Consider the following 72,089-nt stretch of genomic DNA (forward strand, 5'->3'; position numbering starts at 1 on the left):
TCTTACAGGTTTTGGTATAATTTTAAATAGGATCAACTCATTAATTTCTTTCTTTTGTCTCCTCATCAGCCTATAGAAATGCAACTGATTTCTGTGCATTGATTTTAAATCCTACCATGTTCATGAATTCCTATGTGAATTCTAGCAATTTTGAGGTGGAGTCTTTTGAGTTTTCCACATAAAGTATCATGTCATCTGCAAAGAGAGTTTGACTTCTTCTTTGCCAATTTGAATGCCTTTTATTTCTTTTTGTTGTCTGATTGTTGAGGCTAGGACTTCTAGTGGTACCATGTTGAACAACAATGGTGAGAATGGGCATCCCAGTTGTGTTCCTGACTTTAGGGGAAAAGCTTTCTATTCCTCCCCATTGATAATGATATTTGCTGTAGGCTCTTTATAGATGACTTTTATGATACTGAGGTATCCCTATACTGTGGAGAGTTTTAATCAAGAAAGGATTCTGTATTTTGTCAAATGCTTTTTCTACTTCAATAGAGAGGATCATATGTTTTTTGTCTTTTTATTTATTTATTTATTTTTATTTATTTTTTCTTAATAGAGTTTATCACATTGATTGATTTGTGGTTGTTGAATCACCCTTGCAGCCCAGATATAAATCCCACTTGGTTGTGGTGAACAATCCTTTTAATGAACTTTTGGATCCTACTGGCTAGTATTTTGGTGAGATTTTTTTGCATCCATGTTCATCAGGGACATTTATCTCTAATACTCCTTTTTGATGAGGTTTTTGTCTGGTTTTGGGATCAAGAAAATACTGTTCTCATAGAAGAAGTTTGGAAATTTTCTTTCCATTTCTGATTTTTAAACAGCTTCAGAAGAATAGTTATTAATTCTTCTTTAAATGTTTGGTAGAATCTCTTGGGAAACCATCTGGCCCTAGAGACATGTTTGTCAGATTTTTGATTACTGCTTCAATTTCCTTGCTATTATGGGTCTACTCAGGTTTTCTATTTCTTCCTGTTTCAGTTTTGGTAGTTTATAAGAGTTAGGAATGTATCCATTTCTCCCAGATTGCCTAATTTGTTGGCATATAGATGCTCATAATATGTTTTTAAAATTTTGTATTTCCTTTTTTAAATTTTTTAAAAAGATTTTATTTATTTGACAGACAGAGATCACAAGTAGGCATATGGGCAGGCAGAGAGAGAAAGGGGGAAGCAGGCTCCCTGATAACCAGAGAACCCAATGTAGGGCTCAATCCCAGGACCCTGAGATCATGACCTGAGCTGAAGGCAGAGGTTTAACCCACTGAGCTACCCAGGTTCCCCTAATATTTTGTATTTCCTTGATGTTGGTTGTGACCTCTCCTCTTTCATTCATGGTTTTATGAACTTGGGTCTTTTTTCATTTGATAAGTCCAGATAGGGCTTTATCTATGTTATTAATTCTTTCAAAGAACCATCTTCTGGTTTCACTGATGTGTTCTACTATTCTTTTGGTTTCTATTTCATTGATTTCTTCTCTAATCTTTATTTTTTCTCTCCTTTTGCTTGGTTAGGCTTTATTTTCTATTCTTTTTCTAGCTTCTTATGTGTAAGGTTATCTTGTGTATTTGAGATTTCTCTAATTTTTTAAGAGAGGCAAGCATTGCTATGTACTTCCTTCTTAGGACTGCATTTGCTGTATCCCAAAGGTCCTGAACAGTTGAATTCTCATTTTCATTAGTTTCCATGTATCTTTGAATTCTTCTTTAATTTCCTGGTTGGCACATTCATTCTTTAGCAGATTGCTCTTCAACCTTCAAGTTTTTGAGTTCCTTCCAAATTTCCTCATGTGATTGAGTTCAAATTTCAAAGCATTATGGTCTGAAAATATTCAGGGAATGAGCTCAATCTTTTGGCAGTGGTAAAGACCTGATTTGTGACCCAGTATGTGATCTATTCAAAACAGTGTGGTACTAAAACAAAAATATACACATAGATCAATAGATCAAAATAGAAAACCCAGAAATGAACCCAAAACTAGATGATTAATTAATCTTTGACAAAGCAGGAAAGACTATCTAGTGGGGAAAAGAGAGTCTCTTTAATAAATGGTGTTGGGAAAAGACAGTCTTTTTAATAAATGGTGTTGCTGTTGAACAGCAACATGCAAATGAATGAAACTGGATCACTTTCTTATACCAAACATAAAAATAAATTCAAAGTGGATTAAAGGCCTAAATGTGAGAACTGAAACCATAAAAATTCTGGAGAACAAAGCCTATAACCCCTTCACATCAGCCACAGCAACTTCTTTTTAGCTGTGTCTCCTGAGGCAAGGGAGCAACAGCAAAAAAGAACTAGTGGAACTTCATAATAAAGAAGATAAAAAGCTTTGTACAGTGAAGGAAACAATCAACAAAACTAAAAGGAAATCTATGGAATGGAAAAGATATTTTCAAATCACATTTTTGGTGAAATGCTAGTATCCAAAATGCATTCAGAACTTACACAACTCAACACCTAAAAACCAAATAGTCCAATTAACAAAAAGACAGAATACTTGAATACACATTTTTCCCAAGAAATCATACAGATGACCAATAGACAAAAAGATGTTCAACATCACTCATCATCAAGAAAGACAAATCAAAACTACAATGAGATATCACCTCACACCTGTCAGAATGGCTAATATCAACAACACAAGAAATAACAGTGGTTGGTGAGGATGTGAAAACAGGGAAACCCTCTTGCACTACTGGTGGGAGTGCAAACTGATGCAGCCAGTATTCAGGAAAACAGTAGTGAGGGTCCTCAGAAAATTAAAAATAGAACTACCCTGTTATCCTGCAATTGCATTGCTAGGTATTTACCCAAAGATTATAAAAATATTAATTCAAGTAATTATTGAAAGCTATCTATAGATTCAGTGCAACCTCTATAAAATCCCAATGGCTTTTTTTTTTTTTTAACAGAACTAGAAAAAATTCCTAAAGTTCCTATGCAACCAGAGGAGATCCCAAAAAGCCAAAACGGACTTGAGGAAGAACAAAACTAAAGCCATTTTACTTCCTAATTAAAACTATTACAGGGGCGCCTGGGTGGCTCAGTGGGTTAAGCCGCTGCCTTCGGCTCAGGTCATGATCTCAGGGTCCTGGGATCGAGTCCCGCATCGGGTTCTCTGCTCAGCAGGGAGCCTGATTCCCTCTCTCTCTCTCTGCTTGCCTCTCCGACTACTTGTGATTTCTCTCTGTCAAATAAATAAATAAAATCTTTAAAAAAAATTATTATAAAGCTACAATATATGAAGTTGTGTGATAATGGCATAAAAATAGACATGCCATCAATACAACAGAATAAAGAAGTATAGGAATCAACACATTTATATATAGTCAAGAGATCTACAATAGGGTGCTAAAAGCACACAATGGACAAAAGATAGTGTTTTCCACAAATATTGATAAATGTTTATCCACATAAAAAATAATGAAATTAGACCCTTATTTTACAACATACAAATAATATCAACTCAAAATGTGTTAAAGATTTAAATATTTCAAGAAGACCTGAAATTAAATATCCTAGAAGAAAAATAGGAGGAAAGATTCATGACATTGGTCTTGGTAATGATATCTTTGATATGACACCAAAAGAATGGTTGAGAAAAGCAAAAATCAGTAAGTGTGACATCAACCTAAAAAGTTTCTGCACAGTAAGAAAACTGATCAATAGAGTGAAACAGCAACTTACAAAATGGCAAAAAAAAAAAAATTGTAAGCCATATATCTAATAAGGCTGAATCCCCAAAATATATAAGGAACTACTACAACTCAGTGGCAAACAACAACAACAACAACAACAAAAACCTCAAATAACCTGACTAGAGAATAGCCTAAGAATTTTGACAGACATTTCTCCAGGGACATATAAATGACCAATAGATATATGAAAAATAGTCAGTGTCCCTATTCATCAGGGAAATGAAGTCTTAACCATAATGAGATATCACTGCACATTTGTGGGGCTGGAAATTAAAAAAAAAAAAAAGGTTTAAAGAAAAGAAAAGAAAAAAGAAAAAAAGGACCCAGACCCAAAACAAAAACAAAAACCTAAAACTACACATACAGGCAAAATTGTGAAGAAATTGTAAACCTGGCCTTTTCACGGTTGGTAAGAATGTAAAATGGTGCAGCTATTATAGAAACCAGCAGCAGAGTTCCTCAAAAATTAAAAGTAGAACTACCACATGATCCAACAATTTTACTCCAGGGGTTTTATCTAAAACAATTGAAATCAGAAATCTATATATTCAGTCCAAACACTATCAAAACAAATGGCAAGGCTATACATCAAATTAAAAATTAATAAATAAATTAATCAAAATCATTATCTCGAAGAGATGTTAGCAGTATCATATTCAGGCAGCAGTATTCATAATAGACAAATATGGAAACAATTGAATATCCATTGATGAATGAATGCAAAAGAAGAAACTGCTTAAAATAAAATATTATTTGACCTTAAGAAGAAGGAAATTCTTCAGTAAGTAACAACATGGATGATCTTGTGGGGCATTATTTTATTGAAATAAGTCAGATAAAGAAGGACATATATTGCATGATTCCATTTATATGAGGTATCTGATATCTCAGATATAAATAGAATATATATCTCATATAAATGGAATCAGACATACACTTATGGAAGCAAAGAGAATTTTAGTTAGCAGGGCCTTGGTGGAAAGGAAACGGGGAGTTACTAATCAATAGATAAATAATTTCAGCAAGATGAATAAATTTAAGAGATCTGCTGTACATTTTACCTATAAGTAGCAATACTATATTGTACACTTAAAAAGGTTAAGAGCGTAAATCTCATGTTAAGTGTTATTACCACAATAACATTTTTTAAAATGTTATTGGATATATAAATAAGATATGTTAATTACCCTTTGTCTTTTTATGTAAAACATTTCCTCTTACTGGCAGTACTTTCTATAAGGTCTTTTTCTAAAAATTCCAAGTTTTGCATAGATTTCAGACAATTTAGTCTCTGTAAATATAAATACGTATGAAATATTATGAGATAAATACAATGAAACAGTAATTAAAGGTTATACTTAAGAAATAAATAATTATACACAATGGAATACTATGCAGCCATCAAAAGAAATGAAATCTTGCCATTTGCGACAACATGGATGGAACTAGAGCGTATCATGCTTAGCGAAATAAGTCAAGCAGAGAAAGACAACTATCATATGATCTCCCTGATATGAGGAAGTGGTGATGCAACATGGGGGCTTAAGTGGGTAGGAGAAGAATCAATGAAACAAGATGGGATTGGGAGGGAGACAAACCATAAGTGACTCTTAATCTCACAAAACAAACTGAGGGTTGCTGGGGGGAGGGGGTTTGGGAGAAGGGGGTGGGATTATGGACATTGGGGAGGGTATGTGCTTTGGTGAGTGCTGTGAAGTGTGTAAACCTGGTGATTCACAGACCTGTACCCCTGGGGATAAAAATATATGTTTATAAAAAATAAAAAATTAATTAAAAAAAAAAGAAAAAGAAATAAATAATTATATAGTTATTTTATTGTTAAACTGTGCAGATATTTTTTATCAAATGGAAGTTGCTATATATGCTGTTATTATGGTAAGATTAGTGTCCTTAATATCTATAAAATGTACAGGCATGAATGAAGCATTCTTAAAGTCTATTTCTTATTTCATTGGAGTATTTATGCAATATCCATTACATGCTAAAACTTTGTAGTAACTTTATTTCACTGCCTAATCTTAATCTATTCAAATTCTTCTGTCTCCATAATATCACAAACACATGCCTTATATATTCCCACTTCCATCCCACTTCCATAGCCTAAGTTTAAACTTGATAACACACTGAAGATTGTGGAAAACATTCCAAGCACTGTGGAGAATATTTATGCATGTAGACATAATGTATGAGCACATGGGCTCTATTAGATGAAAAGCCATTTCTAAATAATCTTTAAATTAAATCTAAATTATATCTTTAGAAAAAGAAGACCAAATACATTTTCACTAGAATGATTGAATACAAGCAATTTTTATTTTTATCAGGTCCTTAGCAATTAAAATAGCAATTGGATTTTTTAATACATCTTGATTTTATCCTCTCAAGTGTAGGTAGTATGTTTTATAGGTCAGTGATATTGATTATGATGAAGGTAATTATAACACATAAACTAGAGACAGAGATTATGTTGAAATAAAGAATGATGGATGCCTAAGTATACTTGTAAAGTATATAACTAGTTATTAGATAAAGAATAGGTCTTAAATAGTTTTCATGAGTTGTTTATTAGGCTAAATGTGTGCTTATAAAAGTAAATACAACCAGTGTGACATCTTTCTAAATGGAGACACTATCAACAAAATAAATTTCTGTATGTAAATGATATAATCTGTGAGAATCAAGTCACAGACCCTTGCTGTAGCTTTAAATCATTATCTAGAAAACAATCAAACAAATAAAAGCAAAGCAAAGCAAATGATGAATTATTGTCTATATGTTAAAAACATTTCAAATAAACATGTAGGTCACTCAGTTCATCTGCATTATTCATTCATGCAGTTTTAACCTATTGGCAATATGTGGTAACTATATGAATGATTTTGCTTTTTTATTGAGAGTGAATAATTATTTAGAACCCTATAATTCAACAACTTTAAGTTTTAACAACTCTGCCCCATTTGATCTTGAAAAAATATTTTTGTTTTGGTGTGATTCTTTTTTTTTTTTAATTTAATTTTTTCTGTGTTCCAAGATTCATTGTTTATGCACCACATCCAGTGCTCCATGCAATAGAGGCCCTCCTTAATACCCACTACCAGGCTCACTGAACCCCCCAACCCCTCCCGTCCAAAACCCTCAGTTCATTTCTCAGAGACCACAGTCTCTCATAGTCCATCTCCCTCTCCAATTTCCCCCAATTCACTATTCCTTTCCTTTTCCTTTGAAGTCTTTCTTTCTGTAGTTTGTCTCTATATTTCTGTTCAATGCTATTTTTAGGACTTTTCCTCTTTTATAGAACCCCCCCTTAATATTTCCTGCAGTGTCAGCTTGGTGGTTGCATAGTCTTTTAAGTCTTGCCGGTCTTGGAAACTCTGTATCTCTCTATCTGTTATGAATGTCAGTCTTGCTGGATAAAGTATTCTTGGCTGCATGTTCTTCTCATTTAGTGCCCTGAATATATCTTGCTAGCCTTTTCTGGCTTTCCAGGTCTCTGTGGACAGGTCTGATGTTATTCTGATGGGCTTTCCTCTGTAAGTAAGGAGCCTCTTTGCCTTAGCGGCTTTCAAGAGACTATACCTACATTATAATTCCTCAATTTGACTATCAGGTGTCGTGATGATTTTTTGGAATGTATAATCTTGGGTGGAGACTGTTCTGCCTCTAGTACATGAACGATGGTTCCATTCGCGAGATTGGGAAAATTTTCATGAAGGACTTGTTCCACTATAACTTCTAGACTTCTTTCTTTCTCCTCCCCTTCAGGGATTCCAATAATTCTGACATCGGAATGTTTCATGGCATCATTTATTTCCCTGATTCTGTTTTTGTGGTTTCTAAGCTGTTTGTTCCAGGCTTTCTCCTGATCCTTTCTATCTGTTTGTCCTCCAGATCACTAATTCTATCTTCTGTCTCAGTTACCCTAGCGTTGAGAGAGTTTAGATTAGATTGGAACTCATTAAGAGCATTGTGAACCTCATGAAAGATGGTTCTCCTTCCCTTTACTTTCAGTCTGGCTGTATCTTTAGCTTCCAGATGTGTCTCTTGTAGATAGCATATGCATGGGTCCTGTCATTTTATGCAGTTTGCAACCCTGTGCCATTTCATGGGAGCATTTAGGCCGTTCGTGCTGAGAGTGACTACTGAAAGATAAGTTTTTATTGACATCCTGTTGCCCCTGAAGTCCTTGTTTCTATAGATCGTCACCGTAAATTTCTGCTCTATGTCACTCTTGGGTTCTTCTTGTATAGAACCCTCCTTAATATTTCTCGTAGTGCCAGCTTGGTGGTCACATACTCTTCTAAACCTTGCCAGTCTTGGAAGCTCTTTATCTCTCCATCCATTTTGAATGTCTATCTTGCTGGATAAGGTATTCTTGTCTGCATGTTTTTCTCATTTAGTGCCCTGAATGTGTCTTGCCAGCCCTTTCTGGCTTGCCATGTTTCTTTGGACAGGTCTGACATTATTCTGATGGACCTTCCTCTGTATGTAAGGAATCTCTTCCCCCTAGTTGCCTTTAGGACCTCTCATTTAATGTTATGATTCATGAATTTCAGAATGACGTGTCTGGAGGTCTATCTAGATTCATTGATCTTGTGATATGTCCTTTCTGCCTCTAGAACACATACACTTGTTCCTTTCTCCAGACTGGGGAGAATTTCATCTAGAATTTGTTTGCCTATATCTTCTAGTCTTCTGTCTTTTTCCACTCCCTCAGGGAATCCCAATAATTCTGATGTTGAAACATTTCATGGCATTATTTTTTTCCCTAATTCTGTTTTCATGTTTTCTAAGCTGTTTGTTCCAAGCCTCCTGCTGATCTTTTCCATTAGTTTGTTTTCTAGATGACTATTTCAATCTTCTGCTTTGGTTACCCTAGCTGTTAAGGTATTTGGGATTGGATCTCACTGATACCATTTTTTAGCACTGCCAGATCAGCCTTCACTTCCCCCCTGAGAGTTTCTATGTTGCCACTAATGCTTTTCTCTAGCCTAGCCATTGCCTGGATAATTGTTACCCTGTATTCCCTTTCCAACATGCTATTTATGTCCATATCCAGTAGTTCTGTGGCAGAAGACAAAGTCTGGATTTTTCCTCTGTTGTTTTTTCCTCCTCTTAGTCATTTTGGTGAGAGGTGGTTGAGGGCATGTATAGCTGAATATATCATCCAGGATCCAGGCAAGGTATACCCTTTAGGTGCTGCGGCAGAAAACTGCTGACTTACAAAGGCCTCGCTGCAGGAATCAGGTCTCAGGCGACAAAGGAGTTTCTGTTTCTTTGTCCCTGGAGTGAAGGCAGCTCCCCAAATGCTCTTGAGTTCACAGGAAGTCCTCAGTTTGGTGAATGATACTTTGTAGTAACTGTTGCCAGAGTCCCACGGCCAGTAAGCAGCACTGTTAGGATTTGAATGAAGATCTCTGGGATGCCAAAACCCTCCTTGTTAATACTCCTCCTCATGGTGAGCACACAATGCTTGTCTTGAGCTCCAGAAGCCAGCAGGTCTCAGCCTCTGACCACCTGAACCTTTACAGTTTACAGAGAGGGCTTAATGGGACTCTGTCACTCACACCAGCCAGAGGGGCTCAACAATTCCTCAATACCCCAAAGCTGCCTCCTGAAAATGGTTCCCTGGTGTGATTCTTTTCCACATAGAATATTTTGAATGATGTTTTCTGCCTATAATTATTAATGCCATAAATGCCTCTTCATTTACTGTAATTCCACAACACTGTTTATATTGATTTCTTTGAATACCAAGTTTTTATTTTATTTTAAAACACCATAAATAATTAGTTTTATTTTATAGATAATGACTTCTAACTATACACTTAGTAAAATTTTGCTCAGAGAATCTCACAAGAGGAATATCTTACATTTTTAAGAGCTATTATTTCATCCTGTAGGCCATAGACTTTGTGTACAGTCCTTTTTCTACTAAATATGATTTTATATATATGATTTTACAAACCCAGAATGAGAACTGTAATGTAAGTGGTTTTTCTAATACTATGAAAACTTCGTGATTTCAATATTTGATTTATATGTATTACTATTATGTTAAAATGTAAGAAAACCTTGAAATCAAACAATTAAAGTAGCTTGCAGAGACCATCTAATTTGAAATCATTCTGTTTTGAACTCTTTGTAGGTAATACTGTTCTTGAAGTAATAAAAGAAAAATACAATTTAAAAAATTGTGGGGTGATGGTGTACCTTTATTGTGTCTTCAGTAGAATTTATCTTTTGGTATGGTAATATTGCCTTATTTTCACATATTTTGTGGGTTTTATGTTTATAAGTCAGTTCTGTGTAAAGTGTCAGTCCTGTGGGCTTTGTGTAATTCATGTCTTATTCCATCCCAAGGCATAGAACAAATATAAAGGTATAGAAATTCTCAAGTATTTTGCACTATCTCTGCCAGTAGAGTTTACATAATACACTGCCATGTTTATTATACCTACAGTCAGTAAATGCATAGTATATTCCTTCGTATCATATATACTTTTGATCTCTCTTGCTGAATTTCTGGAGATTCCATTGAATTTCTTTTTCTTTTTTGCACCTTCATTTAGATTATAATATGTTCAATATTATATATAACTTCTATATTAAATTTAAAAATATATAATAGACCAACTTACAAGATAGTCCTTTTTGACAAATTTTTAACAGGGCAGATAATTTTTTTTTCCAACTCATTAATATATTTGAAACTAGAAACTGTATTTTCTAAGGATTAACAATTAAAAGTGACCCTTTAAATTATTAACTGGTAAAAATATAAGACATACTTTTGACATGCAACAGGAATGAATTAAGAGAATTTCTGTAAAAAGAAAAATTTCTGTCATAATCACAAATGTCTATACATTCATTTTCTATGCCAAGTGACTCTTTATCATGCATAGAAAACTTTATTTTTTATACCTTAGCAGCTGGAGTTTGGACATGGTGTGATAAGGTGGTCCAAAAGCTTACAAAGAAACTAGTTAGAGGCAACACTTAAATCTTCTCAGTATTTTTTTTTAAAGATTTTTTATTTATTTATTTGACAGAGAGAAATCACAAGTAGATGGAGAGGCAGGCAGAGAGAGAGAGAGAGGGAAGCAGGCTCCCTGCCGAGCAGAGAGCCCGATGTGGGACTCGATCCCACGACCTTGAGATCATGACCTGAGCCGAAGGCAGCGGCTTAACCCACTGAGCCACCCAGGTGCCCAAATCTTCTCAGTATTAAGCAAGTAAACATAGTAAATTGTTTTTATTTTTTTTTTTCACAATAAGTTGTTTTTAAATGAGAAGCTAAGAACATTTTAGAATAGCCATACACACACACACACACACACACACACACACATAGAGTAATAGAGTAAGGCTGTTTTTTGTTTTTTTTTTTTTTAAAGATTTATTTATTTATTTGACAGACAGAAATCACAAGGAGGCAGAGAGGCAGACAGAGAGAGGAGTAAGCAGGCTCCCCGCTGAGCAGAGAGCCCGATGTGGGGCTTGATCCCAGGACCCCGGGATCATGACCTGAGCCAAAGGCAGAGGCTTTAACCCACTGAGCCACCCAGGCCCCCCAGAGTAAGGCTGTTTTAGGACTAAAACAAGATACATGTAAAAGAAAAGTGTCATCAACTCTAGTCTATTTGAAGATATAGCACACTTATATATTAGTGGTTTTCTTTAAATTCCACAATAGTAATCTGAAGAACTAGCGTTTTCTAATATTAATCTAACATGGTAAAAATAAAAAAAAGAAGGCATCTGGTATATTCAAACTTTATATTACTGCAAAAGGTTATTCAGTTGTATGGTAAGAATGGCTCACCAGATTTAATTAGGGCTCTTTGAAGTACTTTTCAATATCATCCTCCTTCCATGTATCTTGCATATCTTGAAATAGTCTGTTTATTAATTAGATCCCAAGTGACTAAGTCCATAAAAAATACTTCCACAGACAGAAATAATACTTCTGGACACTGGCAGTATACACATTTTATAGTAAGTTAATAAATGTGCATTTTGTTTTAATGAAATGGCTATCATTTAATGATAACCAGAGGCCAAACTCCATACTATATTTAAGCATCACCTTATTTGATCATCAAAACAAATTTATGAGGCCCAATTACTGAAGTGAAAAATGCGCCTGAAAGAGGTTTGCAAATTTACTTATGGTGACACAACTATTATATATCTAACACAGAGGCTATTTGATCTTTATTATTTTAGGTTATTATAAGAAACCATACAAGGAAGCTCATTTCATACTTTTTGGAAGTAAAATGTTGAGAGGCATCTTTACAAATTGTAAAATATCATCTTTTAGGTGTTGTTGGATAAATTTTTCCTGCTTCAGATGCATAGATTTTCTCTCAAATAAATTAAATGACTTGCTTTTCATTCTTTGGACTTTTAATCATTAATCTTATTGTTTTTGAGAGCTACGCTTGTAAGATACATTTTTGTTGGTAAGTTTGAACTTGTCATTTTGGGAGAATGTTTGAAATATTATATTATTCATTTTATATCACTATTAATTCAAATATTTATGCATTATTGTCTTTCTAACAAATTGTTTCACTGAATTAAGAGACATTGAGTCTATAGTGGAATTAATTCATGATGTCCTCTAAATTAAGTCAGGGTAGAGTCTAGCTGTCTAGCTAAGCAATTCAGACCTGTCATTTAGGTCAGCTTGACCTATCATAAATTCTAACATCTTTATCTTGTAACTAATTAGGAGGGATACTTGTGACACTGTACATGGCATAAGCATTTCTATCTCTTTCTCTTCTTTTCTCTTTATTATGGAAATAAATTATAGTAAATAATTTTGGCCATCTCTATGGCCATCTCTGAGTGAGGAAGTAATGAATTAAATTGTATTTCCCCAAATTCATGTCCACCTGAGGCCTCAGAATGTGATCTTATTTGGAAATAGGTCTTTGCAGATATGCTTAAGTTAAGATGAGGGTATACTAGATGAGGGTGGATCCTAAATCCAGTGAACTGATGTCCTTATAAGAAGAGTAGAAATGTAACTATCATTTTATATATGTGTGTGTGTGTGTGTTTGTGTGTATGTATATGTATATACATATGTATGTATGTATGTGTATATGTGTGTGTGTGTGTGTGTATACGCCGCATGCCTGGGTGGTTCAGTGAGTTAAGTAGCTACTTTCAGCTCCTGGGGTCCTGGGATCAAGCCCCATGTTGGGTTCCCTACTCAGTCAGAAGGTGTTTCTCCCTCTCTCTCTGCCTCTCTCCCCACTTGTGCTCTCTCTCTCTCAAATAAATAAAATCTTTAAAAAAAATTATCCGTGTTACCTTCTACTTAGAGGGTGATCTAATGGAGAAGTCAAAACATAAGCAGAAGGCATTTAAGGAACATGAGCTAAGAACAAGGGTGCTACAGAAATTAATAAAATATTTGATTGAATTAAATTATCATGGGTAGCTACAGCCATTCCACAAGAAGAAGAGCCTTGTAAATTACAAATGAATATTGGAAGATTGCTTTGAAGTTTTCTTTTTATAAAAGGGAACATTCTAGAACAGGGGATACCAACTTTTGAATTTTTATCTCAGTGATTCTTTTGTTCAGTGCTTATATATCTGGCCAAACCTATATTCTAAGAAACATATTCTTTTATGGAATGTTAATACACTTAACATGTAAAATTTCACTCTTATTTTTTTTTAATTTATTTGATAGACAGAAATCACAAGTAGGCAGAGAGGCAGGCAGAGAGAGAGAGGAAGGGAAGCAGGCTTCCTGCTAAGCAGAGAGCCCAATGCGGGGCTTGATCCCAGAACCCTGGGATCATGACCTGAGCTGAAGGCAGAGCCTTTAACCCACTGAGCCACCCAGGGGCCCCTAAAATTTCACTCTTAGAGGTCCAGAAATATTTTAAGTGCCTTGTAGATCTTTATGCTGGTCCATTATACTGGTTATAACAATTAATATAATAGGGAAAATTTATCATCTTGATTTCTCAGGTTCTGAGGATGCTCTGTAATATTCTTAAAAGAATTACAGTATATTCACCTTACAGAAATGTAGATGATAATTGAAATTACAGAGAATTAAAAGTTAGGTAACCTTAATTTCTGAGTAAAATAGCTCTAGGACCACTATGATTCTAAAATAGCCTTAACAATAATGATAATAGTCTTGTTTCTATTTTGTTCAAAGTGATTTCCTGTTTACTTTTCCTTTTCAAATATTTTAATGAACAGTTCAGTCACAGTGCACACTAATGTTACAGAACTTTAAAACATGCCACTTTTTACTTCTGGAAATTTGCTATAATAATAATAATAATGATGATGATGATGATAGCAAATTTGGACTAGTCACACTTCCTACATTCACATTCAGAGAAAAGGAAAAGACTTTGAGTCAGGAGAATGATGACCTATTACTAACAAATACAGTGATGTGCAGCTTTTATTTCTGCCATCAGAGAAGCCTGCAACTTCCTTCTAAATGGCTTTGTGTTCAATACTCATTTGCTGGGGTGAGCTGTGCTATAATTAGAGCTATCACTAAATCATTATCACATTAGACCACTTTCTAGTGCCCTATCCAAACCCTGTAGGGCAATTCCACCTCTCTTTTGCTGGTGGAGAGCCACCATAATTCCTTGCAAGCCAGTGCTGCTCAGTCTCCTACTTGAAAACACTCTGAAAAGTGCTCTGTGACAGAAGGAAAATTGGATACTTGAATGTGGGATTCTTCCTGATCAGGAAAGAGAAAAAGAAAACCTTCAAAAGAACTTGAAACATCTTGGGGCAGTCTCTCATTACACAGTTAGAGGGGATGAATGAGGAGATAATGGAGTGGGGGAGGTTGATTTTAAGTAATTCTGGGAAGACCATGAAAGTAAAAATTTGAGTGTTTTGGAGTGGGAAATGTTCAGCACCTGCTGATTGAAAGGCTAAAAAATGAAATTAAAGAATTAGCTACTAGGGCAGTGTTTTGTTTCCATTTGAAAGAAAAGCAAACTATAGTACTAGATGGTTCAAGTTTACTTTTGCAACACCTCCCTAATTTACTACATATTTCCACAAATAGAATGTTTTCCTCTTATTTCATTCTGTAATCTGGCCTGCATAATTTATACTTTTATCCCTAAATCTGTATCTTAAAATTGACTCCCCTCTTCAAAGTGCCAGAAATCCGAATGCAGTTGCCAGAGTAACTCAAGTAAGGGGCTCAGGTTTGATAAATATAAAAGTAATACGACATACGTAAGGTGGCATAATATTCTATAAATAAGATTGTATAGGGATGAGAGAAAAGATATGTTAAAACCAAGTACCACCACTGAATAGCTCCTGTGATTCTCAGTTATCTTATATATAAATTAAAGTTATTAATACTAGCCCTTTCTGTTTCACAGGAGTGATATCAGGTGCAATGACCAAGGTAAAATAAACTTTTTTAAAAATTCAAAATTAGTATGTAAAGATGAAGTACTGTGCTGGTAAGGAGGAGAGTATAATTATATCTAGTACTACAACAAACTGTTTTTTAAAAATGATATAACATAGAGATATTGATTAACCCAGAATGTGTTTTATGTACAATGCATTTTAGTCAAATATTTTCAGTGTGTTTTCACCTTTATAATGTAGAGATCACCTCTGTGTTAAGTCCTGCTGACATTTTCAGTATTTCACCATAGGTAACAACAGCATCCTTGCTGAATGGTCGCTGTCCTTTATGTACAGATGTTGACTCATCTGGAGTGAATGCACTATAAGAAGGAGAATTGGGATTTTAATTTACTAAGCAGGGAGGCAAATTATGTAATTAGCTGATAAGCAGTTAAGCAGAAAAGTAACAGAAGTAATCTTGTAGGGAATCACATATGACTTATAAATATTTCTGTGACATAATTTCTGGAGTTAAGATATCTACACTGTGCAGACTTACTGAATTAAATTTCATGAAAAATGAAAAACACTAGAATCTAAAATTTTCTATTGTTTTAAGATTTTCCCTTTATTTTTTAGAATCCACTTTTTTTTTTTTCTTTTAGCAGTTTATTTTCTTTTTAGCACCTGGCTCAGTCAGTCAAAATTAAGTCACTGATTTTGGTTGAGGTCATGATCTTAGGGTCCTGTGATGGAGCCTTGGACTTGGCTCTGCACCCAATGGGGATACTACCTGTCTGTCTCCTTCTCATTCTATCTCTCCCCCAATGTGTGCTCTCTCTACCTCTCTCTCAAATAAATTAATACCATCTTTAAAAAAAATTCCATATGGCCATTTTTTAAGGAAAAATAAAATTTCTTGCATCAAATATGATAAAAAACTAAAACAATTCTTTGTAGTGCAGAATTTACAGGGTGAAGAAAGATGATTTTATGAGTTTTATAATAAATTGAGTGGAAGCTAGCATAAGATATGGGGTATCATCCCTTGAAGAACGTGGCCTCAGTCCTCTTTGTAGGTAACATGGCCATGTGTGGTTTGAATATTTATGTTTAATATTTGCATAAGCCAGAGGTTTTATTGTTAATATTCAGGGAGATGTAGAAAATTATTGTTCCAGTAAGGTTGTACACAGTGACTTACTATCGCAAATTCATACTATATTCTCTTTAAAAAAATCAAGGTGCTTAATTTTAGAAATGTCCAGTATTTTAATATTCTAACTATTTGAATTACTTTTTGTATTTGAAAAATTCAGGATGGGTCTTCATGTTTCCTTCTAAATAAAGCTTGGTATTGTCAGTCTTTAAACATCATTGTCCTAAAATGCAGCATCATTAATAACTATATACAGTGTTCTAGATTAATAGTTAGACATTGAAAAGGAGAACCTATAACTAAAAACTCATATCAGTGGTTCCTGGAGAATCGCTGAAGACTGCAAAGACCAAGGGAAACACCTGAACTCATTCTAATGTTATTTTTATTTAGTTCTACCTTACTCCCAAAGATCAGAAAATGATAAGAAATGCAATTATTTTGGAGCTCAATGTCAACAATTTGACCCTAAAAACCAAGTGCTCAAGTTTTAATGAATGTGTGTGTCTCTGTGTGTTCTATTAGTATTACTTAGGACATTTGATATTTTCTAAAGAGATGACAATAAGTTAGTACAGGAAACTCATGATGGCGATTAATTTTGATTTTATACAGCAGATGTTTGCTCAGTGCCAAATAAACCTGTTCAATTTACCCCATGTCTTAATGTACCCTATCTATTATTTACATGTGAGCACATGCACCACTGAGAAAAGGAATAGCAAGGGCATGGCAGGGGTATATCAAGACATCTGGTGAGGTGATTGCTTACAAAATCAAAATTCTTGGCTGCAACTCAAGACAGAAAATAGTTCAGAAAAAAATACCTTCTCTGTGTCTTCTTCTGTCTTAATTGCCTTGTATGTAGGAATTTATACAACAATCTCTCTGGTTATGAGGGCAGGTATCGTATTTTTTTTGATCAAACACATTAGGAGGATGTGGGGCAATAAAATTAATATTTATTTCCTTATGCTAAATATTATCACTATAATAAGCTTGCATAACTCACCAAATATTGGTAGCATTCATACATAAATTCTTCTTATATTTGAGAATTCAATTTCCAATTAGTTAGTGCATATAGTTTTGTGGGCTTCCTTCTATGTAGGTGGTAATTACAACATGGATGAAACCTAGTTCACCCAAACAATGAAAACTAGAGCTTACACATTAGAAACTGTAGATGACTAGGTGGAAATAAGAAAGAGATTATTTTTTAAAACAAAAAACCTTGAGGGAATTATAAAGGAAGGATAATTAAAGGTAATATGCTTACCTTAATTATTTTTAATTTCTTTCCCCAGCTGCTAGCTCTTTCTTCCACCTAGTGTAAATACTTCAGAATTCCTTCAAGTCCATGCCCAAATGATTTTTTTTTTCACCCTAGTCAAAACCGAAGCATAAGCAAAGAAAAGACCCATTAAGCATTTTTGTTTCTTTAAAAATTTACTTCTAATAACATTTATGGACACTAATATGTAGAGAATCCTGTGCTCAGTATTAAGATCAGTACAAAGATATCATCCCTATCTCTTAGAGGATATGATGCAAACATATGAGAACTCAAGTATAATACAGAACTTGCTATCTGACAAAAAAGAAGTGCTTGTTATCAAGAAAGGAGCTGTTCTTTTGATAATAGACCACAAAGATTTGAAGAAAAGGAATTTACATTTAAATTTGGGTGAGAGAAAGTGACCAATAGGGTTTAAATATTGTACTGCTTGGAAAGGCAAATCTAGTTTAATAGCGGTGGCGTTGCATTAAACTTGTCCTGTTCACATCTTATGTCTTGGGTTATCTGGAAAATGGTTAGGTTGTGTCAGCTAAAGACAGCTGGAATAGAAATTAAAAAAGAAAACATAAACAAGAAAACTACAATTTTCTCTAAGTCCTACAAGTTAAAAATTTTGTCCTATGTTAATTCTGTCATTGGAATAGCCTAATTTAATTTAAACTTCCCTTTAAAATATTGCTAGTTTGAGTTATGAATTACCAAAGTAGTCAATCCTGATAACAAAATTTAGGGGAAAAATTGCACATTTTTCCTTAGTTTTACAGACACTGTATTTTCCAGACCCTCACTTTTCTCACAAAGCATTAGATACCACAATAGGTTTTTAGAAGTTTTTTTTTACCTGTATGTCTTAACTCTCTAATGAAAAACCATAGACAAATATCATTAATTTATAGACTTAAGACTGCTTTGTTATTAAGAGAGTTAAGACTGTACCCTAACTCTAATATATATATATATATATATATATATATATATATATATATATATATTTTACAGAGAGAGAGAGAGAGAGATCATAAGTAGGCAGAGGGGCAGGCATAGAGGAGGAAGCAGGCCCTCTGCTAAGCAGAGAGCCCAATGAAGGGCTGGATCCCAGGACCCTGAGACCATGACCCAAGCTGAAGGCAGAGGCTTAGCCTACTAAGCCACCCAGGTGCCCCTGTACCCTAACTTTTCAAGTTGTTTTGAGCCAAGCAAAAACACTTATTTCAACCAGAGGATGTGAATATTACATCATCTTTAAATGAAGTTTTATTAGCTTATACAGAATGGGAATGCAATGCAATATATCTAATTTAGATTAACATGACAATCCTATAATATATGGTATTCTGAATATTTTAAGTTATAAGATCATATTTGTTTTGTGGGGGGGTTGTGATTATTTATTTCACTGAAAATTCATCATACAAACAATTTTGAACTTTTATAAATGATCAAATAAAGGCCAGTCTTGATTGTGATCTAAATTTTGTAAAACTTGTTTCAACATGATATAGGTTTTAAAAGTATTTTTTATTTTATTATTGTTATTATTATTTTTCATTTTACCTAAATGCCTGGTTAATGGAAATTTTGAATCAGCAGAAGTGAATCAGTTTAACATTGCTGAGGCATTTCATGTTCTGTGCTGTGATTTTTTTATCTCCCAAAATGGAAAAAGCCTCAGTGAATATTTAATCTGGCGAGAGTGACTACAGAAAGGCACTCTTGAAACTGATGGAGACCTACACTATCAGTGGTATTTCCACTGAAATTCAGAGCATTGACAGGAGAACCAACATACATATCTTTCCTTATAAAAAGCAACTGTTGAGGAGTCAAGATGGTGGAGGAGTAGCAGGCTGAGATGGCATCAGGTAGCAGGAGATCATCTAGTTTATCAAACCATTCCAAAAACATACAAATCCAATAGGAGATCAAAGAGAAGAAGAGCAGCAATTCTAGAAACAGAAAATTGATCACTTTCTGAAAGGTAGGACCTGCAGAGAAGTGAATCTGAAGCAACGGGAAGATAGACTGTGGGGGGAAGGGGCCAGCTTCCAGTAAGCAGCAGAGGAACAGAGCACAAAATTATAACTTTTAGAAGTCTGCTCCACTGAGGGACATCAATCCAGAGGCTAATTGGGGGTGGAGACCTTGCAAGGACAGCATGGTCTCATGTCCTGCAGGGTCACAGAAGGATTGGGGGTGTCTGAATATCTCAGAGCTTGCATATATTAGAGCAGGGAAGCCAGCTACAGAGATGGAGCCAAGGAGTGAGTTCTCAACTCAGGGTCACCTTAAACTGTGATCTGTGGCACAGTCAGACAGCTGCTCTTTGAGCAGGGACCCCACAAGTGGCAGATCCTGGGAGACTGCCCTGGAAGAGCAGCAGGGATCTGCTGAGTTTGGAGACTCCAGGCAGGATTTGTGTGCTAGAGACAGAGATCTTTGGTCACAGGCTGGGTGAACTCGGGGTGTGGTCAGAGGCCAGGGATACAGGAGTGACTGAGCACTTTTCTCAGAGGGTGCACTGAGGATTGAGGCCCTGAGCACTCAGCCTCTCTGGGCTGGAGATTAGGAGGCTGCCATTTTCATTCCCGTACTCCAGAGCTCTACAGAAAACATTCAGGGTACAAAAGCTCCTACGAGTGAACCTGAGCAGATTACAGTCCCCTGGCAAGGGTGGTGCAATTCCACCTCCAGCAATGACACTTGAGAATTATTATAACAGGCCCCTCCCCCAGAATATCAGTAAGAAATCCAGCCAAGACCAAGCTCACTTACCAATGAGAACAATGGAATTCCAGAGGAGGAGGAAGCAAAGCATGGAATTCATGGCTATCTCCCCATGATTCTTTAGCCTTGCAAAGTTAAATATTTTTTTTAATTTTATTTTTTTCTTATTTTAATTTTTTGAACTTTTCCTCTTTCCTCTTTTAATGTCTTTTAACTAGTTTATCTTAACAATACCTTTCATTAAAAAAAAATCTTTTTGAACCTTCATTATTATAGTCATATTTTATACTTCATTGTATCTACTTTACTTTTTGTATACTCATAGGGTTTTATTCTTCTAAAAAATTGTGGGATACAACATATTCTAGTAGATCAACATACTCCCTGAATCTAATACAGGGTTTTATTCTACTTTCCAGCCTGAGCAAATTCTCTCCACTTTCTTTTTCTTTCTTTTCCCAACCAACTTATCTTATCAAGTCCTTTTTTAGAATTTTTTAAAAATTTCATCTTTACAGTCATATTCTATCCTTTCATTGTGTTTACACTTATTTTTGTATGTATATATAGAAGTTTTTCTTTCTTTAAAATTTTGGGAGGTAGTTTCTTCTAAGAGACCAAAATATTGCCCAAATTAAGTGGGTGGCTCTGTTCTATTCATCAGCCATATATATATATATATATATATATATATATATATATATATATATATATATATATATTTACTCTTTTTTTCTTAATTTTTTTGAACTTCTTTTTATCCCCTTTCTTCCCACCACAATTTGGGATCTCTTTTGATTTGGTTAACATGCATTTTTCTGGGGTCTTTTTTACCTTTTTAGTAATAATAGTAGTATTTAATTCTCTCCTTCATATAATGAAGTTAATTAAAAATAATAATTAATGAAATGGCATATGTCATATGATTCATATTAATAATTTAAATAATTTAAATAATAATTTAAAGGAGGAGGACTTTGGAACCCTTAATCTGTAATCAATTTGTCAAAAGCAACGGTAACAACTTGAGTTGTGATTGGCCTCTGAAGTAAGGGATGGAGTTGAGGGCCAGTCTTGTAAGACTGCATGTTTAACCTGTGGAATCTGATCCTATCTCTAGGTAGATAGTGTCAAATTTGATTTAAATTTGTGTCCAAGAATTACTTTATGTTGTCTGGAGGAGATGGGGGACTCCCCACACCCTGGAATTAGATCTGGGAACCCTTAAAGAGCTTTATACAAAGACAATTCTTATTTTGGACCAGAACAGCACAAGAATTCTGTCTCATAAAATAACCATTTTAAGATAAATTTTATTATACCATCATAACAATTAACCTCTCCTATAATAAAAAAATAAAGAAAACTATGAGTTAATATTGTGGAGAGAACACACACGATTTGCCCATAATTTTCTGACATTCCAAATTCGTTGTTAAAACCCCATACTGTTTGAACTCATTAAAAAAAAATACAATGAGGGATTTCAATGGAGGAAAGATTGGAATATATATGCATATATTTATTTTAAAGATTTTATTCATTTATTTGACAGACAGAGATCACAAGTAGGCAGAGAGGCAGGCGGAGAGAGGAAGGGAAGAAGGCTCCCTGCTGAGCAGAGAGCCTGACACAGGGCTTGATCTCAGGACCCAGGGATCATGACCTGAACCAAAGGCAGAGGCCTTAACCCACTGAACCACCCAGGCGTCCCTGGAATATATTTTTAAAGACATTAAGATGATACAAAAATACCAATCCATGAAACAAAACATATTCTTACTGCATGTGTATGGTGGATTTATGGGAAGAGGAATACAATCTATCCTTCAGGACCAAAGAGAGAATCTGTGTTCTCAGAGTAGATTTGTCAGTTGTGGTTGGGAATACTAAATAAAACTAAGGTTGAGTTTTAACGGAAGACTAATGTATATGGAAGTCATCTACTATGCTTATCACATGGCTATATTCAAATCATCATTGAATTTTTCACCAGGGACTCCACCAAAACAAACAAACAAACAAATAAATAGTCCCTCTGAAGAAATTGAAATTGAGCAGTAATCTCTTTGCAGAGAACTGGAAAAGATAATGAAAAACTGGACTCCAAAATAAAATATTGCTCCTTTTAGCACTTATAGAAGCTCCAACAAGAAAAATACACACATGATTATCCCAAAAGCATCCTAGTGAAAGTAAGACCTTCAAGGGAAGAGACTTCCTATTGGTTGCCTGATATTTGAAGAAAATAATTTCATGGAAGACTAAAGGCAGGATACCCTGCCTTTATCCAGAACAAACCAAAAATAAAGAAAAAGAGATAATTTCAGAAACAAAAGAAATGAGGGATTTGAAGGAAAAACAAAACAAAACAAAGCACTGAGGAGACACAATTTCAATAAAATACACTGAGGATGCTAATTGAAAAATAAATACAAAAATAAAAAAATCAATATAATTAAAGTCAAACTTGAGGGGAAAAAACGGCTAAAGAACAGACATAGGTATCAAAAATGTACATTAGTCAGATTTTAGTCAGCTAATCTTAGTCAGAAATTAGTCAGCTTTCAGACTGTACAAGATATCCCAAAGGAAAAGAGATAGAGAGAGAGAAAGAGAGAGAGAGAGAGAGAGAGAGATGTAACTGACAACTTGGGTACATCATAATAAAAAATTTAAAATGTATATAGCCTCTTTATTGAAATTAAATTCTGCCAAGTAAATACCCATTTAATGGTTTTTAGTGTATTTTCAGACTATCGTCACCACCACCACAATCATTTTTGAACATTTTCATCACCCTAAAACAAAACTTCATATTCATTATCAGGTACTCTAAATTTACCCCCAATCCTCCAGCCCTAAGCAAGCACTACCCCACTTTCCATCTCTACAGATTTGATGTTCTGAACACTTCAAAAAAGAATAATCATGTACTATGTGGTCTCATGTGACAGGCAAAAGAGAGACAAACAACTACTGGATCATGAGGGGAGAATTCAAGAGATAAGTGATATCATAAGATGAAACAACATTAGGATAATTGGAATTCCCGAAGAAAAAGAGAGAGAGGGGAGCAGAAGGGATATTGGAGAGAAATATCCTAAAGAGTTTAGCTAATATGGCAAAGGGAACAAGCTTCAAAATTCAGGACGTGCAGAGAAACCCCCTCAAAATCCATAAGATTAGGTCCACACCCCATCATCTAATAGTAAAACCTACAAGCCTTAGTGACAAAGAGAAAATCCTGAAAACAGCCCAGAACAAGAAGTCTGTAACATACAATGGTAAACATAATAGATTGGCACCAGACTTATCCACAGAGACCTGGCAGGCCAGAAAGAACTGGAATGATATATTTAGAACACTAAATGAGAAAAACATGCAGCTAAGAATACAATACCCATCTAAGCTATCACTGAAAATAGAAGGAGAGATTAAAAGCTTCCAAGACAGACAAAAACTAAAAGAATTTGTAAACAACAAACCAGCTCTACAGGAAATATTGAAAGTGGTCCTCTAAGCAAAGAGAGAGCTGAAAAGTCATAGACCAGAAAGGAACAGAGACAAAATATAGTAACAGTCACCTTATAGGCAATACAATGGCACTAAATTCATATCCCTGAATAGTTACCCTGAATGTAAATGGGCTAAATGCCCCAATCAAAAGACACAGGGTATCAGAATGGATAAAAACCAAAACCAAAACCAATACCAACAACAACAACAACAACAACAACAACAACAACAAACCCATCAATATGCTGTCTATAAGAAAATCATTTTAGACCCCAAAACACCACTGGATTTAAAGTGATGGGATGGAAAAAAAATTACCATGCTAATGGAAATCAAAAGAAAACTGAGGTGGCTATCCTTATATCAGATAAAATAGATTTTAAGCCCAAGACTATAATAAGAGATGAGGAAGGACACTATATCATACTCTTGTTGGTCTGTCCAACCAGAAGATTAAACAATTTTAAATATCTATTCCCCTAACATGAGAACAGCCAACTATATGAACCACTTTAAAACAAAGTCAGAGAAATGCATCAACCATAATACAATAATAGAAGGGGACTTTAACACCCCCCTCACTGAAATGGACAGATCATCCAAGCAAAAGATCAACAAGGAAATAAAGGCTTTAAATGACACACTGGACCAGATGGACATCACAGGTATATTCAGAATATTCTATCCCAAAGCAACAGAATACAAATTTTCTCTAGTGCACATGGAACATTCTCCAGAACAGATCACATCCTGGGTCACAAATCAGTTCTCAATCAGTATAAAATGATAAGGATCATTCCCTGCTTATTTTCAGATGACAGTGCTTTGAAGTTAGAACTCAATCACAAGAGGAAATTTGGAAAGAACCCAAATAAATGGAGGCTAAAGAGCATCCTTCTAAACAATGAATGGGTCAACCAGGAAATTAAAGAAGAATTGAAAAAAAAAAATCATGGAAACAAATGGTAATGAAAACACAATGGTTCAAAATCTGTGGGACTCAACAAAGGCAGTCCTGAGAAGAAAATATATAGCAGAACAAGCCTTTCTCAAAAAACAAGAAGGGTCTCAAATACACAATCTAAGCTACACCTAAAGAAGCTGGAGAAAGAACAACAAAGTCTAAACCCACCAGGAGAAGAGAAATAATAAAGATCAGAGCAGAAATCAATGAAATAGAAACAAACAAACAAAAAAAAACACAATGGAACAAGTCAACAAAACTAGGAGCTGGTTGTTTCAAAGAATTGATAAGATTGATAAACCCCTGGCTAGACTTATCAAAAAGAAAAGAGAAAGGACCCAAATAAATAAAATCATGAATGAAAGGGGAGAGATTGCAATCAGCACCAAAGAAATACAAACAATTTTAAGACCATATTATAAGTGACTATACACCAGAAAATTTGACAATCTGGAAGAAATGGATATATTCCTAGAGACATATAAAGTACCACAACTGAACCAGAAAGAAGTAGAAAACCTGAACAGACCTATAACCAGTAAGGAGATTGAACCAGTCATCAAAAATCTCCCAACAATCAAGAGCCCAGAGCCAGATGGCTTCCCAGGGGAATTCTACCAAATATTTAAGGAAGAATTAATTCCTATTCTCCTAAAACTGTTCCACAAAAATAGAAATGGAAGGAAAACTTCCAAACTCATTTTATGAGGCCAGCATCACCTTGCTCTCCAAACCAGACAAAGATCCCATCAAAAAAAGAGAATTACAGACATATATTCTTGATAAACACAGATGTGAAAATTCTCACTAAAATACTAGGCAATAGGATCCAACAGTACATTAAAAAGATTATTCACCACAGCCCAGGGCTTCAAGATTGGTTCAATATCTGCAAATCAATCAATGTGATACAATACATTAATAAAAGAAAGAACAAGAACATGTGATACTCTCAATAGATGCTGAAAAAGCATTTGACAAAATACAGCATCCTTTCTTCATCAAAACTCTTCAAAGTGTAGGGATAGAGGGCACATACATCAGTATCATCAAAGCCATCTATGAAAAGCCACAGCGAATATTATTCTCAATGGAGAAAGACTGAGAGCTTTCCCTCTACATTCAGGAACACATCAGTGATGTCCATTATCTCCATTACTATTCAACATAGTATTAGAAGTCTTAGCCTCAGTAATCAGACAACAAAAAGAAATTAAAAGCATCCAAATCATCAAAGAAGTCAAACTCTCACTCTTTGCAGATGATATGATACTCTTTGTGGAAAACTAAAAAGACACTACTCCAAAACTTGAATGGGAATTCAGTAAAGTGTCAGGATATAAAGTCAATGCACAAAAATCAGTTGCATTTCTATACACCAACAACGAGACAGAAGAAAGAGAAATTAAGAAGTTGGCCCCATTTGTAACTGCACCCAAAACTATAAGATACCTAGGAATAAACCTAACCAAAGAGGCAAAGAATCTGTACTCAGAGAACTATAAAGTACTAATGAAAGAAATTGAGGAAGACACAAAGAAATGGAAAAATGTTCCATGTTCATGGATTGGAAGAACAAATATTGTGAAAACATCTCTGCTACCTAAAGCAGTCTACATATTTAATGCAAACTGTATTAAAATCCCATCATTTTTTTTTTAAGATTTTACCTATTTATTTGACAGAGAGAGATCACAAGTAGGCAGAGAGGCAGGCAGAGGAGAGAGGAGAAAGCAGGCTCCCCACTGAGCAGAGAGCCCGATGCGGGGCTCGATCCCAAGACCCTGAGATCATGACCCAAGCCGAAGGCAGCGGCTTAACCCACTGAGCCACCCAGGTGCCCCATCCCATCATTTTTTTTCAAAGAAATGGAACAAATAATCCTAAAATTTATATGGAACCAGAAAAGACCTTGAATAGCCAGAAGAATGTTGAAAAAGAAAGCTAAAGTTGGTGACATCAAAATTCCAGACTTCAAGCTCATTACAAAGCTGTCATCATCAAGACAGTATGGTACTGGCACAAAAATAGACACACAGATCAATGGAACAAAATAGAAATCCCAGAAATACACCCTCAACTCAATGGTCAACTAATCTTCAACAAAGCAGATAAGAATGTCCAATGGAAAAAAGAGAGCCTCTTCAACAAATGGTGTTGGGAAAATGTTGGGGAAAACATTTCATTACACCACACATGAAAATAGATTCAAAATGGATGAAGGACCTCAGTGTGAGAAAGGAATCCATCAAAATCCTTGAGGAGAACACAGGCAGCTACTTCTTCAACCTCAGCCACAGCAACTGCTTCCTAGGAACATCACCAAAAGCAAGGGAAGCAAGGGCATAAATGAACTGTTGGGACTTCATCAAGATCAAAAGCTTTTGCACAGCAAAGGAAACAGTTGACAAATCCAAAAGATGACTGACAGAATGGGAGAAGATATTTGCAAATGACATATCTGATAAAGGGCTAGTATCCAAAAATCTATAAAAAACTTATCAAACTTGATACCCAAAGAACAAATAATCCAAACAAGAAATGGGCAAAGGACATGAACAGACACTTCCTAAAAAAAGATATCCAGAGGGCCAACAGACACATGAAAAGTTCTCCTCATCATTCGGCCTCAGGGAAATACAAATCAAAACCACAATGAGACACCACCTCACACTTGTCAGAACAGCTACAATTAACAAATCAGGAAGCATCAGATGTTGGCAAGGATGCGGAGAAAGGGGAGCCCTCTACACTGTTGGTGGGAATGCAAGCCAGTGCATCCACTCTGGAAAACAGCATGGAGGTTCCTCAAAAAGTTGAAAACAGAGCTACCCTACAACCCAGCATGCACTACTGGGTATTTACCCTAAAGATACAAATGTAGTGATCTGAAGGGGCACATGTACCCAAATGTTTATCACAACAATGTCCAAAATACCCAAACTATGGAAAGAACCTAGATGTCCACCAACAGATGAATGGATGTGGACATCTAGGTTCTTTCCATAGTTTGGGTATTTTGGACATTGTTGTGATAAACATTTGGACAAGATGGGATTGGGAGGGAGACAAACCATAAGTGACTCTTAATCTCACAAAACAAACTGAGGGTTGCTGGGGGGAGGGGGTTTGGGAGAAGGGGGTGAGATTATGGACATTGGGGAGGGTATGTGCTTTGGTGAGTGCTGTGAAGTGTGTAAACCTGGTGATTCACAGACCTGTACCCCTGGGGATAAAAACATATGTTTATAAAAAATAAAAAATTAAAAAAAAAAGATGTAGTATATATATATATATATATATATATATATATATATATATATATACAATGGAATACTAGGTATCCATCAAAAGAAATGAAATCCTGGCATTTGCGACGACATGGACAGAACTAGAGAGTATTATGCTTAGTGAAATAAGTCAATCAGAGAAGGACAATTATCATATGATCTCCCAGATATGAGGAAGTTGAGAGGCAATGTGGGGGGTTCAGTGTGTATGAAAGGGATAAATGATACAAGATGGGATAAGGAGGGAGACAAACCATAAGAGACTCTTAATCTCACAAAAGAAACTGAGGGTTTCCGAGGGAAGGGGAGTAGGGAGAAGATGGTGGGGTTATGGACATTGGGGAAGGTATGTGCTATTGTGAGTGCTGTGAAGTGTGTAAACTTGGCAATTCACAGACCTGTACCCCTGGGCCTAATAATACATTATATGTTAATAAAAATAATAATAATTATCAGAGGGAGGAAAAAAGTGACTGTCATCTTATTACTTTTCAGAATCTGGTTTTGATAATTCTCTTGGTATTCATAAGAATAATAAAAAGTTTTGTTATTTTCTGTGCTGTTTAAAAAAAATAGACTTCGCCTCATAAATATTTAAATATTTCATTTGAAAAATTATATTGAAAACTTTTGTTGTCTGTTTCTACATGTAAGAAGCTTGGAAGTTGCTCCTCCATTCTGACAAGGGAAAAACTGATTATACTGAAAAATAAACAACTTTTTAGGATCTAGAGAGAGATAAGGATATAAGGCAAACCATGGCCCCACCATTGGAGAGAAAGTAAAACAATTACAGGAAATCATGTCAACAGAATGAAGACTCACTAGCAGAAATCTCTGTCAAAACCAGTGCCAGATTGAGTAGGAAAACCTGAATCATAATTTATGGATTAGTTGAGGCTCAATGTGGACAACTCTGAAAGTTAAAAACAACAGGGGACCCAGTCATAGAGGACCCCGCAGTTCTATGAGGTTTACTTCCAAGAGTTCCATCAGGTTTTTGCAGTGTATATGGGGGCAAAATCCCCTCATATCCTGGCAGAGGGAAGGGAAAAGGACCATTTGAGATACCTCAGAGTACTCTATTCCTATTAGTAAGGACTGCCTTTGATGGAAACTAGTTAACCAGAGCTTATCCTTCTAGAGTATTATCAGAAAATAACTGACCTGAAGAAAGGGAAATATTCAACTTCATTCAACACTTGCATCCCAAGTGGGAAAAGGGAAATTCCTAACTCCAGACCACTCTCAAGATTCTTTCCCATATAAGGGAGAATCAGAAATTGAGAAATTTTTGTGATGTTCACAATCCAGAGACATAAGCACACTAAGAGACTAAGACCTATTCCTAGGACCATTGGATGCTTTTGCTCAACCAACATCTTACCACATTACTAAAGGCCAGCAGTTTCTTTTACCTGGTAACAGTCCATTGTGTGTGTGTGTGTGTGTGTGTGTGTGTGTGTGTGTAAGTATGTACACACACCACTTTTTCCTTATCCATTCATCAGGTGATGGACTTTCGTGCTCTTTCCTATTTAGCTATTGTTGTTAGTGTTACTATAAATATTCAGGTGCATGTGCCTTTTTGAATCAGTATTTTTGTATCCTTTGGGTAAAATATCCAGTAGTGCAATTGCTGGCTTGTAGGGTAATTCTATTTTTAACATTTTGAGGAACCTCCATACTATTTTCCAGAGTGGCTGTACCATTTTGCATTCACCAGCAGTTTAAGAGACTCTCCTTTCTCCACATCTTTGCCAAATTCTGTTATTTCCCATATTGTCAATTTTAGCCATTCTGACAGGTGTGAGATGGTATCTTATTATGGCTTTGATTTGTATTTTCTTGGTAATGAATGATGTAGAGCATCTTTTCATGTGTCTTTTGGCCACCTGCATGTCTTTTTTGGAAAAATATCTATTCGTGTCTTCTGCCCATTTCTTAAGTGGATGATTTATTTTGGCAGTAAAACCATCATACTTAAATAGGAACAAAGACCCTGAGAAATCATGTAAGCAAGAAAAGAGTAGAATGTGTATTTGAAGTGTTGAAAGAAAAAAAATACACACAAATAAACCTAGAATTCTGTACTCTGGAAAATTTTCTATCAAAAATAAAGAAGTGAATACTTTTCAGATAAACATAAATCAAGAGATTTTTTTTTGCCAGAAGACATACCTTGTAAGAAACATTAAATGAAGTATGTTAGAGAGAAGGAAAAGAATATAGGCAAAAAATCTCGGATGTAAATAAAGAAAAAGTGTTTAAGAAAGAAAAAATAAAGGTAAAATAAAAAAGTTTTATTTTTCTTATATATATGGTACATACATAAGCATATATAATCAAATACATTATTGCTATTATTATATGCTTATGTGTGCTTATATATAGGTGAAATGAATGAAACAATGACACAAAGGATAGAAGTTAAGATTATTTATTATTGTAAGGTGCTAACACTGCCCTTGAAGTGATATAGTGTTACTTGGATATAGACTTGTATTAGTTCCAAATGTGTATTACAGACTCTAAGGCCACTACTACAAAAAGTAGAGCAAATAAATAAAAGGAACTAATATGTGAAGAAAGGGGAGAAAATTCTATCAAAGCCTTGATTAAAACATCATAAGGCAGAAAGAAGTTAGAAGGCATAAATAAGAAAAAAAGAAAAAAGCAACAAATAGAAAACAATAACAAATATAATAGATAGGAATTCAAATATATCGATAATTGTTTTGGATGCCAATGATCTAAATGCATAAATTAAAAGACAGAGATTGTCAGAGTCATTCAAAAAATGATACCCACCTACATGTTGCCTACCAGAAGCCTGTGTTATATAAAAAGACATACAAATTAAAAGCAACATACAAATTAAAAGCAAATAGATAGAAAAAAAAAAACAAAACACCAAGCTAGCACTAATCAAAAGAAAGTAGAAGTGATATTCATTTCAGACAGTGCATGCAGACTTCAAAACAAGGAAAGTTGTGAGGGACATAAAGTTATCAGGGATGTTATATAATGATAAATGGGTCAATTCTTTAGGAAAAAAAATTAACAATCCTTAATATGCAGATGTCTGACTACAGAGTGTCAGTCTATGTTAGTCAAAAGCTGATAGAACTGCAAAGAGAAAAACATGAGTTCACTCTCATAGTTCAACACCCCTCTATCAGAAATGGACAAATCCAGTAGCCAGAAAATCAGTAGGGACAGAGTTGAACTCAGTAACACCATTAACCAACTGTATCTATGGACTACTTATCCAACAAAAGCAAAATATATATTATCAAGCTCATATGGAATATTGACCAAGAGAGACTATATACTGGGCCATAAATCACACCCTAACAAGGTAAAAATAGAAATTATACAATATCTACTTTTATTTAGTTTTTAAGCTTTATTTAAATTCTAATTAGTAAACATACAGTGTAATATGTTTCAGATATACAATATAGTGATTCAGTAATTCCATACAACACCCAGTGCTCATCACAAGTGCACTCCTTAATCCCCATCACCTATTTTACCCATCCTCCCACTCACCTCCCCACTGATAACCATCAGTTTGTTCTCTATACTTAAGAGTCTTTTTCTTGGTTTATCTCTCTCTCTCTCTCCCTCTCTCTCTTCTCCCTTTGTTTTGTTTCTTAAATTCCATGTGTGAGTGATATCCATAGCAAGATAATTGGAAAAATCCCCAAGTATGTGGAGATTAAAAAAACATATTTCTAAATAACATGTAGTTCAAAGAAGAAATCCCAAGAGAATTTAAAAAATAGTTTGAACTAATTGAAAATAAAAACACAAATTACCAAAATTTTTAGGATGCAACAAAAGTAGTGCTTAGAGGAAAAATTATGGCATTGAATGCATATGTTAGAAAAGAAGAAAGATCTAAAATCAATAACCTTAAGTTTCCAACTTAGGAAACTAGAAAAAGAAGAGTAAAATAAATCCAAAGTAAATAGAAGGAAAGAAATAGTAAGAATTAGAGCAAAAATAATGCAACTGAAAACAGGAAACAAAGAATTCAACAAAATCAAAAGCTGGGTTTTTGAAGCCATCAACAAAATTGGTATACGTCTAGTCAGGCTAAGGAAAAAGAGAGAGAGAAAGAGAGAGAAGACACAAATTATCAACATAAATGGAAGAAGGGATATCAGTATACCCCATGGATATTAAATGAATAATAAAAACATACTCTGAACAACTCTTCACCCACAAATTAAATAATGTGGATGAAATGGACCAATTCCTTGAAATTCATAAGCTACCAAAATTCACATAAGAAGAAACAGACAATCTTTGGGCACCTGGGTGGCTCAGTGGGTTAAATCTCTGACTTTGGCTTAGTTCATGATCTCAGGGTTCAGGGATCTAGCCCCGCATCAGACTCTCTGCTCAGCAGGGATCCTGCTTCCCCCTCTCTCTCTGCTTGCCCACTTGTGATCTCTGTCTGTCAAATAAATAAATAAAATCATAAAAAAAAGAAGAAACAGACAATCTAAATAGATCTATAGCTATTAAAGAAATTGAAAGAGTAATTGACCTCCCTAAATAGAAAGCATCAGGCCCAGATGGGCTCACTAGTGAGTTCTAAATATTTGAAGAAGAAATGAAACCAGTTCTCTTTTGTAATTGCTTTCAGAGGATAGAAATAGTTATACTTATTCTATGAGGCCAGCATCACTGTAATACAGAACCAAGGAAATACATTACAAAAAACGAAACTGCAGACAAATTTCTTTCAAGACTAAAGATGGAAAAATCCTCAACAAAATATTAGTAAATTGATTCCGACAATGTATAAGAGGAATTACATCCCATTACCTATGTGATTTATCCCAGGTATGAAAGGCTGGTTTGACATTTGTAAATCAGTTAAGGTAATCCATCACATCTACAGGTTAAAACAGAAGAATTACCTGATCATATCAGTAGGTGCAACAAAAACATTTGGCAAAAATAATGAACACAAATTTATAATAAAAACTCTCAGTAAACTAGGAATGGAAGTAAACTTTCTCTACTTAGTAAAGACTATAAAAACCTAGAGGAACAAGAAAACTGAAGATTTTCCATTAAGATCAGGAACAAGACAAGGATATCCTCTCTTACTACTCATTTTTGTCATCTTTCTTTGATTCTATCAAGTACTATTTTTTTTAAAGATTTTATTTATTTATTTGACAGACAGAGATCACAAGTAGTCAGAGAGGCAGGCAGAGAGAGAGAGAGAGAAAGAGGGAAGCAGGCTTCCTGCGGAGCAGAGAGCCCGATGCGGGGCTCGATCCCAGGACCCTGAGATCATGACCCAAGCCGAAGACAGCAGCCCAAACCACTGAGCCACCCAGGCGCCCCTCAAGTACTATTTTTATATTAAAATTAACAAATAGACTAATTTTATTAATTATGTAACAATAACAGTTTCCCCTTCATTACTGAAATGCAAATATTTGCACTATTAAGATATGATATGCAAAAATAAATAAACACACTTTCTTAGCATATCTTTAGCTAACTTTTTTTTTTTTTTTAATTTTAGAGAGAGAGAGAGACAGCACTAGTGGGAGGGATAGAGAGAGACAGAATCTTAAGCAAACTCCATGCTGAGCCTAGAGCCCAATACAGAACTTGATCTCAGGACCCTGAGATCATGACTTGAGCTGAAACTAAGTCAGACACTTAACCAACTGCACCACACAGGTGCCCAGCTTTAGTTGTCCTTTAGGGAAGCATGCTATATACCCAGTTAGGAGGGGCTGGGGGCTTACTCAGCGCTCCTATGTCATCTACACCCCTATTATGAAAACTACAGGAGGAATACATGTAGTTGTCTTCCAGTTAGTTCTGATGAGAAGAGCAAGGACATTGTGACATAAAGTTAAAATCTCTGGGGTCCTGGATTGCTCAATTGGTTAAGCGACTGTTTTCAGCTCAGATCATGATCCTGGAGTCCTGGGATTGAGTCCTGCATCAGACTCCCAGCTCTGCAGGGAGTCTGTTTCTCCCTCTGACCATCTACCCTCTTGTGATCTTTCTTACTCACTCTCTCTCTCAAATAGATAAATAGAATCTTAAAAAAAAAAAAAAAAATTTCAAGGGTCCTTCCCCCCCATAACTTTCTTTTTTCAAAACCTCACTTCATACCAAGGAATTCATTTTAATTTAAAATGTTTATATTCAAATCTATGTTTTACTTCACTTATAAATCAGAATGATAATGTAGCTGTCTCTTTGCTTTAATTTTAAAATTATGAACCATTTATTTATTATGTAGATATTTTATTTCAAAAAACTATTTTTAAGAAATATTAGAATTGTGTACAAATAGGAACTTCCTTCTCCTTTTCATTTATTTAATTTTTAGAGGGAATGAGAGGGGGTGGGAGGCAGAGGGAGAGAAAGAATCTTAAGCAGGATTCTCACCCAGCAAAGAGCCTGAGGTGGGGCTTGAACTCAAAATCCTGAGATTATGACCTGAGCTGAAATCAGCGGTCAGATGCTTAACCAACTGAGCCACCCAGACACCCCAGGAAGTTTCTTCTTCTACAGCTGATAAGTGCTAATGACTTAAATATCAGGCAAGACATAAAAGGAAATGTCTGGAAATTGTAAAAAAAAAAAAAAAAACAAACTCTAATTGTGTTGTTTTTAATCTGAAAAAATGAAAATATTTTATATCGCTAATGAAATAAACAATTTATATGTATAAAGTACAAAATGAAACATTTCTACAATACAGTATTCAGTATGAGTATTTCTAGCTGTATGATGAATTCATCTGTTTTAATATTGATGAATTTGGGGAATTCATTATCAATTTTATGTTATTAGAAACAAAGCCAAAATAAACACCCTTTCTATATACCTTTGCATACTTCTCTGATGACCTCTTTAGCATAAATTTTTGTAATAAAAAATTCTGTAAAAAATAGCAAAGAGACATATACTATTTAAATGTTAAGCATATTACCCATTGTCACCTAGAAGATTATACCCAATTACACTCATATCAATTATATGTTATAATTTTTGTATTCACAAGATCACAGGAGTATCATTTTCTCTATGTAAACTGTTATGTGTAGAAATAGTTGTATTTTGGATGTATTTGATTATCAGGAAGATAGAGTAATTTTGCCCTTACTTATTGGTCATTTCCTTTTTTAAGCTGACAGTTTACTATAAGAGTACTTAAAATATTAAGGACATTTTTCATTATGTTTTATACATGTAGAAACAATATATTTTTTATTTTGTGATTTGTTTATTTTTTTCTTTTTTCCATCTTTATTGAGATTTAATTGACATGACATTATATCATTATATACGTTTAATGTAATCAATATAATTATTTCATTGATATATATTGCAAATTGCTTACCACAATAAGACTAGTTAACACATCTTTTATCCTATATAATTACCATTTTGTTGTTGTTATGGTGAAAATATTAAAGCTCTCATAGAAACTTTCAAGTATATGATACAGTATTGTGAACTATAGTCACCATGCTGTATATTTTATATCTGGAACTTACCTTATAATTGAAAGTTTATACCTTTGACCAACATCTTCCTATTTTTCTCACTTCACAGCCCCTGGCAACACCATTGTTCTTTTCGCTTCTGAGTTTGATGTTTTTAGATTCCATATATATGTGAGATCAAACAGTATTTGTTTTTCTGTGTCTACCTTATTTTACTTTGCATAAGGCCCTTGAAGTCCATTCATGCTGCTGTGAATGGTATAATTTCCTTTTTTATTTTGGCCTGAAATATATTCCTCTGTGTGTGTGTGTGTGTGTGTGTGTGTTTATGTGTGTATGTGTGTGTCTATTTCATGACATTTTAGTTGAAAGACTATCAGCAGTAGAGACTGAGGAACATAGTATGTATGCTTGGGAAATGGCATGCCCCTTCTTCTCAGTTTTTATTTTGGAGAGTTTTCTGGACAGTGGGGAAGTTTTTCATTTGTCCTTATGTCCTGGTCTAGTCTTAGGAAGGTTTAATGTCTCTGAGTCTCAGAGATAGGTCTTTCTCAGTGATCTGTCTGCCCTCTTTTCAGTGTTGGGATATCACTAATTATCTGGGTTCAGGACAATTTACTGCCTCTGCTCCAGGGGTTATAGATTCCCATATTCCTCTGCTTCATATTTTTCTTCCCTCAACAACAGTAGCTCTCCATCTGTAACTAAGAAGAGAAGAAGTTTGCAGCCTAATTCCCAGGGCCTTGAGTTTTCTTTTCTCTCCTCTTTTCTTCCTTCCTTCCTGCCTCTCTTTCTTTATGTCTTTTTTTTTTCCTTTTTCCTTTAGGGGAAATGGTTTGAGACAAGTTCCTGTCTTTTCTACACAAGCAGCACTTTCCTCTCTCTCAGACCTGTACCACTGAGAGCCATTGTCTGATTTTCCATCCTACCCTCATTTTTCTTGAGTTCCACATGAAAGTCCATGAAGTAGAATCGGAGAATGGTACAAACTCCACTTCTGTCTATGGCTTCCTGATGTTCTGTACTATCATGAAAGACAATATTTAACTGTTAGCAATTAATGAAAACAAACAAACACACACATGTCTGAATTCTTATTCATTTGCATTGCAGCACAGTCTTTGTTCTGTTGTCACAGTTATGCAAGCTTTCTCTAAGTGAGGGCAGGAACCTCAAAGCCTCTTCAGGTGTCCTGCAACCTTAGCTTTCTAATGGGTTTAAGACAAGTTTTGATTTTGAGATTATCTGGCTTTTACTAGTTGTTAGATTTGAAAGAACACTTTTTCCTGCTTTCTACATCCTGAGAGTAAATGAGAAGTAACCTTTTAGATATATTTTAAAGTCCTTAATTGCAGTTTCCAGATGGCATACATTTGTCATTTGAACTTTGGAGGAACATTTGGAGGCTTAAGTGTCTCTTCAGGACACCAAGAAAGAATTGACATTTATTTAAGGAACAAGACATCATGAAATCATTTCCAAGGATAATTTTGGTTTGCTTTTATACATAACCTGAAAAATTGTCTTCAAGTCTACATAGCTTACCCCTCAGGTAGACGTAATATTTCTTTACATCTAAGCCACTGTTTAATTGAACTTTCTCCAATGCCAACATCTAAAAAAGGTTCCAATTGACTATTATAGTATGTTATAGTAGGAAGCAAAACTAATATTGCTATTTGAGTACCAATTTTACCTGTTATTAGAAGGAAAGTCTCCTAACTTTTCTCATCCTCAGCAAATACAGGTAATAATTTTTGTTTCTGGGGTGTAGAAAGGATGACAATTGAACATATGCCCAAGTATCATAAAATGTAAAGTGCTGAAAAGTAGTATTTTTCTGACATAAGATATCTAGATATTTTACTTCAAATCTATTTCAGAGGAGCAAAACAGTAAAAGTTATATGAAACAACATTTGTAGGTGAGTCTTTTATTATTAAACAGTTCAACTATATCACTAGTTCTATTCTTCTTGATGTTGAATATATCACCAACAAAAATAAAACACTAATGTTTCTGGTATATACTAGTGTGTACATTTTCAGGCATAAAGAAAAATTTTCAGTTAAAAAATTGGTATTGAAGAGACACTTTCTAATACATACTGATATTTTGAAGATAAAAATAATTTGAAGTATAAAATGTTAACCTCCTTTATGCCAGAAACTATTATAAGTATATTGCAGGTACTTGAAAGGAAACATGGGACACCTGGACCTTCAATGTTGAACTGTAAATAAAAGTGAGAAAAGGGTTAAAGAAACAAACAAGTAATGGTAAGGTAATTACTCAGAAACTATTAAAAATCATTATACTTTAATTCTCCTTAGGTCTGCAGAAACAAAAAGATAAAGCAATAATCTATATCTGCTAAGAGCTTTTGTCTTGAAATAGCAGCCATGATACAGGATCTCTGGTTAGGTGGAAGATTGGGGCCACCGCCATACTACAGACCCCGGTGACCCCAAGCGAATAAACACACCATGGATTTCTATCATGCTTTAATGTCCTGTGAGTGATTCCCATGGGAACAAAGCAAAGGGAAGACAGATGTCAACAGACTACATACAAAAAAGTCAATGGACGTCAGGCTCCTGTAGTAGAATACAGGGCCGAAAAGGACCAAGAGTAGATCTGGACAGGCAAGCAAAAAATATCTAGCTTGTTATGTTTATTAGTTACTATTTTTTGTTTAACTTCAGCTGCTTAATATGCACGGCTAATTATCTATGAACTCTATTCTTTCTAGGAAACTAAGGAACAGATTATCTCATCTATGTTGGAAACTCATCTCAATAAGTAATCATTGGATTTAATTTCCAAAAATTTCATCTTGAACATTCTTAGTCTAGCCTAAGTTTGAAGTTGGTGAAGACTTGGAGAACTCCTGCAGTTCCAGCTGGGAGCCATATACCAATCTACTCTCCCACTTCCACACCAGTTCACCTGTTGAGGATGTTGGATAACTTATTTGGCACCTCTGCAAAAGCCTCTTGTTTTTTGTAGGCCTCCATGATGTTTAAATTTAAGATAGAACTATTTCTGCCACTAGTCATCTGTCTGTGACTGTCTTGTATACTTCCCCATTTTTAGAGAACTGACCCCTTTATAAATTTACCTTTAATGATTTTCCTACCCATATTGTTACCTGGTTCATGTCCAAAGCTGTTTAAGGAAAGAGGTAAAGTTCTAATGGGTTCCTTTCTGTTCTTTTGGGAACGCATGTACATATAGATGATGTTGTGTGGTATATGTGGGAGTTTGTGCCCTTCTACTATGCCTACTTTTGGATTTATGTCTGTTGTTAGGTCATCACTCCATGGAGATATGTTTAAAGGAAGCAAACTAACCATTTTCAGATATCAAGTAGGAAAATGAAGAGGAAGGGACACAATGGAATAAGACAACTGACTGGGGAAAAAAAAAATGAGAGAGAAAGAGTATGATTACTAAGGAACCAAAAGATAAGTTGAAATATGAGAGCTACTACATTCCACTCAAATCTGGGTTAATATTTTTCACAGGACAGTGAGCATTTTCCTAAAGGAATAGACTTAACTGTGGACCTTGAACAACTGAACACAAAAACATTTTCTTTGTCCTGAGTCAAACTTACTTTGCTTTTTTAACACCATAAGGAAAAGACAGCTTGGATTTCAAACTGATTTTTAAGGCAGTAGCGCTGTATAAATCTTTATGTAAAAGATCTCATCTCATTTGATTTTGAAAATGGTACAGTTAATAATCAGAACTCTGTTTATTAAAACTATAAACTGAATCTTATAAAATCTGTGCTTGACAAGAATTGTGTTTAAAAAATATTCATGTGGAATATTTCCCAGATTATCCATCTGTGTTTATAATTTATTCCACTAAGGATAAAAATGCCAGGATGATAGGGTAGGAATATGATGACTGAATTCATGAGAAGTGGTTAGACTAAATTTGATACGAAATAATTATGGTGGATGCATACCCCTTTAAAAAAATCTGGCTGTTAATGTATATAGCTAAAAATAAAATTTTGGAGTTAAGTTTTCTAGAAACAAAACATGCAGAATATTATTTTTGAATTACAAAATACAGTAGGGTGACAGGATCATCATTTGAAATGATTGCTTCCTCCAGGCAGCAAAAACAGGTAACAAAAACATCAGTTGGAAGGAATCCTAAATCACCAGTTTCTAATAAAATTTGAGGCTAATTAATAACTATAATAAATAGTGCAAGTCCTTCATGAAGTATATACTTTAAGTGGGAAGGAAAAGAGATAATGCCTATAATTAAAATACGACAACATCTTAATTGAAGAAAAACATTTAAGAAATTTGGTTCCACCACTAGTCTAGTATAATTCAGAGTTTCTATTTATATCTGTAAACCATGGTGACAAAAAGCAATGTAACCTATTTTTAATTAATGTATAGTTGCATCTAATTTTTTTTTAAATTAATTAATTTTTTATTTTTTATAAACATATATTTTTATCCCCAGGGGTACAGGTCTGTGAATCGCCAGGTTTACACACTTCACAGCACTCACCAAAGCACATACCCTCCCCAATGTCCATAATCCCACCCCCTTCTCCCAAACCCCCTCCCCCCAGCAACCTTCAGTTTGTTTTGTGAGATTAAGAGTCACTTATGGTTTGTCTCCCTCCCAATCCTAATTTTGATGAACTCCATGAATAGGATTTAGAGCCCAGAGATTATTTAAGTATGTTGTTTTACCTATGATAAAGCCTCATAGCGTGTGAACTAAGTCTCCTAATGTTCTATTTGGGAAGTACTTAAGATGACTCAGATTTTGTAATTGTGCTTGAGGTTTTAGGACACCTTTGGTGATCTGTTTCCAAGAATGTTTGTTAAAAATAGAATGATTAAATGTTTCTAAGAATATTTCTGAAATATATACTTGATTTATATCTTTTGAAACATTTAATTTAAAGTCTACCCAATAGGGAAAGAAATATATTATTTTAAAGCTCATTAGCCATAGTGCAAGTAAGAACACATAAAGCAATTAAAATATGTTTAGTTCAGTGCACCTGTAAGTAGAAAAAAGTTTCAAGGATACTCTTATGTGCTTTTGGTGTGATAACAATAAGAGAATCACATTAAATTACCTAATTTTTATTCATGCATGCCTAGATAGGAACAGGGATTGAATTAATTGTCCATAGATTTTTCAACAGAATCTAGAAGGGAAGCTTGTACAAATTGGTCCCAAAGGAATCAAAACCTTTGATTATAGCATCATAATTATAGTTCACTTGAATATACCTTATAGAGAAAACTGTTGTCTTTCTTTCTTTTTTTTTTTTTAAATATTTTTATTTATTTATTTGGCAGAGAGAGATCACAAGTAGGCAGAGAGCCAGGCAGAGAGAGAGGAGGAAGCAGGCTCCCTGCTGAGCAGAGAGCCCGATGTGGGACTCGATCCCAGGACCCTGAGATCATGACCTGAGCCAAAGGCAGCGGCTTAACCCACTGAGCCACCCAGGTGCCCCAACTGTTGTCTTTCATATAAGAAATATTTGTCTATTGAGTGCATTGCTATTTTCATTCTTATTACCTCATTATGCTTTTCTCTGAGTGAATTCAAGAGGTAAAGAAAAATCATGTTCTTGTCCTTTTCATCATTATTTTAATATGTAAATGTTTTAATTTTTAAAGTTGAAAAATATTTATTTTGTAATATTCAAGTATATCATAGACATAGACATTAGAAAAATATTTTCAGAATATTATAATAAAATCAATATAAGTAGTAATTTCATTTTAATGAGCATCCTAAAACTACATGACTTTAAGTCGGCTTTTCTGGATCTGGTGAATGAATTTGTCTGGCTATAGAGATTATGGTCAGTTACTTTGGTCACAATAATGATATGAATTGTTACATAGCATTATGTGCAATTATTTAATACATATGAGTGTGGATGGCTGTTAAATATATGTTAATATGTTTATATATTAAATATATGTATAGATATATTTAAAGAAAAATGGTATTTAATATACATGATCATAAAATAAGTTCTCCTATAAAAATTATAAATTAATGATCAGCCACTTTTCTGGTTTTCAAAATGTGTTTTCAGTTGTGTCATAAAAAACCTGACCATTAATACCAAGTTTAAACAAACAAAAATATCTCATGTAAGAACTAATGTTATCTTTATATATCATTAAAAGTTCATTTTTTTTCCCTGAGACCTCCCAATGTTAGGAAATTAATTATGCACTACAGCTTAGAAGTCAGTTATTATTTCTAACAGAAAATTCTCTATGGGAAAAAAACCACTAACAGTGGAAGGAGCAATGGAAGTAACTGCTCAAAATAATTGTCTCTGTAATAATACTTGGCATGATAATAAAAATATGAGTTCTTATGACAACCCTTAGCTTTTGCCTCTTGGGACATCATTTTACTTCTGAAAAAGAAAGATTATCTTTTCAAGCTAATAATCCTAAAATACAAGGAAGGCCAATCAATTAATTGGAAAAAGAAAGAAAGAAACACCGATTACCAGTAGAAAATATAGAGGTAGTTTATTTTATGTATTTACTATAAGCATTACTGTGAAGCATCTTAAAGATGGATTGTTAGGCTATTTATTCCTCCCAATCTAATTAAAAGAATGTTATAAGTCACAAATAGAAATTACCTCACACTTGTATGAAATATTATGAGGAATGAGCAGAATCAAGAAAATCAAGTTGGTCTTTGAAGAGTCACATGCTAACAAGTTATAATTTAAGGTACATTATTTTTACTGTAATTACCTTATTTATTCTTGAAATTTAGTGGTGCGTGTTCCAAAACTTAACATATGAGATAGTACATCAGAAGAAAAAAAAAATCCACATTTCTAAATATTCAGGTTGAGAAAGTTTCATGTGAATGTGTGACTAGGAGAATCAGTGTATGTAGATTAGTGTGATACCAGTAAACTGCCTAGTGAATGTGTATAAACATATGGAAAAGCTAAAGGTCTCTGGCAGAATGTACAAGGTTTAAAAGTCCATAAAGGGAATTACATGATATAAAAATATAAGATGAGATGATTTTATAACTGGAGAGAATTAATGCACCTGATCGTATTTCCTTTTTCTTAATTATTGTTTCAAAAATAGAATGGTCAAAAATATTCATAGCCTCTCCCAGATTTTTCAAATTTCATATGATTCTTTGAGAAACATGATGTGATAAATTTTGAAAATGAGTTGTGGATAGAATGATGCATATTAATTACAGGCCAAAGCAAAAATGAACTGGTACATACCTCTCCAGCTGTTTCTGCTCTTGATTCATAGATCCAGGTGAGTAGATGTTCCTGAAGGTGTAAGTGTAAAAAAGTGAAGCTTATATTAGTCTAGTGTCCTATGTGACTATGTGGAGTCAGCCTTCAGACAAAATTGTGATGCATAAGTAAAATGAAGAATGGGGTGCCTGGTGGCTCAGTTGTTAAGCATTTGCCTTCAGCTCAGATCATGATCCCAGGGTCCTGGGATGGAGCTCCTCATTGCATGGGGGGGGGGGGGTGGTCCCTGCTCAGCAGGAAGCCTGCTTCTCTCTCACTCCCTCTGCTTGTGTTCCTCTCTTGCTGTGTCTTTCTGTCAAATAAACAAATAAAATCTTTTAAAAAAAATAAAGTAGAATGAAGAAGACCTGAATCTTTGTTGTGTTAATCTACAGCAATTTTAGCATTTTCTAAAAACTGAGACAGAAACTCATCCTATATTTAAAAAATTTAGATGAAGAAATAGTGTTGGGGAAAATAGAGTTATTATTTTTTTTCAGTTAATACATTATCAAGTAATTAATCAGGAAAAATGATGTTTTCAAGAACAACTTCAGTATATTTTTACACCCAAATAGTATTTTAGCATTTTTTATGAATGAGAAGTTTTAAAAATTAAATAATCATCTTTGCTATCCACAGATGAATTACTATAATGACTTTTTGTTTCATGCTTTAGAGTATTTTTACTGGGATTCAACTGACTCTTTACCAAATTCTTCTCTAAAATGAATTACTTTATGTTTTTAGCCATTTTTAGTGAAATAATCCTACATTCTAAATTTGAGGGAAAAAATGGAAAGGTAAAGTCAGATCATAGTTTCTGTGGGAAATCAGAAATATGTTATTAATAAATAATTAAATAGTAATTAATATTATTAATAATTTATATGCTGTTTATAAATTTAAAATAATTTATAGAAGTCATGAATTAGCTTCTAGTTATTATTAGAAAAATGTAAGATACATACTCTTTAGGAAAGATAAGAATATTAAAAATACTCAGCAACAGCACTGGAATCAAATGATTTCATAAATATTTGCTATGGTTTTCTGCTATGCCCCAAATCAATGGCTTTTGAAAATAATAGCTGAAGTGAGGCTAAGGTGTTTAATCATTCTGAAAGCCTATTTATTGTGTACATATCACATAGAAATAGAGATGATTTTTAATATAGCACAAACCAAAACACAATTAAAAAGAAATAGTTTTCTTCCCTGTGAGAGTTTGAAATCCATGCTATCCTTTCACTTCTTGAGATTTCTGTGTAGGGAGTGAATTTTCCAGTGCTAGTATGAGAAAAATTACTAGGATCCCATGCAGCCAGAAAGTCAAGCAATCTCATATCGTTGAAAAGAGAGTGAAAATGAATTCCATGATAAACCCTATTCCTGAGGATTGGAAGTGACAATTGTAGACTATGCAAATGGTTCTGCTTTCTCTGGAGGTTCAGGGTAGGAGCTATTCTGTATGCGTTTGTGGAGTTAACCTGCAGTTCTAGATTTTGCAATGCAAAGCAATACCTAGGTAAGCAAGATCTTAAAGAATGGGTATAATTTTTGTGTAAATTGGATACCATTGCATGATATTCTTGTTACTTGCTATGTATAACTAAAGAATTGTGTATTTAGCAGTAAGGACGGAATGATCAATAAAAATGGGTATTATAGAGGGCACGGATTGCATGGAGCACTGGGTGTGGTGCAAAAATAATGAATACTGTTATGCTGAAAATAAAAAATAAATAAATAAAAAAATTAAATTAAAAAAAATGTCCTGCACTTTGTCTAAAATTTTTCTATAAATAGATGTAAGTTGAACAGGCAGTTCTTATCACACACTGAATGTGATGCATACTACAAAAGTAATGCATATCTTGATATCCTCATGAGAAAGTATTTTGAAGATTTGTGGTATTGAAGGTATGGTGGAATCTCATTTTAAAATAAGCTTTAATGATTTCAAGATGTAACAAATGCAAAACCAGGAAATAACTCACACACTTAAGTTTTCTTAAAGAGTATGGCTGTGCCTTATGATTGGTGAAATTCAAAATACTTATTAGGATTTCTTCATTATTCAAGAAGCTTTTAGGTTTGGCAGAAAGTAATTTGTAGTTTAAATTAAAGATAAATTTTTATGGCTCACAAAATTCTGAATGTTCTTTTTATGAACTTACTTGGTTAGCAAATCAAGATTTAGGTATGTTTTTCTTTTGAACCTTCTTCCTCCAGTGTTTTCCTTTTAAGTAAGACAATTCCTCAACTCTTTTGCCAAATTTGGGTTGGTATTTTAAAAATGATTATATTGAAATCTCAGCTGTGGCATTTCTCCACAAAATGTGTTATTAGACAACAGTAGAGAAAAAAGTACTGTGATGTTCACAGTAATATACTATTTAATATTGAAAAACAAGTCTCTTAATTTTTTTTATGTTTTATTTGTTTCAATTGAAAGTTCCATGGATGGAATATAGCTCCCTTTCTTTGATATTCTAAAATCTAAAAATTCTAAATGAGTTAAATTCTAAAATGAGTTATTCTAAACTCATTTTCATAATTTGCCCATACATAATATAATCATGACCAGGGGACTAGCTGATGAACATTTGATGAAACATTAAATAAACCCAGATCTTACTCCACTTGCCTACAACATAGTCACTGTTGCCTGTATATTAGGATACCACGCAGTTCTGCTCACTCCCGTCCCTAGGGCAAGGTGAAACTCTAGCATGGGAAATCAGATTTACAAGGGCAGAATACTATGATAGCATTCCTGTATATTTAAATAAAAACATTCCTCCATTGGGAGACTTGACTAGTTCAGTTGGTGAAGCTTTTAACTTTTGATTTCTGCTCAGATCATGATCTCAGAGTCATGGGATCAAGCCCCACATTGAACTCTGTGGCTCAGTGCAGAGTCTGTTTGTCCCTCTCCCACCTAGTGCTTGTGGTCTCATTTGCCCTCTCTCTTAAATAAATAGATAAATAGATAAATAAATAAATAAATAAATAAAATCTTTAAAACAAAATATGCCTCCATTAACTAAATTCAACTCATTATCAACTCACTGTATTCCTGATATCTCCTAAATAGTTCTAAAATTTATCCTTCATTCACTGTCTAGTTTTTGTAATATTTGTCTTCTTTTTTCTGAACTATTCCCTCTGACTTCTTCCTTAGTACAATTTTTATCACATTACCTTTCCCTGTCATAGTTCTTCATGTTGCTCTAAGAGAAATCACTCTAAAAAGTGATAAGAAAATCTGATATTCCTTTTTTTTTTTCCTTCCTACACTTAAAATCTTTAAATGCTCCCTGATTCATCATCTAAAGTAATACCAAATTTCTTAGAATGGAATGCATGTCCCTCTGAAAAATTGCCTTGGCTGATTTCTTTTGGCTTTATTGCACATACACAGCACCATCTCAATTTGTTCAGGGTAGCTCCTTTTGTCAACAACTAAGATATCTGTACTTAAGAGCCATGATGCAATTTTAACCTACCCTGCACTAACCCAGCTGTAGTTACCCATCTATGGAATTTACTAGAAACCTGGTTGAAGGAAATCTAATCAAACTGTTATCTTCTCACTTCTAGAAAATAATCATACTCATTTTTTCATTAAATGAGAAGATCCCAGTACTCACATTACATTTTTATTTGCTCTCTTGCATATTTGAAACATAGTACAGCATCCAGGTTGCCTAAATCACATCCTTATATATACCATGGATATATCCAACCAGGACAGCAATCTCTAATACAGTTTTCAAGTGGTGAATGTGGCTGCAGATGGAACATAAAGATGCTAGGAATAATCTTTCAGGTTGTAGTGAGTGGATGCCTTGACACCAGATGCTCTGGTGACCAGAAACATTAATGAAAAAATGAAATGGAAAAGTAGGACCAATCAGTGCCAAAGATGTTTTGTCACTAAATTTTTGCCAGACTCCTAAAGAAATATTAATGAAGTCTGGGCCATGAAGGTTGATGTGTAAATTCATATCTTCTGACACAAAATTTTCAATATAAACCAAATCCATTTTTCAGATAAAGTGTCAAACCATGAATAATAAATACAGGCTAGATAAGACACCCAAGTAGACAGTTGATGATTGAGAACTGTTTCAGGAGAACTGCCAAAAATTGTTATTATCTGTGGTTTATCAGCTTTACATACACACACACACACACACACACACACACACACACACACATAAACAAAAAACAAACAAAAAAACTACAAATATTTTGAGAAGCCCAGCTGAAGTTCAGGGAGAGAGAATTGGAATTATGATTCAAGCACAGTAAGAAAAGAATGTTTCAGACTGAGGAGTGGAAAAAGGTCAGGAAGATTTTTAAGTGTTAATTATGTGAGATTGCTTGAGAATTGCCTCCTACAACTGTATAGTCTCTATGTGTGTCTATTTCCTTGCCAGGGATCTGGCTATGTAACAAATACACTGGTTTCCTAAATAAAATGTATTATAAAAGCTTCTGTTTTTTTTAATAAGAAAAAATTATAAACTGCTGATCAGGTCACTGGAAAAGAGAAATCAAGACTAAGATAGAGAATAAAAAGTAGCATTGCCTAGTTTTGTTGGGAAGCATTTACAATCTAGTATTAATAAGCAACCTCAGGCTTTATAAATGGCCTGAGAGATGTGAAAGTTTCACTGCTAATACAATTAATCAAAGTACAGTATGATAAAATAGAGGCTATAGATAATTTTTGGGAGTAGGATAGAAGGGTTTTAAGGACAACACAAGTTGAAATTCAAGGCATGGAAACTGATGATGAGAAGATCTGACTAGGCAGCTTTATGTTTTGGCCATTTCTACGTCTATGGAGCTTGGGAAGCCCAATGCCTGATCCTAATTTTTAGGAGTTACAGGGCCAGCTCATATTACCTATCTCAGTAAGAATATTTGTGTGTGAGGTTTTGTTGTTGTTGTTGTTGTTGTTGATTTGTTTATTTAAACACATGCAATTTACTTATGATATGTTGCCATACTGAAACTGCTTTAGAAAATTCTGTTACTGAATAAAAACTGTTGGAGGATCTGTCTAAACTTTGTCATGGAAATTCCTTCTCCTACCTCCCTCCACTCTTACATATATTGTCCCAACTGTAGTTTTAGCTCAATAGAAAAAGATAGACATGTTACACTCACCATACCCTCAGATGTTTGCTAGAAAATTGGGAAGAGTTTCTATTTCTTGAAAGGGATGTATGAAACTAGGCAGGATCTAACCCTAACTGAGCTAAGAAGAAAAATTAATAAGGAAGCTGTGAAATGGGAATTAATATGATATTATTTCTTAATTTGTAAACTTTGTGTGTAGGGATGTATGAAATAGGAATAGGATCTTACAGCATTACTAGATCACACACACACACACACACACACACACACACACACACACACACACACATTATGGGATTTCAAGGTTATTGACACTGACTCTGCTTATAGAACATGCATTCACATAGATTCTCCTTCTCCTCTACTATACACCTCAAAATTAGGCCTTGGCATTCTTGATTTCTTTTTTTGTATTCACTTTATAAATTAATCTATCTAATCTTATGGTTTTAGGCAAGTTTATTTAATCCTCATAGTCTAATGCATGTATTTGTGGAAAGCATTGAAGGTATGCCTGTGTGCTTATAGATATGCATGCTATGGTGGGAAGTCATCCTCCACATGGTACATTTCCATCTGCCAGTTACCTTCTTCTTTTGGGGTATTATCACATCCTGAAAATTCCTTGAACACTATTTTTGCTTTCTTCCCCATACTGACTCTCTTTTCTTCTAGGATCTCCCCTGGGCTAAGGCTGTTTTCTGACTTATCCAAGAATACAAAGAATGCCCCTTTTACCTTTGACTTCACACATTGTTGGATGTAAACAAGTCAGCACATATTCTTGAATCACACAGAACCCTTCAGTTTTATTTTCCATTAGGATCAAATAGTTGTAAGATGGCTGTAAGATGGGGAACTTATGTTGTTCTCTTATCTACCATAGTCTCTTTCCATACCTCAATCTGACTTCATGGAGCCTTATGCCAATCTTCTTTTTACAATTGGCTGTTGTTGAGTTTACTCTTCCACTTATCAGGTAGGTTTGGTTACATCAAAAGCAAACACAGCTCAGTCTCAAGTTGGAATCCCATAAAACAAGCACTTGGCACCTTTATAATCTGTGATATTCTACCAGCTTAATGAAAATAGCTCTTATCCAGAAGTTATATTCTAAAATAGTCTTATAAAATCTAAAATATTTTCTACAAATAATACTAATTTGCATTCAATTTATATATGTACACATGTAGGTATGTTTGTGTGTGGGATATGTAGGGCTAGGGAAGAAAGAATTAAGAGTATCTAATTTGAATTTGAATGAATCACTGCCATTAAAGATAGTTTAAAAGTTTACAAAGTGGGGTGCCTGGGTGGCTCAGTGGGTTAAAGCCTCTGTCTTCAGCTCAGGTCATGATCCTAGGGTCCTGGGATTGAGCCCTGCATCAGGCTCTCTGCTCAGCAGGGAGCCTGCTTCCTCCTCTCTCTCTGCCTGTCTCTCTGCCTAATTGTGATCTCTGTCTGCCAAATAAATAAATAAAATCTTAAAAAAAATGTTTACAAACTATGAGGTAATTTGTTACCTAAACCTTAATAATAATAGAAATGTAATTACAATTTTGTGTCATATACCACATTCATGGTTGCATTCTAGGCATTCTGAATGTTTCACAGATATGAATTAATTGTCTTCTAATTTTTGTGGTTTTTATTTGTTTTCTTTAAAATAGAAATTTGGCAAAAAGACTGCAATTCAATCTAACAAATGAGGTCATGATGTCAATGAAATATTTTATGCAGTAGCTGACGGTTTCAACATACATTTCTAGTTCCTACAAGGTAACCCATACAAACAATAGATAGATCCATTCCAAATATTTTACATCTAAATAGTAATCCAAATAAACCTGTCATATAAAATCATGCTGTTGAGATTCTGGTGAATCCCAGTGCTCTTTTTAAAATTAGGCACCTGTTTGTAAAAATGCATCAAGCCAGGACACTTAACCAAAGTAATAGCAGTCTGTTGATATGTTTTTTAAAAGTAAATAAGTTTTTGATTTGTTGATTTTTCTGATTTCCTTTGCTAAGGAGAATTCTACTTGCCACTTCTGAGAGTCAGACTTATAAATAATTCTAATTCACTTTTTCTTGTTATGTGGTTTGCTTATTTAAAGGGATATATATATATATTTTTTTAAAGGAAAATGTTTGAATTTTAGTAGGTCTTTCTTTGTTTTAGCAACTTTTCTACTATTAAGTCCTTTCTTTTGGTGAGGAGGAAATTTTACATTTTATCGTGTATATGAATCACATCATAGTAAAAAAATTAGAGGTAATAGTTAACAAAAAATTCCACACTGATTGTGAATGGATCTTCATTTATATGCCTCTATGATTTTATATCTTCTCTTCCTGTTCATGAAACCTATTATGCTATATCTGAAAATCTACTTTTACAAGTGGGGTTATTAGAGAGAAAAATATAATTAATTTAAATATATAGAAATAAATTTAAATAAATATAATTAATCTAATTTAAAGTAGATTTAAATGCCATTCTCACCCATTAATTCATCTAATTGCTTCCCACAACACACACAAAGTCAAAAAATTCAAGAATTAATGAAGTACATTCATTGTGAATTCATTCACAGTTCTAAGATTGTGTAGCAGGCCTTGCTTCGTCTGGAGTCTCCTCCCAGTCTTCCATATGTAAACCACCTCTTAATAGTGCTTCTCTTTGCTGTCCTTGAAAGTAGTCATAGCTACTACTTAGATCTAAGAAAATCACTTTCTGGAGACATAAAGATGGTTCTACTTCAAAAACAGAATATCATTTTCTGAGATACATTCTTTTTAGTTTCCTATTTATTTTATTTTATTTTATTTTATGTTTATATTTTATTTTAATTCTGGTGTAGTTAATATACACTGATATTAGTTTTAAGTGTACAATACAGTGATTCAAAAATTCCATACTACTCAGCATTCATCAAGGTCAGTGTGCTCTTGATCTCCATCACCTATTTCATCTATACCCCCAGTCACTTCCCCTCTAGTAACCATTTGTTTATTCTCTGTAGTTAAGAGTCTATTTTTTGGTTTGAATTTTTCCTTTGTTCATTTCTTTTGTTTCTTAAATTCCACATGTGAGATCATATGAAATTGATATTTCCCTGATTAACTTATTGTGCTTAATATTACACAGTCTTGATCCATCCATGTTGTTGGAAATGGCAAGATCTCATTCTTTCTTATGGATGAATAATATTCCATTATATATATATATATATATATATATATATATATATATATATATAACAATTTGTTAAATGAAGATTTTGAGATTATATACATATATATATGTATATATATATGTATATATATATATATATATGATCTCAAAATCTTCATTTAACAAAGGAGGCAAGAATCTGCAATGGGAAAAAGAGAATCTCTTCAACAAATGGTGTTGGGAAAACTGGACAGCAACATGCAGAAGAATGAAACTGGACCACTTTCTTTCACCATATGCAAAAATAAACTCAGAATGGATTAAGGACCTAAATATGATACATGAAATCATACAAATTATAGAAAAGGGGAGAGGCATTAATATCTTTGACATTGACAATATGACATTTGAATATGAAATTGTGTCTCCTTTGACAAGAGAGTGAAGTAAAATTAAACTATTGGGACTATATCAAAAAGAAAAGCTTCTGCATAGCAAATGACCAACAAAATTGAAAAACAACCTACTGAATGGAAGAAGATATTGGCAAATGACATCTCCAATAAAAGGTTAGTATCTAAAATATGTAAAAACTGAACAACTCAACACCCAAAAAACATATATCTCTTAAATTTGTGGGTTGTTTTATTTATTTATTTATTTGTTTGCTTTTTACTTTGGGTAAATGCCCGTAGCACAATTACTGGATTGTATGGTAGTTCTATTTTTAATTTTTTGAGGAACCTTCATAATGTCTTCAAAGTGGCTGTACTGGTTTGCATTCCTACCAATAGTACACAAGAGTTCCTTTCTTTCCACATCCTCACCAACACTTGTTTCTTGTGTTTTTGATTTCTGTCATTCTGACAGGTGTGAGGTGATATCTCATTGTAGTTTTGATTTGCATTTCCCTGATGATGAGTGATGTTGAGCATATTTTTATTTGTGCATTGGCCATTTCTATGTCTTCTTTAGAAAAATTACTATCTGGGCCCTCTGCCCATTTTTAATTGGGTCACTTGCTTTTTGGTTCCTAAGTTGTATAGTTCTTTATGTATTTGGGATATTAACCACTTATAAAGTACATCATTTGAAAATATCTTCTCTCATTTACTAGGCTGCCATTTTTGTTATGTTGGTTTACTTTACTGTGCAAAAGTTTTTTGTTTAGAGGTGTTACCCCAATGGTTTATTTTCGCTTAGGAGACATACTCTAGAAAAATGTTTCTAAAGCCAATGTCCAAAATATTACTGCCTTTTTTTTTTTAATTTTTTATTTTTTATAAACATATATTTTTATCCCCAGGGGTACAGGTCTGTGAATCACCAGATTTACACACTTCACAGCACTCACCAAAGCACATACCCTCCCCAATGTCCATAATCCCACCCCCTTCTCCCAAACCCCCTCCCCCCAGCAACCCTCAGTTTGTTTTGTGAGATTAAGAGTCACTTATGGTTTGTCTCCCTCCCAATCCCATCTTGTTTTAAAGGAGGTTTTTGGTTTCAGATCTCACGTTTAGGTCTTTAATCCATTTTGACTTCATTTTTTGGGAGGGGGTTTTAGAAAGTGGTCCAAGTTCACTTTTTGCCTGTATCTGTCAAGTTTCTGCAACATCATTTATTGAAGAAACTGTCATTTCCCCTATTACATATTCTTGACTTCTTTGTTGTAGATTAATCGACCATATAAGTGTGGGTTTATTTCTGTTCTTCCTCTTCTATGATCTATAATTGATCTATGTGTCTGTCTTTGTGCCAGTACCATACTGTTTTGATTACTATAACTTTGTAGTATATATTGAAACTGAGATTGTAATGCCTTCAGTTTTGTTTTTTCTCAAGATTTCTTTGGCTATTCAAAGTCTTTTGTGGTTCTATAGAAATTTTAGAATTATTTGTTCTGTGAAAAATGTTGTGAAAAATGCTATTTTGATAGGGATTTCATTGAACCTATGTTGTTTGAGATGTTATGAACATTTTGACAATATTAATTCTTCTAATCCATGAGTATATTTTCCGTTTGTGTCATCTTCAATTTCTTTCAACAATATTTTACAGCTTTTAGAATACCAATCTTTCACCACATTTGTTAAATTTATTCCTAGGTATTTCATTCTTTTTTGTGCAATTGTAAATGTGATTGATTTCTTAATTTCTCTTTCTGCTACTCTGTTATTAATGTATAAAAATGAAAAAGATTTATGTATATTAATTTTGTATCTTCCAACTTTCTGAATTCATTTATTAATTCTAATAGTTTCTTTTTTTAATAACGTGTTTAGGGTTATCTATATAATGCCATCTGCAAATAGTGGCAATTTTATTTGTTTCTTACTTATATGGATGCCTTTTATTCATTTTTCTTATCTTGTTACTGTGGCTAACATTTTCAGTACTATGTTGAATAAAAGTGAGAGTGTACATCCTTGTTTTGTTCCTGATCTTAGAGGAAAAGCTTTAAGCTTTTCCCCATTGACTATGGTGTTAGCTTTGGGTTTGTTATATATGACCTTTATTATGTTGAGGTATTTTCCCTCTAAACTTATTTTGTTGAGAGTTTTTATGATGAGCAGCTGGTGAATTTTGTTAAGTGTTTTTCTACATTTATTGAGATAGTCATATGGTTTTTATCATTCATTTTTCTTAATGCAAGGTATCATGTTGATCGATTTGCAGATATTAGCCATCTTGCATCCCTGAAATAAATCCATGATTCATTGATTGTAGTGAACAATCTTTTAATATATTGTTGAATATGGTTTGCTAATATTTTGTTGAGGAGCTTTGTATATGTGTCCATCAGGAATATTGACCTGTAGTTTTCTTTTTTTCTTTTTCCTTTCTTTTTTTATGCTTTGTTGTTGTTTGTTCATTTTTTTGTTAGTATTTTTGTCTGGTTTTGGTATCAGGATAATGCTGGCCTTATAGAATGTATTTGGAAGTTTCCATACTCTTCTGTTTTTTTGGAATAGTTTGAGGAGAATAGGTATTATTCTTTAAATGACTGGTAGAATCATTTCTGATTTTATATATTTGAGACTTCTCTTCTGAACTTGGAGTGGCCTTGTATAGTGATGTCCCCTGTGTAAACTGTTACAGACTGTGTGTGCCTGCCTGTCAGGTACTAAAGTTGTAGAGAACACTGCCTGGGGTTGTCCCAGTGTACAGTTCCCTGGAGCTGGCTTGATAAGAAGACTGGGGTTGATATGGTCTGGAGGGCCAGGGTCTGCTAAAGCATCCAGCTGCCTAGGCTCGCCAGACCCTGCACCTGTCTGCACTTGTCAAGCCCTCCAACCCTACAGAGAGTTCCAGCAATTCCCCAACCATTTGACAGAGCTCTGAGGCGTATTCCTTTGTATTCTAGCTGCACTTTTAAACCACAGCTTTTATTTCCTGTGACCCAAGGCAAACAATCAGTTCCCAGTCCCTCAGTCTCACCCATCCCTCCTCTGTAACTCACTGCACAGGGCTGAGTTTCTCCTCTTATCATGTCTCCATCTTTCTGATGTTCTCTGGGTGGTACTTCTATCCATTTTATATGGCTATTTAGTCAGCACTCAGTTTTTCAGGAAGAAATGAGGTATATGTCTAGGTGTAGATTTGCTCTATTTGTGGAGAAGATGAATTCAGAGTCTTACCACAATGCCTTCTTTGACCTTCCCTGCTATCTGTCATCTTTTATAAAAACACATTTGGCCATTTTTAGTGGCTATTACTCTGATAAATTTTAGTAGCCACAAACCAAAGGAGTATTTTACGTTTATCTGTTGGGTATCTTAGTTTAAAGACATGGTATATAAAATTTTAAGCATGGTATGAGGAAAAGAATAATTTTAGAGAAACCTGATTTGCAAAATTTGCATTGCACCTATTCATATTCATATTGATTCTTTTGTTTCTCCCCTGCATCCACTTCTCCTAAGTTTTTTAAGTATTTTTTTTTGAAATTGAGAAAACATTAGTGTTTCTCTTCTTCAGATACATTCAGAATTCCTCTGCAGATTCTCAAAAAACACCAACATAATGATCTTTAAAAAAGACAAGCAACGTGTATTAAGTGTTTCATTCCACCTACTTCCTTACCCTCATGAGGCTCTTTACCTGCTTTTCATTAGGCTGCCCTGATTTCTTTTGGACCTTAGAAGCATGGTTCAGTGCTCATTTTCATGGCTGGACTGATTCACATATTTCAATGTAATTAACAACAATGAAAAGTAGTGCTGGACCAAAAAAAAAAAAAAAAAAAAAAATCCCCACTAGTAAAATATATCATTGGCACACATATATATTTAATGAAGTTTTAAGTGGGTTTCTTTCCCTAAAATGTAAGCCACTCATAAACTTGTTTAGTGATGCATTTGAGAGGTTATTATGGCCTAGGGTGAAGTAATTATTTTTTGTTTATTGTATGAAGTGTACATGTCTCCAATCCATAGGAAGGTCACTTTGGTGAAACTATGTTCAATAATTTGATACTAAATATTAAAGTTAAAATGCTAGATTCCTTTTTTTTTTTAAATTACAGAGCACAGTAGACCAAGTATGTAAAGAATTGATAGGCTAAATGCCATTTCATTATTATTTAAAGATAAGAATATTGTATTATATTAAGTAATATATCACACACACTTAAATATTAACCTACGTGAATTATTTATATCTGCTAGTGGAAGTCTTTACATAGCTAAAATGCGGAAATTAGAAATATTGGAGATAAAACCCTGAGAAATCAGATATAAAAAGTGTTATTAGATGAGCAATCTCTATTTAGAATTCAGTCATTACCTACATTTTTCAGGCCAGATGTAAGCTTTCTAAAACTTAGTACATTTTAGGAAGCTCTTTCAGGTTAAACAGAGAATGGGAAAGGCAGAAACAAGAGACAGAGGTGGGATGGGGGAAGCCTCTCATGAATGTCAGAATTTCCTCAATGTAAAATAAAAGTATGAATGTAAATTTATAAGGAATTTCTTCACTTCTTAACCTAAAATTGGCAGCTCATTATCCTGTGATACTGTTTTGGCAACCTGATATGATGAAAGATTTCACAAAATTGTATGTGCTGCTGAGAGCCTCCAGGTCTATTAAGTAATTCCTCCAACTAACCAACCAGCATCACTCATCTTACTGTGAAAGTTGTATTCTTGATATGAATGACCATGATAAAAGTATTAATAATACACTTTCCTCTTTTGATTGCACATTCTTAGAGACTATATCTAAGTAAACAAAAGAAAAATTTCATTACAAGTTATATTCTAATCCTTATAGATCCCTTACCTCTAGTGAACCATAGAGAATACTTATTTATAAGAAATAGAAATGAAATATGAGTTTGTATATTTTTTGATTTTATATATAGACTATATAAAGTTAAGTAAGTTTGCTAACATCTTGTCATTTAGTAGCTTAATTTATTTTATACTGTTTGGTTTCATTATAATATTTTACTATTTTAACTGATCCTAATTTAATAAAAGTTAAGATTTATTTTTTCTTATTTCATTAATGAAGAACGTAGAACACACAGCTTAGACCCTATTCCCAGGGTAACTCATTAGAAAGCTTGATATGACTGAAAAAATATATCATTTATTTTTATGATTTGTTTATAGTCCTTCAAAATATTTGCAATATCTTGAAACACTTTTGTGTTGACAATCTTTTGTAGCTATTTTAACCTTTAAGAGGTTGACATGTAGTAATTATATTTAGCATTATCATAGATTTTTATTTGACCTTTAATTTTAAGGCAAATATACCGTGAATTTGTGTTTACACATCTATTATTTTATAGATATATATTTCCTCTCTTCCTAAATGGAAATTTGTTATAGCTCTATGGGGGCAGGAAATGAAAGCTTCAGCTAGAAAATTTCACATTTGATTTCTTTTGAATCATTTTGTATAATTTTTCTAGTGTTTCAAACATTTTCTCTACCTGGTTTAAAATAATATGGAGCTGAAAGTCTAAGAGTCAACACTTAAAAATGATTTTAATTTTATGTCTTTTGTTGAATATTATTATTTGAACTGGTGTTTCTGTTTTTCTGGTATATTTATTAAAAACATTTCCTTCCCTTTTGATTGAAATAGCTAACATAGACTATTATTACTGTCTTTATCTTTTTTCTGCATGCCATAATTGGTTCTTTATAGTTTAGTTCCCTTTTCTTATGTATTTTCATGTTTACCACTTTATTTTTTATTTTCCTTTTCTTTAAGCTGTCCTTTATGAAGTCTTCTGTTGCTTGTGTTCTTATAAAACCCATGCCACATCCCACTTCCATATTATACATATTTTATTCTAAAAGACTCCATGATAATTTTAAGACTCTTTAAAATACATAACTCAAAAATATACATTTTAATTATATCTTAGAAATTCAATTTATATGCTACTTATATTACTTAAACTTCTAATATTTTGACATTAATTCAATTTCTTTTGTAAATATAATTTAACTTATTTCTCTAGTATTCTGTACAAATTATTTGCAACTGAGTATTATGAAAGATATTAACTCTATGAAATTTGGATAAATAACATGCTTTGTTTTGCATAGAAAAGACAATGAATTCAGATGCAATCAGTAATTGTTATGGGAACAATCACTCAAGTATAATTCTTGATTTGAAAATTATCTTTATTTTAATGTTTTCTTTTTGTTTATTATAACTTGGAAAGACAGCAATTATACACAATTGCTTGCAATAAAAACAAAAGTCAATTAAAACCAAGGGAATTATTTCTATGTTTTTTTGTTTGTTTGTTTTGCTTAAAATCATTACTCACAACTTTCAAATAAAAACTTTTACCAGAGAAAACTTAAATTTTGCTCACATTTAAGATAGGAAGATACTATAAATGAAATATATTTCTAATCAGCTTTGTAAGAATAGTTACCTTCAGTAAGAGAAAGTTGATATTTTATTCTTTTAAGTTGTGTAATTCAGTGGATATAAAATTCATTAGAAAAGTTAAGAGTTAAGAATATTAGATTGTGTCAAGAATTCATTTTCTGTAAAAGACTAAAATTGGCACACAAAGGAGAATACTATTTTAAACACAACCATGAATTTTGCTTTTATTATGGCATTTTATTTTATGTAGTGATGTTTTTATTTGCCAGCTAGAGTCGTACATTTTTAATACTTAGAGTAAATACTAAATCTATTTTTAAAATTTGGGAATAAAACATGTAGTGTAATGGACATTCTTTCTAACACTGTTTTAAAATTTAGAGGAGTTTTGGTTCACATTTATCATTGCCATGGAGCATTTAGCATGTATAAATGGCCTTATGCTTTATTATACCCTCTTTAGATAAATACAAGATTTGGAACAATTAGTTTCTTTGCTTGTTTGCATATGCTACATATTTTAGACAGTTTTAGAGTTCTGCCATTAGCTACGCAAACATTTTTAGTATAGCTTCTTTTTTTTTTTTTTTTTTTTGACAGAGAGAGATCACAAGTGGGCAGAGAGGCAGGCAGAGAGAGAGAGGAGGAAGCAGGCTCCCTGCTGAGCAGAGAGCCCGATGTGGGGCTCAATCCCAGGACCCTGGGATCATGACCCGAGCCGAAAGCAGAGGCCTTAACCCACTGAGCCACCCAGGAGCCTCTAGTATAGCTTCTTATCAGCATCTATGGTGTCGGAGGTGGCAGATGTTATGATAGCCACTTATCAGTTTTTCTACTTAAAATCTAAGTGTTTTGGATCTTATTATTATGCATGTTTAAGTAATTTACAAGCCCTTCAGTCACACGCAAGAACTATGGGTTGCTTTGTGAATTCTAAAATTGTCTGAAAAAGGAATACATTTGAAACAAGAGTAATTTCTAAATATAGTGAAATGTATTTAGCGGGAGAATATAAATGGGTCATATATATCTGACTACTTTTTTGTTTTGTTTTGTTTGAATACTTCCCTAAGGTAAAACATTACGATAAAACCAACTCTTTTAACTACTTTATGTTGCATATAGACCTACCAGGTACTATAAGCTGCCATCTAGTTCTTCTAGAAAACTTTTCAGCTTCAGAATTTTTATTCTGGTTCTTTTTACTTCTGTCTTTTGGCTTATTTCTCTGTTTGATGGAATATCATTCTGCTTGTTTGGTTCTGTGGGAGAAACGTATTTTAAAGATTTATTTGTGCATTTGAAAAAGAGAGCAAGAACATGCAAACTGGAGGAAGGGACAGAGGGAGAAAGAAAATCCTCAAGAAGACATTCTGCTGAGTGCAGAGCCGAACACTGGGCTCAATCCATCCCAGGATCCCACGTTCATGACCTAAGTTAAAATCAACTGTTGGATGCTCAAAAGTAGGTGCTCCTCTTTGAAAACAATTAAATAGATGTTTTGAAATTTTTGATTAAGTACAATGTTTGGATTTCTTTAGGGATATTTCTATGAATTACTTTTTTAAAAATGGATTTAAACTATATTTTTTGTTACTCTACATGCCTCATAATATTTTTGTTGAAAACTAGACATTTTGGGGGCTCCTGGGTGACTCAGTGGATTAAGCCTCTGCCTTTGGCTCAGGTCATGGTCTCAGGATCCTGGGATTGAGCCCCACACGGGGCTCTCTGTTCGTCGGGAGAACTGCTTTACCCCTCTCTCTACCTGCCTCTCTGCCTACCTGTGATCTCACTCTCTCTGTCATTATTTGACATTTATTTGATAAATAAAATCTTAAGAAAAAAAGAAAACTAGACATTTTATATATATAGCATCATAACTGGAAATAAAATTCATCCCCTTCTCAGGCTTTGTTGTTGCTACATATTTTAATGTTGTTTGTTCAGAGACTTTCCTGACCAAATTTTGTAGTCTCTATTTTTGGTCACATGTAACCTCTGAAAACTGTTCCATTTAGTGTAGTGGTCAGCTAGTGGTTGGACAGAGATTAAATAAAACCGCCCACTGTATTTTTGATAATCTGTATAAGTGCGTCTGTATCTTAGGGCATGCCTTTAGTATTCAATAAGGTGATTTAAATCTCTTCTTTACCCTTTATTTTCTGCTTGCACAGTGATTGAATGTTAGCGAAAGGTGAGAACGTAGGGCTTTCCCATCCATGTCTTTCTTAAGCATGTACACAGACCTAGGATACATCTAACTTTCTAGATTCCCAAGAATATGTTGGAGATTTTCAAAGCCCTAACTCCTTAAATCATCTCTTCTCCAGAATGTCTCAAGGTTTTGGTTAGTCTGTTGTTTGCCCTTTGCTATCCATTGCTCCAGGCAGCAACGACAAGTACCTGTTTATATGTTTATAAATGTTTTCCTGAGAAGCTCCCTAAATATTAACCTCAAAAATTGAAGTGTTTGAATTAGGTGAGATAAAAGCAAGCCCCTGAGCCTTTCTTCCATAGACCCACAGGACAGGCCCAAATAAACAACCATAAAAGTGTGGTTGGGTCTGAATAGGGTCTGTTCTGCTCTCTTCAGTATCGGTACCTATACTTGAAATGCTAGCTGGTTTTTTTGAAGTCACCACTGAGCTGGGGACTCAGAGATTGACCAGAGTGATTTAAAAATTTACAAAGCACACTATTCTTACTGATATAGCGTTATTTATTTTTTCTTGATTAAGCATTCCCCTGGTTGTTGCAGGCTTTAGATTAATATCTAGAATTATGAAATAGTTGTGATAGTTTTTGAGTTTATTGTTACTCTTATGGAGGGACAGATATTTAGAGTTCTTTACTCCACCATTCTTGCTGATTTCACACCTCTCTCTTCTATCTTTGAAAGTGGTGAATGTTTTTGGAGAAAGCATTAGGTTTTATTTTCCACAAATATTGCTTGGTTTTTGGTTATTGCTTAAGAAATGTTCCTAGCATACTTACAACTCTATTTCAATATGTTTCACTATATATATTAAAGAGTAATTTTAAAAAATGCTGTTTAGCTACTCTTAACTCTTGCATGTAGAATATTTTATTTCAAGAGTGTTACCATTATGAAATGTCTTTTTTTTTTAAATTAACATATAATGCATGATTTGTTTTGGGGTACAAGTCTGTGATTCACCAGTCTTACACAATTCACAGCACTCACCATAATACATACCCTCCCCAATGTCCATCACCCATCACCCATCCCTTTCACCCCCCTCTTGTCCAGCAATCCTCAGTTTGTTTCCTGTGGTTAAGAGTTTCTTATGGTTTGTCTCCTTCTCTGATTTTGTCTTGTTTCATTTTTCCCTCCTTCTGATGATCCTCTGTCTTGTTTCTCAAATTTCTCGTATCAGTGAGACCGTATGATAATCGTCTTTCTCTGATTGACTTATTTCGCTCATTGTAATACCATTGTTCCATCCATGTGTTGCAAGTGACAAGCTTTCTTCTTTTTGATGGCTGAATACTATTCCATTACTAAGAAACACACCACATGGGGCACCTGGGTGGCTCAGTGGGTTAAAGCCTCTGCCTACAGCTCAGGTCATGATCTTGGGGTCCTGGGACCAAGCCCCGCATCAGGCTCTCTGCTCAGTAGGGAGCCTGCTTCCTTCTCTCTCTCTCTGCCTCTCTGCCTACTTGTGATCTCTGTCAAACAAATAAATAAAATATTAAAAAAAGAAAGAAAGAAAGAAACACACCACAACTTCTTTATCCATTCATCTACTGATGAACATCTAGGCTCTTCTCATAGTTTGGTTATTGTGGACATTGCTGCTATAAACATTCGGGTTCACGTGCCCCTTCACATTACTACATTTTTATTTTCAGGGTAAATACCCAGTAATGCAATTGCTGGATCATTGCATACATCTATTTTCAACTTTTTGAGGAACTTCCATACTGTTTTCCAGAGTAGCTGCACCAGCTTGTATCCTACCAACAGTGCAAGAGGGTTCCCCTTTCTCTGCATCCTTGCCAATACCTGTCATTTTGTAACTTTTTAATTTTAGCCATTCTGACTAGTGTGAGGTGGTATCTCACTGTGGTTTTTATTTGTATTTCCCTGATGCCAATTGATGTAGAGCACTTTTTCATGGGTCTCTTGGCTATCTGGATGTCTTCTTTGCAGAATTGTCTGTTCATGTCTTCTGCCCATTTCTTGATTGGATTATTTGTTCTTTGGGTGTTGATAAGTTTTTTATAGATTTTGGATACCAGCCCTTCATCTGATATGTTCTTTGTGAATATCTTCTCTCATACTGTCAGTTGTCTTTTGTTTTGGTGACTGTTTCCTTTGCTGTGCAGAAGTTCTTCATCTTGATGAAGTCCCAATAGTTCATTTTTGCTCTTGCTTCCCTTGCATTTGGTGATGTTTCTAGGAAGAAGTTGTATCTGCTGAAGTTGAAGAGGTTGCTATTTGTGTTCTCATCAAAGATTTTGATGGATTCCTGTCTCACTTTGAGGTTTTTCATCCATTTTGAGTCTATTTTGTGTGTGATATAAGGAAATGATACAGTCTTATTCTTCTGCATGCGGCTGTCCAATTTCCCAACACCATTTGTTGACGAGACTGTCTTTTTTCCATTGGACATTCTTTCCTGCTTTGTTGAAGATTAGTTGACCACTGAGTTGAGGGTCCATTTCTGGGATTTCTATTCTGTTCCATTGATCTATGTGTCTGCTTTTGTACTAATACCATACCATACCCCTGATGATTACGGCTTTATAATAGAGCTTGAAGTCTGGAATTGTGATGCCACTAACTTTGGCTTTCTTTTTTAACATTCCTCTGGTTATTCAGGGTCTCTTCTTGTTCCATATAACTTTTTAGGATTATTTTTGAAAAAAGGTGATGGTATTTTGATAGGGATTGGTCCATTGTGTCATTTAAGAGCTTTATTTCCTTGTTGATCTTTTGCTTGGATGATCTGTCCATTTCAGTGAAGGGGGTGTTAAAGTCCCCTACTATTATTGTATTATTGTCAATGTGTTTCTTTGATTTTGTTATCAATTGGCTTATATAGTTGGCTGCTCCCATATTAGGGGCATAAATATTTAAAATTGTTAGAAACTCTTGTTGGACAGACCAACAAGAGTATGATATAATGTCCTTCCTCATCTCTTATTATAGTCTTTGGCTTAAAATCTAATTTATCTGATATAAGGATTGCCATCCCAGTTTTCTTTTGATGCCCATTAGCATGGTAAATTGTTTTCCACCCTGTCACTTTAAATCTAGAGGTGTCTTTGGGTCTAAAATGAGTTTCTTGTAGACAGCATATTGATGGCTTTTGTTTCTTTATTTATTCTGATACCCTGTGTCTTTTGATTGGGTTATTTAGCCTATTTACATTCACGGTAACTATTGAGGGATATGAATTTAGTGCCATTGTATTGCCTGTAAGGTGACTATTCCTGTATATTGTCTCTGTTCCTTTCTGGTTTATGACTTTTAGGTTCTCTTTTTGCTTAGAAGACCCCTTTCAATATTTCCTGTAGAGCTGGTGTGTTGTTTACAAATTCTTTTAGTTGTTTTTTTTTTTTTTTTTTTTTTTTTTTTTTTGTCCTGGAAGGTTTGTTTGTTTGTTTGTTTGTTTGTTTTTGTTTTTGTTTTTTTTTTTACCTCTCCTTCTATTTTCAATGATACCCTAGCTGGATATTATATTCTGGACTGCATGTTTTTCTCATTTAGTGCTCTGAATATATCATGCCAGTTCTTTCTGGCCTGCCTGGTCTCTGTGGATAAGTCTGCTGTCAATCTCTAATATTTCTACCATTGTATGTTACAGACTCCTTTTTCTGGGCTGCTTTCAGGATTTTCTCTTTGTCACTAAGACTTGTAAGTTTTATTATTAGATGGTGGGGTGTGGACATATTCTTACTGATTTTGAGGAGGGCTCTCTGTTTCTCCTGATTTTGATGCCTGTTTCCTTCCCCAACTTAGGGAAGTTATCTGCTATAATTAGCTCCAGTATACTTTCTCCCCCCCCTTTTCTTCTGGGATCCAAATTATTCTTATATTGTTTTATCTTATGGTATAACTTATCTCTGAAATTCTCCCTTTATGATTCAGTAGTTGTTTATCTCTCTTTTTCTCACCTTCTTTATTCTTTATCATTTGGTCTTCGATATCACTAATTCTTTCTTGTGCCTCATATATCCTAGCAGTAAGAGCCTCCATTTTTTATTATACCTCATTAATAGCTTTTTTTTAAAATTTCAACTTGTTTAGATTTTAGTTCTTTCATTTCTCTAGTAAAGGATTTTGCTTCTCCAGAAAGGGATACTCTAGTATCTTCTATGCTTTTTAAAACCCTAGCTAGTATCTTTATAATTATCATTCTGAACTCTAGTTCTGACATCTTACTAATGTCCATATTCATTAGGTCCCTAACAGTCAGTACTGCCTCTTGTTTTTATTTTTGTTTGTTTGTTTTGTTGTTGTTGTTGTTGTTATTGTTTTTTGTTCATTTGTTTGCTTGTTTGTTTTTTGGTGTGAGTTTTTCCACATTGTCATTTTGTCAAGAGAATAGTTGAATGAGAGAACAAAATGCTAAAAGGGTAACATCGACACCAGAAAAATATTCACTAAACAAATCAGAAGAGAGGTGAAACTGGGGAAAGGGAAAAAAAAAAAAAAAAGATTAGGCTGGTGAATAGAACAGAGCCACACACTTGATTTTGGGTGTATTTTAGTTTGTTAGAAGAAACTGCCTTCCAAAATTTCAAAAAAAGAATAAAACACATGCAGGCACACACACGCATACACACACACACACATATATACAAACACACACACACAAAATAAGGATAAATATATGAAGGGATGGAATATTACTGTGAAGAGGATAATTTAAAAAGATCTTAAAAACCTAATTTGTAAGAAAGAAAAAGAAAAAGAACAAAAAAAAGGATAGAATGTGATCAGGCTGGAAAGTGGAACAAAGCCATATAGTTGCTTTAGGGTATATTTTGGTCTGTTAGAAGAAACTTTTCCTAATATTTTAAAGAAACTTTATCTCAAAAATTTTAAAGAAAGAAAAAATTATATGTCTACAAAAACTAAGGTTACATACAATAAAGAGATAGAATATGACTATAAAAATGAAAATTAAAGAAGGTTTTTAAAAAGTTATTGATAAGTAATATAGATAAAATAGGTCAAAACAGGAAAGAGGAAACCTTTAAAAATAGAAAAAGAAAAAAATAATGAAAAATTTAAAAAAATTAATTTTGAAAGACCAAAAATCATGGGGGGGAAAAAAACATGAATTCTGTGTGCTATATTCCCCTAGCAATGCTGTTTTGTAGTCCTCATTGATCCATAAACTTGGTCTTGGCTGGATGTTCTTGATGATCTTCAGGGGAGGTGCCTGTTGCAGTGATCTCAAATGTCTTTGCCCAATACAAAAATGTGCTGACCTTGCTGGGGGTCAGAATAAGCAATCTGCTCAATTTTCTCTTGGTAGCTTTGGTTCCCTGGAAGTTTTCCATATAGCTTTGGAGGACAAGAATGAAAACCACAGCCTCCCAATCTCTGAGGACCTGAGAGCTCAGGGGCTCCCTCTTCAGAGATCTCTCAGAGAAAAGCAGTCAACCACTCCTATCTCCCTGGTCTCTGCCCGCAATCTGTGCTTACCCAGCCTATGACTGAGCATTTCTATCTCTGGCACACAGTCGCTTTTGGAGTCTCCAAACACAACAGATTTCTGCAGTGCACTCCCACACCATTCCTCCCAGTGGAGGGGGGAGGGTCTCCCTGAATCCATCACTGGTGGAGTTCCTGCATGAAGAGTAGCAGCCTGACCCTGCCTCAGATCATGGCTTATGGCAAACCTGAGTTGAGAGCCCACTCCCCGGTTCCATCTTTGCAGCTGGCTTCCCTACTACAATACCTGGGTCTCTGCCACACTCAGGCATCACCAGATTTTCTGTGACACTGAGTGTCCTGAGATCATACTGTCCCAGTTAGGATTCCACCCCTTACTTAGCCACTGGAGAGACATCCCTCTGTGGAGCAGACTTCTAAAAATTCTGATTTTGTGCTCTGCTTCTCTTTCACTTGTTGGTATCTGGCTGGTGGAGGCTTCTTCACCCTGGTCTATCTTCCTGAATATCACCTCAGATTATTTCTCTGCATGTCTTACCTTCCAGAAACTCGTGGTTTTTCCATTCATAGAATTGTTGCTATTTTTCTCTTTGATTTTCTGTTGAGTTTGTAGGTGTTTAGAATAGTTTGATAACTAGCTGAATTCCTGGGACCAGATGAAATTTAGGTCTCCTACTCCTCTGCCAACTTCATTCTCTCCCCATTATGAAACTTCTAAATGATAAACTAAGAGGTTTGATCTTCTACTCTGTAGATGGTTTCAAAGTCACTTGTGATGGTTAATATTATATTTCAACTTGACTCAATCATGAGGTGAAAATATATTTGGTTAACTGTTATTTTTGTGTGTGACTGTGAGAATGTTTCTTGATCAATTAGCATTTGAATTGGTTGACTCAGTAAAGAAGTTTGTCCTTCCGAGTATGGATGGGCATCATCCCATCGGTTGAGGGCTTGAACAGACCAAAAATGTAGAAGGAAGAATTTGCCTCTTCCTCCCTAATTACTTGAACTGGGACATCTTTCTATGCACTGAGTGGTCTTGGTTCTCAGGCTGTCAGACCCATTCTAGAATTTAGTAACCACTAGTACCCCTTGTTCTCACCCTTCTAATTCAGTATGAATTACACTACCAGCTTTTTGTTTCTCCACCTTTGTAAATGGAAAATAATTGGACTTCAAAGTCTTCATAATTGTGTAAGCCAGTTCCCTAAAAGAAATTTCTTCCTATGTGTATCCTAGTAGCCATTTTCTCTAGAGAACCCTGATGAATATACCACATTGTGTGGTTCTGTGATTAATATAAATTTGTTACATATTAGATAAAGTTCTATTTAATCTTACTTTTGAATGGGTGATGTTAAACAAAATATTTCAAGATTAGTGGTCTCAGTTTGGTTTCCCCAAATGTATACTTTGAGAAAAGGATTGGTTGCAAGCAGATCATTTGGAAGGTAATGCCAGAAAACACTTTGAGGAGTGAGCAAATGAGACAAGAAAGAGAGGAAAGCTAAAGAAAGATTTGTATGAATGAGTTGTTGGTGTGGGCAACTGGTACTCAATCCTCCTAGAAACCTTCCATGGGAAACTTTGTGGAACATATCTCAGAATCATAGTGAATTAGTGAGGGAATTAAGATATTTATCCACCAAAACTCAAAACTCATTTTTTATGATTATCCCTGGTACATTAATCTCCTGGCATTTCTGAACTATTTGAAGTTTCAGGTAGAACATACTCTAAAGGATGAGTACATTTTGAGGGAGAGTCACTGGAAGATATTACCTTATATTGGAACAGCCAGTTTTTAGTAACTTCTGAGATAGAATAAAGGAAAATGGGTAGGGCTAATGACCTTTTCAAAGCTATGATATTATAAGAATAGAAACATTCAATATTACAAGTAAGATATGATACAAAATAACTTTCCATTTGAACAGTTTTCCCTCAGTGACATCTAAATCTTTTTCTAAAATTTTGATATATCAAGGAAATTAAAATTAAAAGATACTTTGACAATATAATTAAAGTTAATTTGATTCTAGCTATAAAACCAGTTCGGGAGGTTCCTGCTAGATAGTCTGTACTAAAGTTCACTATGTGGGAAGAGTTAATACAATTAAAATGATAGTCACACTTCAATTTAATTACATAACATAAATACTTCCATCAGATAACACAAAACTGTCTAGTGATATACAAATAATTCTAAAATTTCTATTTCATAAAAAAAGCTTCAAATTGTGTTACCATACTAGAGTTGAAGAAAGCTTTAATTACAAAATTTAAACATTGATATTTTCTTTTATGGTTAATGGAAAAATATTTATTTTGACCAATGGAATAAAAATTACAATTACAATAGTATTGAAACATCAGGACAAGACAGTAACACATTTTTAATGAAGAGATGTTATGTAAATGTGTTGCCAAATAATCTGCCTTCAAGAGATAATTTTCTTCATAAAGATTAATAACCCATTTTTAAACAAAGATGTATTTTTATCTCTCTTTTCCTTCTTTGTGCTTGATTCTCATAACAGTGTTTCTTAGATGTTTATATTTTAGTTAAAAAATGGCTTTAAATCATACTCTTTCCTTATGGACCTCACCTTAATATTTTAAACTCAACTTTAAAATTGCAGCAAAGATCCCAAGGGCAAAAGAAAACTTTCTGTTCATGTGTTGATTTTTTAAGATTTTATTTATTTATTTGACAGACAGAGATCACAAGTAGGCAGAGAAGCAGACAGAGAGAGAGAGAGAGAGGAGGAAGTAGGCTCCCCACTGAGCAGAGAGCCCAATTGGGGGCTCAATCCCAGAACCCTGGGATCATGACCTGAGCCAAAGGCAGAGGCTTTAACCCTCTGAGCCACCCAGGTACCCCTCTTTGTTTTCTTTTCACTTTTTCTTAAATTTGCTGCTATGCTCTAGACTAGAAAGTCCAGGACAGAACAGTGTAATGTTTCTCCCTATAGTCTGTCATGACTTTCACCTTCTCTGAAACATTAGTCACTCAGATATTATAATGAATTCAACATTTTTTATCTGTTGCAAATGATCTGTCTTCACATAAAATGTATAGTATTGAGGGGGGATACTAAGCTTGTTAATAGATCAAAAAATCACTAAGTAAGGCAAATGAAGACAAATTTCAATGAATATACCATTAATTCAATGCTATGTCAAAAATATAATTTCAAATTAATTTCCTCCCTGTTGTTCTATTTTATTTGAACTTTTGCCTTACCCTTTCCCCATACCTTCCATCCAATTTGAAGTACTGCTTCATAACATCTGCTTACATGTTTTTGATACAATTTATATAGCTAAAGTCTTTAGATATTTGTTATTTCTTCCAGACCACTAGAATTATTAACAATGGCACATTGAGCAGAGTTCTTTCTTTTGTAAGAACCTCTGGATTTTCTGTTTCAGATTTAGATCAAACCAAGCCTGGTAATGGTCAGATATATTCAAATAACTACTACTTCTTAATAATACACATTTGAGGGGCACCTGGATGGCTCAGTGGGTTAAAGCCTCTGCTTTCAGTTCAGGTCATGATCCCAGGGTCCTGGAATTGAGCCCCACATCAGGCTCTCTGCTCAGCAGTGAGCCTGCTTCCCCCCCACCCCTGCCGCCTCCCTCTCTGTCTGCTTGTGATCTCTGTCAGTCAAATAAATAAATAAAATATTTTTAAGAAATAATACACATTTGAAATTCTGATGGCATTATATATGTGAACCCAAAGGATTCTGCCTGGGATGACCACACATTTTGGGTTCCTTCTCTAATAACACCTGTTGTCATCATGCACTACATCTTTAATACAGTCAATACATTAATATCATCCACTTTTCACTCTCAAATGTATCCTTCTTAAATGATTAATTATATAATTATGTTAATCTTGACAGATTTACTCAAGATGTCATTTAACAAAAGAAAGTCTATTGGGGATAGAAATTGTATCATTCACTTCAACAGGAAATATATCATGCACTCATATTAGGATAATCTGAACATATATTAATAATGAAATTGTTTAAAATGGGGAATGCAATGTACAGAGTTATAAAAAAAGAATAATAGAGTACATGAGTAAGTAACTGTAGGGTTTGGAGCTCTACTTTACCACTGTTAGAGATGAAGAGGATATAGAGGAAATATTTCCAGAACTTTGAGACATAGAATCTTATTTGGAATAGGATACTGATAGAAGGAAATCTTTGGTTGAGAGACAAAAACATCTGAGAGAAACTCCTCAGAGGCAAATAAAGAAACTGAAGAAAACTAAGTAAGAGTCAGGCAAGATGAGGACTTAGTAAAGACCTGATCTGATTTTTTTTTTTTTTCTAATATCCTCTTGGTACTACTGGTGGGCCAAACCCCAAAAAACAGCCAGAGCGCAACATAGCTAGTTGCTGTAAGTCTAGATATGCCAACATCCCACAGAAAATGGGCAATATTCAGTAGAATTTACCAACTTCTAGCTTTTAGCCTGTACTCATCCTTTGTATGTTTTTGTTTTGTTTTGTTTTGTTGTTTGTTTGTTTGTTTTTTGTTTTTGTTTTTGTTTTTTCCTTTGTATGGTTTAAAGAGTAAGCCCCTAACAGGGGGGACACAAATATTAATTTGTTACACTTTCACTTAAGTTCTAAATTATCTACTATCAGTGTTCCTTTTTTATTGGTGCATAAGGCAGAAATACATTATAATAATATAGCATTTACAATCTTCACTTTGTAGTTAGTAAAAATGGAGTCATGGCTGCCTTCTTCTATTCTCAGTTCTGTTTTTCTTACTTTCCAACAGCATGTTGGTAAATAAGGATCTTTATTTATTTGGCTGATTCTCATCTACATTCCTTTAGGATCAGGGCCCTTGGTTGTCATGTTATTGTTGGGTCAATGCATTCACCCTGATTAATGAGCACAGAACTACAAAGAGGAATTCCAATGAATCCTCTAGGTTCCAAATATAGCTTCCCTTTTTCCAGTGGTATAACATTAACCCAATCTTCCTTATCAGAATCAAGTACTTGCCCAATACAGTTGTCCTTCTTTGTTGGTACATGAAAAGCCCTAAATAATCAGAGAATGATATTGGTTTCATGAAAGATGTATTTTTACCCTATGCATAGGTTTCATCTAATAATCATACAAAGAATCATAGTAAACAATGTGGGAAAGTAGGGATCTGGGGGACATAATACACATAGGAAATATGTATGCACAATGAAGCCCCCAAACCTGTAAAGGAATTCACTGGTTCTTTCTCTGGGTGTTAAGGAGTGTATGCAAAAGATTTTTCAAGGCTTTACAGAAAATAGTTACTTGGTACTGTAAACTGAAAAGAGGATTATGTCGTTGGGAAGGGGGTGAAAAATATTAGAGTTCTGACCATACATATGGGAGACATACCATAGAAAATACCAGACATTTACTTGAGACTTCAGGTCACACTTCAGGAAGATTAAAAATTACAATAAAAATAAAACCCTAGAGCATAGTGTCTCAGCCTTTGTATTACTGACAATTAGGCCAGATAAGTCTTTGTTTTGGTGGGTTTTCCAGTGCATTTTAGGTTTTTGAGCAGTATCCTTGGCTTCTACATTTTAAAATGTCAATAATATAGCTTCCCTAAGTCACAACAATTAAAAAAAAAAAGTCTCCAGACATGGTGAAATGTTTACTTGCTGCAAATTGTCTCTGAATGACAGCTACTGCCTGAGAGTAAGGGCTATCATGAATTGCCTTATTTAAGGATGAATTTAACAGCAGATTGGATATTATTGAAAAAAATAAAAATATAGTGGACTCAAATAAAGAAAAATATCAAAGAAGAAATCTCAGGAGAAATTTAAAAATGGTTTGAACTAAATGAAAATGAAAACAAAAGTTATCATAATTTATGGGATGCAGCAAAAATACTGATTAGAGGGAAAATTATAGTAGTGAATGCATATGAGAAAAAAAGAAAGATCTAAAATCAGTAATCCAAGACTCTACTTTGGATAACTAGAAAAAGAACAACAAATTAAATCCCCAGTAAGCAGTACAAGAAATAATAAAAATTAGAACAGAAACTAATGAAATTAAAAACAGAAAATCAATAGAAAAATTAATGAAATAAAATCTGGGTCTGTGAAAAGATCAATGAAGTCAGTACGATTTCAGCGAAACTAACTGAGGAAAAAAGGGAAAGGACACACTACTAATATTAGAAATGAAAGAGAAGACATCACTACAGACACTATAGACATTAAAAGGACAGTAAAATAATGCTATGAACAATTCTATGCCCACGAATCTGATAATCTAGATGAAATGGGTCAATTCC

The sequence above is a fragment of the Mustela erminea genome, chromosome 1, assembly GCF_009829155.1.
Source record: "Mustela erminea isolate mMusErm1 chromosome 1, mMusErm1.Pri, whole genome shotgun sequence".
Lineage (NCBI taxonomy): Eukaryota > Metazoa > Chordata > Mammalia > Carnivora > Mustelidae > Mustela > Mustela erminea.